We start from the raw sequence: 72,089 nt of genomic DNA on the forward strand, positions 1-72,089 counted from the left end.
TACTTCTAAGTTCTAGGAGACTGATGACCATAGATTTACGTCCCATAGTGCTCAGAACAATTTTTTTTTATAAATAAAGCATTTCGTGCAAAGCTCTATGTGGGTTTAATTTATTGCCTACATAATGGATGACACCAGGAAAAGTAAGAAAAGCTCTCGAAACTTAATGTTGTGCGACAGTTTTACCAAAGATGGAAGAAGCTAACAAAATTCTGTGAGCAACTAACGACGAGATACGACGGCTAAAGCAAGAGGTTGAGCTTTTGGAGTTTGCAACGCCGAAGAATGATAGCAAAACGGAATCCATGAGTTTGCAAACTCCGGTAGTAGCAGGCACAACACTAGCACACTCAGATGCTGAAGATCTTTCACGCACGAACGCGCCGTTCGATCAATGGCGCCACGCATGCAGTTAAGAGCACCGCCAGTCACGCCTACGGAGCCAGACGTATTGTTTGCGATTACAGAGAATATCTTCGAGCAACAACGCATAACCGAAGACAGAGAAAAATTCATTCTCGCAATTCGCAACCTGGATCAGAGGGCAACAGCGATAGTCTCTGATATGATCATACATCCACCGCTCCAACAATCACAGACCACACTTTCGCTGCATGAAACTGACTACACCACTGCCTTCCCAGGTGATGTATCAGGAGAAACGAGGGGACAGAAGTTCATCTGAATTCTGGAGACATTTGCGAAATATAGTCGACGCAAACATGATATCAGTGAACTGTTAGTGCATGTCTGGCGACATCAGCTTCCTCATCAAGTTCAACTGACGTCCATTTGCGTACGACGGACTGTCTCTCGACAAGAAACTACAAACAGCTGACACAGCTTGCGCTACTCTACAGTCGAAGCTCGTAGCGTCTGTAGCAACGTCATCTGCCACTTCAGCAACGGAAGCCAATGATGACTCATCGGAATGGTTAGAAGAATCGAAGTTAAGCTGTGCAGCCACAGGTTACAGACAAAAACAAGGCATCGCTGAGGGGATCAGGAAACTGCAAGACGCGGTGGAAAATAAGGCTACTCGGCTACATAGCTTGGGGATGCAGACGTCGACCAGCAACAAGAAGTCACACTCCAAACAGGATGAAGGTCACACTGACAGTTTTTGCTGGTATCACAGACGATTCGGGCCACAAGCTACGAGATGTGCCAAACCTTGTGGATACCCAAATGGCGAGGGCAGCCCGCTCTAGGCGCCACGGGCTGCGGCACTCACGAACGGCGCCGTATACGAACGAGCAACCAGCTGACAGTTGCAGGCAGCAACACGCACAGTCAAGGTGAGGCTCTTGAAGGCTTCCCGAATGCTGTACCTTTATGCCACTCTGCGTCAACCTGGAAACGTAAACTAACATCGCGCAGATTAGATTACAAGTGGTTGATACTCTCAAGTATAAAGAGCTCACGATAGATGTTGGTTTATCTACCCGTTATAGGTGTAATTTTGTAGTGGCAGATATTTTACAGCCAATATTAGGCGCAGTTTTCTTGTCTCATTTTGAACTCACCGTGGACTTGGCAAATAACTCTCTCTTACCACCGGATCAAATAGGTCCGCCAGTATCGAGACGTGTCCGCAGATTAGCCCCAGAGCGATTAGCGGAGGCAAATGCGATATTTGAGGAGATTCTCCAGACTGGAGTAATTAGGAGGTCTGACAGTTCTTGGGCGTCCCCCCTCCACCTAGTACGCAAGAAAGACGTCCCTGTGGCGACTACCGCCGATTGAACGCGAGAACAACCCCAGACAAGTATCCCACACCAAACATTCAAACGTTTAACTACGCTCTAGCGGGTGCGAATGTCTTCTCAGTAATGGAGTGCCGTAAGGCATACAGTCAGATTCCTGAGGCTCCGGGTGACGTGACAAAGACGGTGGTGATCACACTCTTTGCGCTACTGGAATTTCTGTTTATGCCATTCGGACTCGAAAATACGGCACAATCCTGGCAATGATTCATTGATTAAGTGCTCCAGGGATTACCTTTCTGTTACGCAAATCTGGATAATATTTTGGTATTTTCAGAGGATATACTATCACATGATAGACACATTGAAGAGGTACGACAGAGCTCGATACATATGGAGTGTGTGTAAGGTGTCAGGCAAATCCAACACCTTCCATGAAAACCCTGACATGATAAGCAAATCCAGTAGTATGTCACATAGCTCCGAATAAATCATGACATTAAATTATCCAAAGTAATACGAGTAACGAGTGAGCAAATGGAATACCATAGACTAACACAAGAAGGCCTAAACGCATGTCATACCTTCCCACCACGAGACGGTCGCGCGGTTCCAGACTGAAGCGCCTAGAACCGCTTGGCCACACCGGCCGGCCACTACTGAGGCGTGATGCTTGGATGAGCTACATAAGCACACTCGCGACTAACACACCACTAGAGCCAATAACACAGGAAGAAAGACTGAGGTTAATGAGAATCCACTAATAAGTTATTTTTACAGCAAATATTAACACAAATAAACTTTAAAATGAGTAACTGAAGACAAAACCTTTATAAGATACTGACGAGCAATTCCAAGAGCAGTCCAGCGCGCGTGACGTCAGACCTAAAATTGTTGCATCTAGCAGGAGATAACTGAACAGGTGCAACCTTTGCAATTCTTATTATTAAAAAGGGAAGCCACAAGGAATTTCCTTGAAAGTGGGTGTTGGCGGATACGTATCATTATACTGAATAAAATTAAAAATATACAAGAGATGTGATGGTGCTCGTCGGCTATGTTCATGGTATCTGTAATTACGTGGATGACGTATTACTTTTATTCTACAGATTTTTCCTGACAAAAATCATTTACCCGGGATCACGCTGTCTGCCCTCTAACTAACCATACAGCAGATTTTATCAAGTGGGCAGCGTCTCAGGTCGTACACACATTTCACCTTTCATTAAACTCACATCAGTCACATTTTCTTTTTCCTATTCAATTTCGTCGAAAAGAATTCGTCTGCGACGCAAAATAATGCTCTCTGGATATCTGAGCTCTGCACCGTGTCTAACTCTGTGGTGTTGTGTCGCGTGTGTTGATCATCACCACCAGAAAATAGCGACGCAGCGTCCACAGGCTGTGGTCTGGTCGCTGTTTCGAGTCCTCTTCAGCTCCCGCTTGTTCGCGGGAAACGCGTGGTAGTGCCACTGGCCAACTGCCTACATTTCGCGTTCGCCTCCATTCGCCGAGGTGGACAGCTGGTTTAATATCGAAGCGACGGAGACGTGTTCCACTGCCAGGTACACGCGTGCGTGACGTCATGGGTCCTTAGCGGTGATTGGTGGAAGGAGCAAATGAGCAGACGCCGTAATGCACTACGTCTGTCTGAAGGTAAATTTCCATATTCGTTAGTAATGTCAGTGGGAAAGAAATATAAACGGATTGAGTGCCAAATAGAAGGAACAAAGTTAGAACAGGTGGACGGTTTCAAGTACTTAGGATGCATATTCTCACAGGATGGCAACATAGTGAAAGAACTGGAAGCGAGGTGTAGCAAAGCTAATGCAGTGAGCGCTCAGCTACGATCTACTCTCTTCTGCAAGAAGGAAGTCAGTACCGAGACTAAGTTATCTGTGCACCGTTCAATCTTTCGACCAACTTTGTTGTATGGGAGCAAAAGCTGGGTGGATTCAGGTTACCTTATCAACAAGGTTGAGGTTACGGATATGAAAGTAGCTAGGATGATTGCAGGTACTAGTAGATGGGAACAATGGCAGGAGGGTGTCCACAATGAGGAAATCAAAATAAAAACTGGGAATGAACACTCTACATGTAGCAGTCAGGGCGAACAGGCTTAGATGGTGGGGTCATGTTACACGCATGGGAAAAGCAAGGTTACCCAAGAGACTCAATGATTCAGCAGTAGAGGGTAGGAGGAGTCGGGGCAGACCGATGAGAAGGTACCTGGATGCGGTTAAGAATGATTTTGAAGTAATAGGTATAACATCAGAAGAGGCACCAATGTTAGCACTGAATAAGGGATCATGGAGGAACTGTATAAGAGTGATTATGCTCCAGACCGAACGCTGAAAGGCAGAATCAGTCTTAAATGATGATGATGATGATTAATTTCTATAATGAAATTCGCGTGCTACGAAAACACGCTGGATCGACATAATACTGCATTGTTAATGAATATAAATCTTGTCGTTGTTGATACGATCAGTTGTACGAAGATAGCCAGGCGACGGTCCGCTGCCTATAATAAAGAGCTGAAATTTTCGATATTGCTGTTTCCATTCGATACTCCTTAAAAGTGTCATCACATTTACATACGTGTTGAATGGAATTCACATCAGAGTCATTGTGAGAAACACAAAAAACACACTGGACGCTTAAGGTACACCTTAACTGATTTATAAGTTCAGTTTCCACGCTGTTTAGCCACAAATGACTATTCTGTCATTTGTTTGGGAGAGTCTTAGCAGCAGCCGTCTTTGCTGTTGGAAAACAGATACAGGCCAACTTCCCCGACAAGTTACGCACAGCTTCATGGACGACAACTTGACATTACGAATGCGTTAAATAAACTGACATCTGAATCTAAATCACTACCGGACAACAGTCTTAATTGAGAAACAATGCTATTCAAATTCTTCTAACAAGAAATACAATTCGCTATTTAGATATGTCTGTTTATGTGCACCAGCTCAACTCATTTCCACAACGAAATCTATTCGGTATATCACGTATTTACCTGGATCCAGTAATTACTGTTAGTTGTGTGTAGTTCACAGGCTAAGTACTAATGATATGCCGTGTTGGCATCGACATTCTCTGCATAATTATGCTGTACAAATACAAGTGATATTTTAATTTTAACTACTGACGACGCGTTTGGCACGATTGTTTTATGTATCTCCACTGCAGGATTCGATTTTAGTATATTTAGATATACTGAAACCATGGTCTAGGATTTCAATAAATCTTTATCCTGTAACTGTTTGGCTGTTATCATTTACCTTGAAGCGAATTGTCTATAAGTAACGAGAAAAAGGATCTGATACTAAATGAGCACTAACAGTAGTGTCATAGAATCTTGCAGAAAAAAAATAGGAAAATCGATGGAAGAAGCAAATATTATGTGCTTTGAAATACCACATTTGAAATTTACACTGGGTTGTAACGTCTCAATTTAAGCGTCCTGTTCAGCTTCGCTACAGCAATAAAGTGCAGACACTAAGCAGTTTCTCAACATAATTACTGTGGTAACTGTTGAAATTAAAATTCTTCGTTTCCATCGCGTGCTAATTGCATTGATTACGAGAATAGTTGGAAGAGTACAGACTTTGATAAACAAAATTCGAACAGTTTGGTTGTGAGCTGGCCAAGCCAAAGATTGTAAATGCCAATCTATCATTGTGGTAACATCTTGATCTGCTGCATAGCCTCATATCTGCGTTCGCGCTATGTTTAACACACTTTTCGTTATAAAAATAAAAAGTCCAAACTGAGTTCAGAAAATCTGTATAATGCAATGAACAAACTTACAACGAGTATTTTGATACATATTACATATGCCTCTTGGACACTAACTACAAAAAATGCAAGTAGAGAGGGGGCGATGTTACACTTTTACAAAAGGTAGTTAACCTGCTTCTCACAAGGGATTACAGTCGCTACCTCTTCTCATTCTTTGCTATTTACATTTAACAGATGACCATCTATCGTTTTTTCCATCACATTAGGGACATCGACATATCGACAATGACTTCGAAAATAATTTCGCGGCGGTATGAATCATTCTGGAACCCACACACACAACGCTTCTTAGTCGTCATTACTGCAGCAAGGCATCTGTGACCAAACAGTGACCAGACAGTAGTTACGGCGCTACTAGAATACGTAATGGGCCTCATAAGAAATTAAAATGACTTTTCACATCGTAACGAAATGTTTGGTACGCTGTTAACATATCACAGAACTTTGACGGGTGTGTTATCTGTCGCTCTAGAGCTGTTTGAGTATGAGCGAGAGCACTGCAACTGCTGTTTGCATACCAGCTGTAACGGTGTCGTTCTGAACTTGATTCTGAGTGCTTCCTGTGGTAATCCGGTCTTCAAATCATTTTTCTCATTTTGTCGGAAGTCTATTTACAGCAATAACAGATTAGAAGCACAAAACATTGAAAATTTTTTGAAACTTTTCGTAACAAAAAATTTGCACGTGTAAGTGTTCATGTTTTTACACGACAATAGCAAGAGAGCTGAAAGATGAGGCGATATTGGAGTTGCTCTAGGAGCACTTTCCATCTGGTACTGACGCTCCTATTCCATGAACGAATTTCTGTTTAAAAACTGTTAGCATGAGTGTGGTTGAACGAGTGGGACTACAAAATAATGCGTCCATAATTCGTTGCACATCATTGCGATACGAGAATCGTTCAAATGAGCTAACTCTACATGCACACTCCGCAAATCATTGTGATGTGCATGGTAGAGTGTACATCCATTCTACCAGTTACTTCAGCTTCTACACGTTCCATTCATGTATGGGACACGGGAGGAATGGTTATTCAGATACCTCCATCTGTGACATAATTAATCCACTCTAGTCCTAACGATCTCTACGGCAGCAATATGTGGGCGACTGAAAGATGTTGCTAGAGTCATAACTATAACTTCGTTAGTAGGCTTTCTCGAACGAGTTTGTGTCTGCCAGTTCAGTTTCTGAAGAAATTCTGTGATGCTGTGCAATAGGCCAAACAAATCCGTGACCATTCAAGCGGCCCTTCTCTGCATGCATTCAATATCCACTGTTAGTGCTATTTGGAACAAGTCCCACACACTTTCACAATATTCCAGAATGGGTCACGCAAGGGATTTATAAGCATGTCCTTTGTAGACCGATTGCATTTCCACAGTTTTTTTACCAGTGACACGATGTCTGCCACCTGCTCCACAATTGAGACTATGTAATCATTGCCTTTCATATTCCTATAAATTGTTGCATCCACGTATTTCTACTAGTTGACGTATTGTAACTATCAGAGGATTATATGTTTGTACATTTGAATCAAGTTTCTAATCATTGTACCACTTCAAAATTTTATCAACACCTGACTGAATATTTGTGCATATTTCTTCAGACAGTACCTGATTATGTACGACTGTATTATCTACGACAAGTCTGAGGTTACTGTTGATATTGTATGTAAGGTCGTTAACTTACATCATGAACAGCAACAGCTCCAACGAACTTTCCTGGAGCATACCCGAAGTTACGTCTACATGTGTCGGAGACTCTCCATCCAAGACAACTTGCTGCATCCAACTTACCAAAAAACCTCTCTATCCAGTCATAAATTTCGCTTGATAACCAATACGGTTCCAATTTTGATAACAAAAAAAACAGAACTGCTGCGAGTACCTGACTCCCTTGACCCATGAGTTTCAGGACGTCACGTCAGAAAAGTGTGGGTTGGCTTTCACATGCTCGATGTTTGCGGAATCCGTGCTCGCTGACAAGGTAAAAAGAATTTTGTTCAAGATAACTCACTAAGTTTGAGGTCAGATTTTGCAGCAAATGGGTATCAAGGACATTTGACAGTAGTTTTGTTGTAATGGTACTTTGACTTCCGCGCCTCCGCCAATACCAAGTTATAATTTACGATCGCGCATGCAGAAGAGCGCTGCACCAGCGACCAATTTTTGTAAATAATTTTGTTCGTCTTTTTACTTTTGCGTAGGTTTTTTGTTTCTCTCTTGTCTTCATATGAAAGACGTGTATTTTTCGGCGATGTGTTGAATGTGCTTTTTGGGTGGAAATTAAAATTGTATTACCAAGTGAGGTTGTTTCAATAGTGATTCGAGGTGTTTATCGCCAAATTTGCAAATTGATCATGACAGTGACAACTTGAATAAGTTTTTCAACAGACGGAGAAAAGTGAAAGACGAGTCGTCCTACAAGAGAAATTAGGAGGACAGCCATGAAGACTATATTGTAATTAATACTGCATATCTAACAAGATTATAAGGTAAAATTCAATTAGTTTTCTGATGCTATTTCCGTACAGTCGCTTTTTGTAGTGTTGCCGACCCGGTCTGCCATGCACGGTCAAATTACAGCACGATCTCAAACAATAATAAGTCCGCCTTATCCGTGACTGAAACCACCAAAATTCAAGACATCAATCAGATTTTCTATTTTATATTTTTCACGGCAGAGCCCCGAGGATAAAAGGGAACACTACAATTGGCGTCTAGCGTTAAAAGGTTTTTTTTTTTTTGCTTTTCCACTTTTAACCAAATATAACATTGAGGATGATAATTCATGGCAATGTTTGCCGACAAGATAAAGAATGCAACCTTTTATCACTAGATTGCGTACTCACGGCAGTTCTCCTTGGCCGTTTCTTGGTACGACTTGGAAAGAGAGAAAAATTAATGAATGATCGACGATGCGTCGGTTCTCGATTGTGTTTAGGAGACGTACGGATTGATTGCGTGAAACTAGTTTCTCAAATGACCTCTTAACCCGGATTGCTTTCACGCAATCAGACTCTTCAATGAAATTACCTAAGGGACCTATTTGAATAATAAAAAAAATTGGAAATGAATGCAAAACAGTGAAATTTTGTAAAAAAACGTTGTCAGATCGGAAACTGAACACGTTAATGGTCTCCCAAATACAATCGAGACACCGCGATAAAGAGCGAACCTGTAACAAAGTTCATTTAGACATAAACATTATTTGTGGTTAATTTAAAGAAAAGAATAAGCATAGATTTTCTGTACAGTGAAGCATCAATATATTCTCAAAGAAGAAAGGCGTTAAACTATAAACATTAACAAATTTACAATGAATACAAAACTTACATTTTTATGCTTTTCTCATACATGGAGCAGTCCAACAATCGCTGCTTTTGTATGTGTGATATTTTGTAAAAATTAAATGTCCTGGCGTGCGCGTAAGTATTTTTTATCGTCACTAGGTTTACAAAAGCGTTTTCTTTCTTGATGATAACGTGGTTTTTCACACTAAATGGAATAAAACTTGTAGCGGTGCTACACAACACGTCTTAACAAGTCGGCAACCAAACATCAAAGGTAATGAAGTACATGTTAACATATCGGCGACCAGAAGTACAACCAACTATAAAGACTCTAGAGTTTTCCTAACAAATGATAAATTGTTCTTTCTTCTGTTTCCCAGTTTCTTGCTATCAAGCGCTGCGGCAATGATTTTAAATATCTGCGCCCAGCGAGTCATAGTATTTAAAAGTACCTTTTAAACGCTGGCCGCGCGTCTTGGTGTAGGCGAACGTTATAACAGATTTCGTTTATTTTTTTTTTACTCTCGTGTTGTCATGCTTAGTATCACTGCAAACTACAGCTTGGTGGCTGTCCTTTTCTCATATGAAAAAGGCCTGAAATCCAATAATGTCACATTGCTTCCCGCGTGAGGAGCGATGTAGTGGTTAACATACAGAGTATCGGGTAAGTATATTCGTACGACTGAAATTGATAGTAATTTGTCCATAGGGTAACTACATGACAATTGAAGTGTGCTCTTTCTAATGTATTGTACAAGGATAACAAATGTTCATTTTTCGGTAAAAGATAATGAAATAGATAAAAAAAATAACAAAGAAATAAATTACTTGACTTCACAGGAAGTCTGGGTGCTGTGTGCACTCGTGGAAAAAATATGTTACAAAAGATTGACATTCTTGTTTTACAATGGCACATTACAGGAATATTTTTGTCGTTGTTTCGTCGAAGATTTCTTGCAGTAAATACGTAGCACTTTACTTATTTGTGGCTTTTATGACCTGCAAAAAAAAAAAAAAATGTTTCACTACACTTGGGTAGGTATGAGTTGCACTGGGGGTGGTAGAACTTCGGGTATAAATGATAGCACTGCACTTGAGTGGGGAAATTGATTACACTTTCACAGTGGAGGAAAAGTAGGGCATCACTTTCACTGTGGAAGTTGGAGTAGTTGTCGGGGTGTGATGTTGCGTTGGAAATGCGTCGTGGGTCAGGAACTGGAAGATTGGTTCTGCAACATGTTGAGCCGTATGGTGGCGGTCTCTATTTCACTTGACACATGTCCGTGCTTCCATTTATGTTTTCGCATATGAAAAATACAGAAAAAAATTTGTATTGGAATGTGCTTACTTACTAATAACTTAGTCTAAAAGAAAATTGGATTAGGTAAGGATAACAATTGTTTATGTACATAAGGTCTCATTCTCTTAGGAATGCTCAGTTCTCATATTTATCTATTTTTCTGGTTTTATTTGGTTCGACACGATTTCGTCATTACTCGGCCTGGGCAGTAAATTCGGTAGCAATTGTCAAAATTGAGCTTAAGACTCTTCCGATTAGTGTCTTTATAATTTCACAAGGTACATGAGTGCTTAATTCATTGCTTTATCATATTTTATTTTGAATGCATTTCAAACACATTTGGCATCCGCGCTCGTTGTGCAAAGAAAAATTTATTGTTGAGCGCTCAGCGTACACAGTGTTACGTCCGTTTGTCACAATCACGTGATAATAACTTGAGAGTTCCACAACGCTAGCAGCAGTATTCTGCGAGAAGCAGAGCGTTTGGTGTCTACTAGCCGTGGTGTGAGTTTTTACACAGTTTTTCATCGACTCTTGATTACGGAAGCAGCCAGATGCGGCGACTCCCGCAGCTGTTTCGAAGAATGTGTCCGTGGAAAGGCGTACAGTATTGTTTGTGGTAAGTACAACACTTATTCACTTTCACTCTTCGGCTTTCTACATCGCGGATTCGTGGTACAAGTACTTATAACATTACTTCACACGCGGTATTTCACACGTGTCCTTGGAGTTATCACCTTTTCAGTTCACACGTTATTGTTAATTCGTGTTCACATTTATTTGGTCGTCATGTTAAGGTTCACATGGACCACTTTTATACGTGTCCATTAATTACTTGTCTATAGTCGGTTCACACGCAGCAGCACATACGTGTCCATTTATTACTGACTGCATTATTACTACAAAGTACAGTTAACATTTAGTATACATATCATGTCTAAAAATTATTTACAAAGAAATATTTAGTCTCTGTGACTACAAGGCCTGACGAAAAGCGTGTCTCTTGTTCGTAGTTTGTGCTCCAAGGCACTTTAGGTTTACACTTTGTTCGAAATCTTGTTATTCTTTTCTTTTTATAATAGTTACTCTTTTCGCAAGTTCAGCTCTTTTATTTTCTCTCTATTACGTCGTTAGTTTGAAGACATAGTCAATGTGGCTTCGTTTACGTGATGAACAGTTCGTGTTCAAACTACCATTAGGGAAACTGGGAAGCTTGGTGTTCCCTGTCGTGCAATTGCACATAACAAATCTTAATTGAACTCGCAATTTGCGGAGAATAAGCATAGCCCGTCGACAACCAATGTGTCACGACTATCCATTCGTATAGCCTGTATGTACCAATCATGCAACCAGTTCGTAAAATTCACTTCTCTACTGGATAAGGTAGGATGGTAAGGATACTGGTTAGAGGAAAACACAAAAGACTTTTATGGAGTGAAGAGATTTGAAGGCACAGTGTTAATGACGTATGGTATGATGAGCTTAACATAAATTATTATCACCTTAGTTTTTCATGACAAATAGTATAATTAAATCGATACAGTAGTTTCCTTGTCGTCTGATCCAGCTCTCTAAACAATTTTCTATACATATCTAAAATTACTTAAACCATGCATTAGCAGTGAACTGTGTCTGTTAAGTATCTTCTGTCCCATGTATCATAAAATTAGTTTCCTAAAAAAAATCATCGTATCTCGAGGACCTGAAATAGATATTTCAAGTACTAAATTAGTTTATTTATAAATGATATTTGTAGGTATTTCAGCTGCACTGTGCCGTAAAATTGTTATGAGCGTATACGGTTTTCTCCGTATTATAATAAAATAATTGAGTTGCGCACTTCTTTCCTGCTACCTGGATCGTTATTGACTTACTTGATTCTTATATGCTAAGCTGCTGCTTTTTGCCTGCTGCGTTTCATAGGTGGTCTCATAAAATTTGTTGTCACACACTCCTTATGCATAACATAACATTTACCTCATTAGAGTAAGCGACCTTGATAATTTATTTTATTTTATTTTTTTTTACCTACGAGCAATCATTCTGGTCTGAATGATCATTTTAATTTATTTCATTCAAGAGGAAAGAGCTTTGCTCTACTTAAAACTAGTGGTAGCAGGTGGCACTTAGCACGTCCCTACTATAATATTTGTCAGCTCTTTCGGCTGTGGCCGTTCATGGCTCAATTAACTTAAAACTAACTTACATCTAAGGCAAATCTTGCTCTCCTACAATAAATGTGTTTTACTTAAGGTGCTCATATAAATTACTTATCTTGTTGTGGCAGGTCGACTGGGTGTTAGTCCTGTGCACTACTCTTACATACGTTGGTACTTCACACATAGTATGACAACTTATAGTGTGTGTATATTTTATTTTAGCAGCTTAACTTAACAGATATTTTCAATGGTTGACTCGGAAGTGCTGCCACTTGCGATTCTTATGATGAATCAAAGATGGTTTGAAGTGGGTCTTTAATAGCACTCGTTCATTTATACGATAAGACTTTGCTAATGTGTTTGTCATGCGCCTTTTTTCTTAGGTTGGCATTAGTTGTTAAAGATATGAGTGCTTGTCTTAACTTGTCGTCTAATGTTACTTCAGGGTGTTGTAATTTTGGGATGGGGTCTACCCATTCATTTCTTTCTAGTCGTTTAGAGACTAGTTCTGATGGTGTGAAACCAGTTGATGTGTGAGGTAAATTATTAACAATCTCTTCAAAGGGTGTGACGAAATCAATCCACCGTGTCTGCTGGTTTGGAATATACGTTCGTATGAAACGATTGAACTCTTTGAATACTCTTTCTGTGGGATTACTTTGCGGTCGATACCGGGATATCAAAATTTGTCTGATGTCGTTGGTTGCAAGGAAATTTCTCCATCGTTTCCTTACGAAAGTTGATGCGTTATCAGATAACATGGCTTCAGGCTTGCCAAAGCGATGAAAATAGTCTTTCTCAATACGTCTAATTAGTGGAAGTATATTAGATGACTTCATTGCATAGAGTCTCACGTGTTTGGTAAAAAGATCTAACAATACGACCAGATACTTCACACCTCCTCTTCCCTGAGGAAGTGGACCTGCATAATCCAAACTGACGATTTGGTTTGGTCTTTCTGTACGTATCGGGTTTAAAGGTAAGGCATTTGACAAGTTGAAAGACTTCGCCTTTTGGCAAATGGAACAATTTCTTAATAATTGGTGCACCTTCTTGTGAAGATTAGGTACATAGCAGTATGTTGAAATCTTGCGTTTGCATTTTTCTGGGCCATAGTGACCCCAGGAGAGGTGAGTGTACCAAATGAGATGTTCAACATAATCTTTAGGAATACAGACACACCACCTTCCTGTCAACAGAGAAGTTCCGTGAAACAAAACTCCATTGTGTACTTTATAAAATATTGACAACGAGTGATCAGGGTTGTTTTGAAGAAGCTGTTTAATTTCTAGCCAATTGCAATCTGTGTCTTGAAGAGTATTCATTTGACGGCAAAGACGCAGAAAGTAACTCCGATGAAGAGGATCTTTCATAAGAAGAATTTTGTGATTAGAAATCTGTTCTATTAATTCAGTAGGCTCCGGCAATCCTTCCGGCATACGTGACAATGCATCAGCAATGATGTTATTCTTGCCCTTTACGTAAATAATTTCAAAATCATACTCTTGTAGAAATAAACACCATCGAGTAAGCCGAGGATGATACAGTTTGCGAGAGAGTAAGAAGCTCAGTGCTTGATGATCTGAGTATACTCTGATTTTGAGACCATAAATATAGTAATTAAAGCGGCGAAAAGCCCACACAACGGCTAATCCCTCTAATTTGATTACCGAATATGATCTCTCACATTCGGTTAAGACCCGACTGGCAAAGCTGATTATTTTGACTTCCTCCTGCCCATCAGTTTTGTCTATTTGAAATAAACATGCACCTAATCCTTGAAACGATGCATCGCAAGAAATGCAGAAATCTAAACTCATGTTTGGATGACTTAAAATGTTACTCTTTAGAAGAACTTCTTTGATCTTGTCAAAGGCTTTTTGGCATTCAGAAGTCCACATCCAGTGGACGTTTTTCTTGAGCAAATTTAACAATGCGGGATTTTTCATTGATTGATTCGGAATAAAGCGACGGGAGAATGAAGCTAATCCAATGAAACCTTTTAGTTGCCTTTTAGTGCAAGGCACAGGGAAATTTTCTATTGCTGTTAACTTGCTGGGATCAGGTGAGATTCCTTCTGAAGAAATTACATGTCCTAAAAACTTGACTTCTTTCTTGGCAAATTTGGATTTTTGTAAATTTGCGGTAACACCAAAATCAGAGAATCTTTGAAAGATCTTTTGTAGGAGAGTTAAATGTTCTTCCCAGGAAGTCGTTGCGATCAGTAAATCATCAACATAGACGGTGACTTGGTCAAGTAACTCTGGTCCTAGCACATAATCAAGTGCTGCAATAAAAACACCAGAACTAACGTTGAGACCGAAAGGTACTACACGAAAATGATAGGATCTGCCGGCAAAGATAAAGGCTGTGTACTTCCTCGATGATGATGATAGTTTCACCTGCCAATAGCTACTTCGGAGGTCACACTATGGAATTTTTGTAGTTGTTCCTCCAGTGGTTCTGGTCTTGTGCATACTGGAATGATGATTTTATTAATATTCCTTGCGTCCAAGACAAGTCTGACGCTTCCATCGTTTTTGAAAACAGGTAACAACGGGCTACTGTAGGGAGAGTCGGACGGTTCTATGATTTTCCACTTAAGCATTTTACGTATTTCTTGTTTGACGGCTCCTTTACGGGACTGCGGAACTGAATAGGTTGTTTTGCAAAAAGTATCATGGGGTTTCACTCTCATTTTAAATTCATAGTCTGCTATGACACCTGGTTTTTCTGGAAAAAAATGTTCGCAAATGTTGCTAATAGGTCGTGTAGTTCATACTTCTGTCTGTCGTCGAGTCCGTCTGTTTCCACAATTTTTATGCGTAACTCGTCGGCAGTTGGTAATAAGTCAGGGTCATTGTTGACGTCACTGAACTCGTCAACCGCACGGTGGTAATGTTGCCTGTCAGAAAGTCTACGTATTTTCACTTTACGTTCCAGGTTGGTTATGCTGACTTTGGTTCTCATTAGATGAATGACCAGTATCCTATCATCTAGTCTTAACGTGCACTTACCTTCAGCTAAATCAATGATGGCACGATTTCTTCGTAGAAAGTCCATTCCTAACAAGCATGGCACTGACAGGTTCTTTACTACTAAAAATGTGCACGATATACAGTCGGATTTAAATTGTATTGTTGCTTGTACTTGCAAGCTAACCTTCTGTACTAGGGAGCCTACTGCTCCGGATACAGTACATCCTTGTACAGGAAGTGAAGGAATTTTTGTTACAGAGCATACCTTTTTATATACACACATAGACATAGCATTAATATTTGCACCTGTGTCGATGATAGCAATGATTGGTATATCATAAATGTGAATCAGAGTTAACGCTTGTACTTGGTTTTCCCAAAAGTCGTTGTTTTCGTAGGTGTTCTTTTCGTCTAATAATCGTCCCGTAAGTCTCTGTCGTCTTCGTATCTAATTACGTTGATATGTCTTTTAATGAAGTTGCCCCCCATTGGTTCCGCAGCTTCCCCGTCGAGGCCTAAAGAAGCTGCTAATGGTTTTCCGACTGGGGTGGAGCTGAAATGTCAGTTATTTTTGCTTGACTAGTATTTTACGACCTACCAGGTCGAAAATTTGCGTTCGTATCCCATACGACTTGTGCATCTGTTGATTGCGTGTTATTTGACATCGCGTTTGGTGCTTGGTTAGCCTGTGTGTAAAAAAATAGTCGGATTTCCTTGGCTATTATAACCGGCGGTGTCAGGAAAAGCATCCGACGAATTGTCCTGACTATTGTTCCTGAACTGTTGGTTGGGTTGGTGAGAAAATGTCGCATTTTTCGGCTGTGAAAAATTTATTTGCTGAGAGGGAGTGAAGTGACTCGGCTGACTGTACTGTTGTGGTCTGTTATAATTGTTCCATTTCTTTCCCTTGTGACGATTTCCATTATTCGTCTTGTTGTTCTGGTACTGGTAATTACCGTTGTGATTTATCGGTGAATTACCGTATTGTTGCTGTGTGTTTTGATAAATCGGATTGTATCTATTCTGGTGTGGATGTTTGTTATATTGTTTTCCATTACGGCGGTTGAAACTGTTATGATTGCCGTAAGGCTGAGCGTTTGGTTGTCCCGTGTTATGTTGGTACGACATTCCATTGACGCAATTTGTTATGTGCTGCTGCGGAGCGGGCGGTCCATTATTATAATTATTCCGCGCGCTCGCGCGCACATCCTCATAGATCATATCCAAATTGTCAAGAACAGAAAGAAAGGCTTCTAGGTCTTCCTCACTCACATTAACTAGTTTTTCTCTTATGGACACAGGAAGTTTTGACTTTAAGATCATGATTACATCTTTGGTTGAAAGAGGCGGGTCATAATACTGAATTTTACGTAGATTTTTTCAAAATAACGTCTCAAACCTCCTCCTTTGGTGTTGAAAGGTTCGGCGTTGTAAACCTCTTTTCGGAGTCTTTGTTGTATACCTGAACTCCAGAATTTATTCAAAAAATGCTTTTCAAGATCTGCATAGGTGTGACATTTGTTTATTATTTCTGTACCGCAAATTGATCCTTCACCATGTACTTAGCCTAAGATGAACTGTATCCGCTGCCTGTCGTTCCATGATTCTGGAAAAGCGCCTGTGAATGATTTTAGAAATACCATTGGACGTATATTTCGTTTTTCAGGTACAAAAGGCTGAAAAGCTCTGTGTTTTAGCACACTCTCGTCTCGCATTAGTTCAACGAGTGTTAGTTGATCGGCATGACTACGTGACGTAGAAGTTTCGCCACGCGTATTATTTACTGTTGGTGAGAATTGTACCTGACACTCGGGATATTGACGATTATCGTGTTCTGGCGGTAGCGAATACTCACTTTGATTGTCACCTTGCAATTCCGTAACTTGTCGTTTTAGTTGATCTATATCATTGCTTAGCTGACGTTTCCATTCCGGAAGATCGTGGCTAAATGCTCGTCTGATTTCACCTAATTCACTGGTTAAATGTCACCAGAAGTACCGGGAGCGGTTAAGATTTCTGCTGTAGCAGATTTAACCGTACCCTTTAGTTCAGCGTGTACCTTGCTGACAATGTACTGTTCTTTGGATTGTATCCACTCTTCAAATTCCCTATTAAGTGTATTGCTTATACCGGTGTTGACATCTGCGATCTTTTTGTCAATATTGACATCGGATATTTGCTGAGCAAGGTCTTCGACTCGCTCGCCAACGTGGTTGACACTTTCTGTCAATTGGCTTACTCTCTTTGAAACATCACTGTAATGTTTCAAAGAGTCACTCGCAGTTGATTTACACACATCTATTTGGGCCTGCATATCTATGAACTTGCTACCAATATTGGTCTCGGCGGATTCCACCATCGAAAGAACACTATCAATTTTTGCGTGTACGCTTGCGTTTAGCTCGCTTGCGTAAGCAGTGGTAATGGCTTTAATTTTTTCCTCCATGGTGTCATTCGAATTTTTGATTTGTGCTTGGATGTCCTCTATCCTTGATTCTAAACTGCTGAACCTGCTGTCACTTTGATTTGCTAACTGACTGATTTGCGTTCCAAGATTGTCACTTTGGTTTGTTAACTGACTGATTTGAGTTCCAAGATTACCCATGTTTGCTTCAAAACTGGTTTTCATATCAGCAAACAATTTTAGTATATCTGACAGCGAGCATTCACGTGACTGCGACGCGGTCTGTGGCGCCGACTGCTCACATGTCGCTTCGTCCTGTGTTGTTCCCTCACAACGAGATTCAGGTTTGTTTACACCCGCGCGCGGTCTAAGTTGCCTTGGTTGCTCATCAGCCATCGTAAATTTAAAGTAGTTACACTGCACGAGCTAGAAAAGATATTTTTTTTTTAATTATAATTTTCACTTGTCAGGTGCGCCAAGGATTTCGCGTCCTGATTTCTCAGATTTTGCTTGCGCGTTATAAACAATTGAAACTCTGACACACGAAAATGCCAATATGGCAACGAGAGAGATAAAATAAATGAAAAACACTTATAGAGCACTGAAACTGGCGGCCATTGTGATTTACTAAAATGCACAACAATGGAAATTCTTGCTAACTATTTCTAACTATTGTAAGCGAAATGATGTGATAGTGGCGGATCTAATAGCAAAAGGAAACAGAAATTTGGAAATTAAATTGCTTGAGGAAAAGGAAAAAAAGCGTAGAGAGTGAATGTCACGAGCCGACTGAATGCTCGGTACGCAAAGCTTCAAACGTAATGAAAAATCGTACTCACCTTCGTTGTCTTGCGCGCTGCTATTTATTGCTGTTGTGGATTCTTGCTGCGATTTTCTGCATATGCGTCCTTTTTTTATCACTGGTTTTGGCTTCCAATTTTCTCCAGATGGTAGCATGAAAATAAAAAGAACATATTAGTTTTTTAGTTAGGTCCCTGTTCGGGCGCCACATCTAGCGTTAAAAGGTTTTTTTTTTTGCTTTTCACATTTAAACAAATATAACATTGATGATGATAATTCATGGCAATGTTTGCCGACAAGATAAAGAATGCAACCTTTTAACACTAGATTGCGTACTCACGGCAGTTCTCCTTGGCCGTTTTTTGGTACGACTTGGAAAAAGAGAAAAATTAATGAATGATCGACGATGCGTCGGTTCTCGATTGTGTTTAGGAGACGTACGGATTGATTGCGTGAAAATAGTTTCTCAAATGACCTCTTAACCCGGATTGCTTTCACGCAATCAGACTCTTCAATGAAATTACCTAAGGGACCTATTTGAATAAAGAAAAAAATTGGAAATGAATGCAAAACAGTGAAATTTTGTAAAAAATTGTCAGATCGGAAACTGAACACGTTTATGGTCTCCCAAATACAATCGAGACACCGCGATAAAGAGCGAACCTGTAACAAAGTTCATTTAGACATAAACTTTATTTGTGGTTAATTTAAAGAAAAGAATAAGCATAGATTTTCTGTACAGTGAAGCATCAATATATTCTCAAAGAAGAAAGGCGTTAAACTATAAACATTAACAAATTTACAATGAATACAAAACTTACATTTTTATGCTTTTCTCATACATGGAGCAGTCCAACAATCGCTGCTTTTGTATGTGTGATATTTTGTAAAAATTAAATGTCCTGGCGTGCGCGTAAGTATGTTTTATCGTCACTAGGTTTACAAAAGCGTTTTCTTTCTTGGTGATAACGTGGTTTTTCACACTAAATGGAATATAACTTGTAGCGGTGCTACACAACACGTCTTAAAAAGTCGGCAACCAAACATCAAAGGTAATGAAGTACATGTTAACACATCGGCGACCAGAAGTACAACCAACTATAAAGACTCTAGAATTTTCCTAACAAATGATAAATTGTTCTTTCTTCTGTTTCCCAGCTTCTTGCTATCAAGCGCTGCGGCAATGATTTTAAATATCTGCGCCCAGCGAGTCATAGTATTTAAAAGTACCTTTTAAACGCTGGCCGCGCGTCTTGGTGTAGGCGAACGTTATAACAGATTTCGTTTTTTTTTTTTTTTTTTACTCTCGTGTTGTCATGCTTAGTATCACTGCAAACTACAGTTTGCTGGCTGTCCTTTTCTCATACGCAAAATGTCTGAAATCCAATAATATCACAATATCTAACAAGATTATAAGGTAAAATTCAATTAGTTTTCTGATGCTATTTCCGTACAGTCGCTTTTTGTAGTGTTGGCGACCTGGTCTGCCATGCACGGTCAAATTACAGCACGATCTCAATCAATAATAAGTCCGCCTTATCCGTAACTGAAACCACCAAAATTCAAGACATCAATCAGATTTTCTATTTTATATTTTTCACGGCAGAGCCCCGAGGATAAAAGGGAACACTACAATTGGCTTCCTGGTGACAGGACTTGCAATCTTCGGATTTGATACAAGTGCAGTTATTATAAATTTTGGACATTTTATCTAATTTTAACTACTTAATAGCATCAGAAAATGAATTTGGACTAAGTCTCATTCATTTCAATTGTAATATTACGTACATGAAATTTACAACAATATTGTTTTCCCTGTTATTAATTCGTGTTAATTTTCATTTTCATGATGAGGAGATTAATTTGGTAAAAAAAAGGGAAAAGGATAACGTTCCATAAAATAATTTGCACGGACACGAAAGAAAAATTTTGGATTGAAAACTGTATATCTGACGCTACATTTGCAACATAAGACTGAAGAACAAAAAAAAAAAATGGTGAGTACAGAAATTTACAATTTTTCCAGTTTCAAGCAGCCATCTGTACTTTCTTTACTCCGATCCATTTATTTCGAAATTATTTTTTCAAATTGTAGTTAAAATTGATTTACTATTATTGCAAATGTTAAGTGAAGAGCATATTCACAGTCATTTATTTGTGAGAGGGAAATTTCAGTCCCAGTTTAATAATTCAATTTCTAATTAAAAATCATATAGAAATATCCATTTCCATAAGAGAACTTTCAGATTTCAACATATCATATTTTAAATTTTTTTTTGCCATTGGAAAAATTTATTTGCAATTAATTACGAAAATCGTAAGATGGACGCTAGACGCGTAGAAATTGTTTCCGCAGACGAGCTTAGTAAAAGTGACACATTGCAAAACATGTCCGACAGTCAAATGAATATTGAACTTAATTGTGAGGATGTTCTAGACATAATTTTACCGGATCGATTAAGACAACAACCCCTATATTTAAACAGATATACAGGTGAATGGACAGTGAGTACTACGCGACAAAATGTGACATTGACAACGTCAACTTCAGAACCAGACATCAATCAGACACGAAAAAATGACGAAACTAAGACACAGGACTCTGTTTGACATGCTCAACCAGATTCTGAAGTTACTTGGTGACCAAATCAGAAAATTTGACAAAAGATTTGACGCTTTAGACTAGAAAAATGACAATTTAAAACGTGACATTGGGAAATTTGACACTAAATTCGATGAACTGACACGGGACATAAAACAAAATTTTGAAAAACAATCGAGACAAATTTGGACTTGACAGAAACCACCAGTAGTCTTGGAAGGAAATTTACTGACTTATCAGACAAGGTTACGAAACAAGAAAAGGTATTTGTGGAATTGAGTGACGAGACAAAAACTGACTTACAACGATGTAATGAGATATTGTTAACAGTAATTTTTGAACAGCAGAAAACCAGTACCCAAGTTGACGAATTACGACAGTCACACAATTCCGTAAAAATAAACCAAGAACACTTAGACCTGACGATTACAGACCTTTCAGACAGATGAAATGATGTAACATTGGAGCAGAAATCCTTACAGGAAAAGTTAGAAAAACTTGAAGACAGAGCAGATGTAGCATATTTAAAGAATGACACAACTCTAGTAGAGAAACTCGTACATGAATGCAAATTATGTGATGATTATTTAGATGAGAAGTTTGAGACAGTGACACAGATCATTTTAGATAAGATAGAGGAACAAGTAAAGGGAGAAACAGATAATATTCAGAAAGAGGTACGTAAATTTAAAGAAAATGTAATACCAAGTTTGTCAGTGATACCAAAACCCATAACAGGCAACCAAAACACAAATGAGAATCATAATAATGCTAGACCCAGCACACAGCCGAAAATGGAATTACCAATGAGTGATACGAATCCCAATGAACCATTTTCAATGCTACCACAAGATCAAAATTACTATCAGACATCACCACATACTATGCACAGTTTGACACAAAATGCAGGACCCATAATACCATCGGGAGTAGCTGATGAAACGTTAGTACGACATGGATACTTTCAGACATTTTCATGTGATGAGAAAGACAAAGTTCATCCGATAGTTTTCATCCGCTCTTTTGATAGTATTTTCCCGAGACATTGCTTAGGAGCCGATAAAATTCGATATGTTACAAATTTGTTACGTGGAAGAGCAGCTAAGTGGTGAGCAGCAATGAAAAGACGATGTTTAACATTTGACCAGTTTGAACAAGTATTTCTTGAGGAATTCTGGTCGATCACAGAACAGCAAAGTTTAAAACGAGAAGTATACAATCCAGTAATTTACAACCCAAAGAAAGAGACTTTACGTCAATACTTTGAACGTTACCTAGACAAAACATTATATTGGACAAAACCAGCTGATTTACCAGACGTAATTAGAACACTTAAAAGCCACTTACCATTTCCTTACCGTGACAAATTAATAGGAGTGTCCGAGAACAACATAAAGAATTTTTTCAGTTATGTTTATGAGATAGATGTGGTTTACAGAGATGAGATCAGGAATTTCAATCAATTTTATCCGATCCATCCAAGCAATTCGCGTATGCACAACAGAAATGACAGAGGCTATTGGAATCCGCCTCCGACACCACAACAAAACACTCAAAGAAACAATTCGCACTACAGTGGGACAAATCCATTCATTATTAGGAGAAACAACTCGCAGCATTGGCAAGGAAACAGTAATTATTACTATAATGGTTATCCAAACACTAATTACAATCAGAACAATAACAGTTATATTCAAAATAATAACAACAGAAGAAGGAACCGAAATCATAGAGATCAAAGAAGAGAGAATAACAGGTACCATCCAGGATATTTTCAGAGAAACAACATCCAACAACATCCAAACATGTATTGCAGGAATAACAGTAATGACAATACCAGTTACAGTCATGGGCGAAATAATGTATGGGGAAATCACAATGGACCACCGCCTCGACACATGCAGTACAGCAACCCTCAATTCCTACCTAACGGAACTCCCTATGTGACGCGAGGTAATTTCAACAACCAAACAGCTGATACTTGGGTGACACGCAACAGAAATGTAAATATTATTGAGTTGGGCAATGACCCCAACCCGCAGCAACACCCGAATTTGCCGGAAAATGAACGACGACCAAGCTAAGCGCTCGAGTTACGGTCGATAGGGAGCAGAGCGCAACGGAAACGACGATTTGTTTTCTCCGATATGATGACAGTAAAAAAATAGAAAAAGAATTATATAAGGATGTAGATTTTAATAGTACCAGTAAAACAAAGAAGATTATTCAGGCTATAACACGAGTTATGATCGGTAGTTATGAAGTGGAAGTAATGTTAGATACAGGAGCAGCAGCAAGTGTCATTTCAATGTCCTTACATAATGAACTCAAACAAATAATGAACATACAAACATTGCCAGCACAGAATTGTCACATTATAAGTGCCACCAGTAACAAATCAAAGAATGTGAAATTTCAAGCGCTAATTAACTTCACATTTTCAAATATACCACTCAATTACAGTTTTCTAGTAGTAGACAAATTAGTTATGCATTGCATATTAGGAACAGACTTTTTGAATGAATATCAAGCAATCATAGATTTAGAAAATGGAAATGTCATTTAACCGTAAACCAACAACAACTGACAATAGAGTTAACACAGGGTAAAAACTTAAACAGTAAACAAGGTAAGTTTGAACAGTTACATTTTGTGTATCCATCAGTAACAAACGTATGTGATTTAACTTTTAATGAAGCTGTATCTCAGGGAATTAAACCTAATGATTTATATGAGAAATGCACAGAATCTGAATATCTGACGAAGGAACAACAACTTGAATTACTTGACGTTTTGCAGCAATTTGCTGAGGTATTTGTGGAGGAACCTGGAATTATTAGAGGCTATACTTATGAGATGGATGTTAAACCACACAACACATACTGTAGAACATATTATAATATTCCTTGGTAAAAGAAACCCGCAGTTTTGAAAGAGATTGAAAAAATGCAAGCTTGGGGTATCATTGAAAGGTCACATTCACCATATTGCAGTCCGATACTAGCAGTTAATAAAGAGGATGGTAGTATAAGGTTAGTGCTGGACGCACGAGAAATTAACAAAGTTATAACCCCAATCAACACACGACCTATAAATTTGGAAGAACAACTTTTAAAATTTCATAATGTACAGTATTTAACCAATATCGACCTCCGCTCATCATTTTGGCAGGTGAACCTCCATAAAAACAGTCGTAAATACACTGCATTTCTATATGAGGGACGTAGTTTTCAATTTTGTGTTCTACCCTTTGGCCTACGAGTGAGTGCTGGAGTATTTATTGAAGCCTTAGATGCTGTTCTTGGACCACAATTGTTATCGCAAATCACAGTTTATGTTGACGACATTGTCATTGCCACCACTACTTGGGAAGAACATGTTAATCTTTTGAAGCAACTTCTGACTAAATTTTCTGATGCAGGTGTCACTATCAATTTATCAAAGACTTAATTAGGGAGGAGAGAAATCAAATTCCTTGGTCACATAATATCAACTGAAGGCATTTATCCAGACTCAAGAAAAATTGATGCAATAAAGAATTTTCCATCCCCACAGAATCATAAACAACTCAAAGCCTTTCTTGGTCTATCTTCATTCTTCAGGAAGTTTGTACCCTACCACCTTCTTAACAGTCCACATCTTCTATCTTTACTCAAAAGAAATAATATTTGGAAATGGACAGAGTTCTGTCCGACAGATTTTGAAGCGATTAAGAATGCTTTAGTAAATGCACCGTTGTTATGTCATCCTGACATGACGTCAGACTTTTGCCTGGTAACAGATGCAAGTTCCTATGGGCTCGGAGCATTTTTATTCCAAATTCATGTAGAAAATAAACAAACAGTCATCAAACCTATAAGGTTTGCTAGCCGCACGCTCACCGAATGCGAAAAGTCATATTCAGTGACCGAGTGCAAAACACTTGCCATAGTATGGGCATTTCGCAAGTTTCGCTACTTTCTATGGGGAAAACGTCCTAAGCTTTATTCTGATCATCAAGCTCTTTCTTTCCTGCTATCATGCAAGTTATTACATTCACGTCTTGCACGCTGGTGTGCATCACTACAAGAATATGATTTTGATATTATATACATAAAAGGAGAATCCAACATTATAGCTCTATCTCATTTGCCACAAGGTCTACAAGAATTTTCAGATGTGACACAACAAACATCAGATTTCAAAATTTTACACATGTATGATGGGACATTTGCACCTTAGTACAAAAACATGTGCAGGAAGTTAGCCATATTGCAGGACAATGATCCCAGGTGGATCCAGATAAAGAATAAATTACGTGCAGGAACAGACCCACATCTTGAAAAATATTACGCATTACACAAAGAAGTATTATTTCACTGACAAAACCCTGAATCACAGCATTGGTGTGTTTGCTTACTTGAAGCTCATGTTGATGATTTTATTTTATTTACACACAGAACTTGGGGACACTATGGTGTAACCAAATGTACAGATAAGATTATACAATATTGCTATTTTCCAAATTTAAGGCGAAGAGTATTGAGTAATATTAGGAAATGCATCATATGTCAGAAAGCCAAATATTCTAATCGCACAATCATGGATGAATTGGACCCAATCATACCTAACAGGCCATTACAGCTAATTTCTTTAGATATTGCAGGACCCTATCCACAAGCACGTGGAGGAATTAAATACATCCTTGCTGTGTTAAATGTTTTCACAGAGTATTTAAAATTATATACTTTACGTTCAGTTTCTACCACTGCTATTACCAGACGTCTATTAACAGATTATTTTGTAAGAATAGGAAAACCTGAAGTTATGATCACGGATAATGCAGCATATTTTACCAGTTTAAAATGGAAGACTTTTATTGAAGAACAGAATGTTAAACAAATTTTAATTTCAAGATTTCACGTGGCAGGAAACCCAGTAGAAAGAACATTTCGAGAATTTGGACAGTTTATGAGAACACACATACCAGAAAAACACACAAAATGGGTAGAATACCTAGCACCATTTGAACAAATAGTGAACCATTTAACTCACATTTCTACTGTATACACATCAACTGAATTAATTATGGATAAAACAGAAAGAAATGAATGGACAGACCCTCTACCTAAATTTACAGCAACAACAAATCATGTTAGTTTAGAAGAAAAGATAAGACAAGCTTACAAAACATTATGTGACAAAGCTAAGGAAAGAGAGAAGAAATATGACAGAGGTGTCAGGAAAGCAAAACCATTTCAAGTTGAGGAGTTAGTTTTACTAAGAACACATCCTAAACCCACAAAACTGAAACATTTAAACAGGAAATGTCAGATCTTATACTCTGGACCATACCAAATTGCAAATATTCCACACCCTAGCTGTTATTCATTAGAATATCCATTAACACGTAAACCCAGAGGTGTACATCCACACAGACATTTGAAAAAACACATACAGTAGATTGTTAGTTAATGAGAAGAAGATAATTAATATGAAATACAGTTACGATGAGCCTACATTTAAGTTATACATATACTTACAATCTAATGAATGCAGGTAAGTCTAGAAAGCAATGTGAACCATCCAACAGCTAATAAGATATTTGGTTATAAGAGGAGTTGCTATTGAGGCATATACACATTAGAGGAGGCATATACACATTAGAGGAGGCAGAGAACTGAAGAGAATTATTTTCTTTAGGAGGCATGTGATATTAGTAATGTTGATATGAGTGACTGAATGAGATGAGTGAATGTAATTTTAGTTTAATAAGAAGATAAATAGTAATATGAAGAGATGTAAATGGAATATAAGAAGAGAAAAGGGTATTATTATTATTGCTCTTGTTGAAGTAAAAAAAGTACATGATGATGAATAGGAGGAATATATATATATATATATATATATATATATATATATAATGCTGAGGAATTTATTTTGTGAAGAATGAATAATGGATAGGTGAGAATGTTATGAGTAATTGAGAATTTTTGAGAGGAGAGAAACTAGATTTGAACACTATATCACATGTACTCATGGAATACAGAATGAAAGTAGTGGAAAGAATATTATTTATTGAAAGATTGGTATGCCTGAGATAATAACTTATGTGATGTGTTATATATTCTTATAACTAAAGGTGAAAGTATAGATTTATGTGGAAAGAATTATTTACAACAGCCACTGTTGGAAATATACCAGAAGATTTAAATCTATAACACTTTAACACTAATCTAATGGGAACTTGTAATGAAATTTTTGGAGTTATGTAGGCTTGACACTTCAGATTGGAAGAATTATTTAAGAGAACATATTTAGCAGTCATCTAATGACATAATTAAACCTCATCTACTGAACTGAACTAGTGCATCATTAAATAGAAAGGAGAATAAGGAGAAAACAAAACGTCGGTCCTCTGTTGTGGCTCATATTTTCATCCATCCAATAGAAAAATTTGTACATGTTGATGAAATATTTGACATTATTTAATTCATGATTATCTGACAGTATGGAGAGACATACACAAATTTATTTATGAATAGAATTTTACAGGTACCATAAGGTAAATACAGAATGGATATACAGCATGGAATGCAGCAACAATTATCTAAGAAGATTTATTCATTTATTAAGCAAAACATTTATTTATATTGCTTGATACTCATGAAAGGAACGAGATGAACTACACAAACTTTATAGGAACTTGATTGACTTGAACTAGATATATATATACACTTACCACACTGATGTACATACTTGTAGGATCCTAAGATATTTAGAGAGGCACCGCTCTTAGAAACGGTAATAGAGGGGTACCACTCTTAGAAACAGCAATAGTGGGGACACCCACACTTAGAAACGGTATTAGGTATAGGAACTTTTACATTACATTAAGTTAACATGTATTTTATTCATCATATTTTATTTTATGTAGTCCACTGTAGGAGATGACTTTACTAGTATTTATGAAGTAGTTAGCAACCATCCCATGAACCTATCCTCCTACAGAGGGCTGTCTTGAAGCTTGAAATACGTGTAAATTTTATTCCAGGAGGCAAAATGAATTTTAAGTTGAATATTCTAGCGAGTTGCCACAATTATCTTCAAATGTTGCAAGTGTAACGAAAGGGAAAGGAACAAAAAAAGGAAAGAAATGAAAAAAAGAATGAGCTAACAAATAAAATGTATATTTCAATCTGAATGTAATGTAATTCACATGTCAGCACAAGGATATTGAATGGAACGTAAAAATTTACTATATTTTTCATTTAATTCTGTATATGTACTATATGACAACAATGTAACTATCTTATGTAATGATTAATTGTAAATATTTGTATATTTATGTACTTACTATATCATGAAATGTATTTTAAGGAGATATTAATGAACTGCAAATGACTTGTGCATGTAGCACATGATTCATATAAATGGAACTGAAAATGCAAAGAAGAAACCAACGTGATGGAACACTTGTCAAGAAATATTTACGTAGTGTCAATATGCCTTGAAGTGTATGGTGTAGTGGAAGCTGTCAGGTCTTCAGGTTGGTGTAAAAGACAAGCTCATCACCTGTCATAGGCAGTGAGGTGTTTCCTGTGCCCTCATTGACCATTTATACCCCGGTAGACGCCACCAAAATTCGACTGCTGGAGATCACAATTTCGTGTTGACACATTGAACAAACTTCGGATTTTCTTCAAGTCACACGCAAGAGATCCAGACAGTACACACACACTCAGAATCCGATACTAAGTTTAAAGACATTGGAGCAATATAATAGAAACATTTATTGTTCGAATTAATTCCATTGTAAACGCGAATCATGTGAACTGAATTCAAACGCTGTGCTAAGCAACGATAATACGTTGCAATTCTATGACATTAATGTTACGACTCCTAAAGAAGATACACACCAAAAAGACTGTATACAAAGACTGATATGCAAAGAGCATTGTGCTCAGAAATGTTTTTTGTAATATGTAAATTTCTTATTTTCTCATATATATGTATCTATGTAAATTTTCTATACTGTCACGCTCGCTTGCGGAGCGTGTCAGTAGAGGAGGCATTGTAATGGTACTTTTAACTTCCGCGCCACCGCCAATACAAAGATATACTTTACGATCGCGCATGCAGAAGAGCGCTGCGCCAGCGACCGATTTTTATAAATAATTTTGTTGGTCTTATTACTTTTGCGTAGGTTTTTTGTTTTTAACAACTAATTGATTACACTCTCTCTCTTGTCTTCATACGAAAGACGTATAATTTTTGGCGATGTGTTGAATGTGCTTTTTGGGTGGAAATTAAAATTACATTACAAAGTGAGGTTGTTTCAATAGTGATTCGAGGTGGTTATCGCCAAATTTGTAAATTGGTCATGACAGTGACAACTTGAAGTTTTTCAACAGACAGAGAAAAGTGAATGACGAGTCTTCCTACAAGAGAAATTAGGAGGACAGCCATGAAGACTATATTGTACTTAATACTGCATATCTAACAAGATTATAAGGTAAATTTCAATTAGATTTCTGATGCTATTTCCGTACAGTCGCTTTTTGTAGTGTTGCCGACCTGGTCTGCCATGCACAGTCAAATTACAGCACGATCTCAATCAATAGTAAGTCCGCCTTATCCGTAACTGAAACCACCAAAATTCAAGACATCAATCAGACTTTCTATTTTATATTTTTCACGGCAGATCCCCAAGGATAAAAGGGAACACTACATTGTGAATCACCTCCACTGGGTGTAGTCTGTGTTTTCTGTCAACTATTGGAGGGATCTTCGACATATTATAGTTAAAACAGAGGCTAACTGTCCGAAATTTGGTATAGAATTGGGTAGGGATTCCAACGGGCTCTGGAGCCTTCCTCATCTTAGAACAACTCTAACACTAATATCTGTATCATTCATCTTTGCAACGTGTAACGTAACATCCTTCTCTAGCTTTACTTTTCCTCCATAGCAGTTGTCGATACAAGTACTATTTTTCGAATTTTGGACGTGTCAGGTTTTTATGAGTTGCTTTTCTGAAAACTTTCACATAATTTCATACAGAGTATTTTATATTTCAAGCTAAAATGTATGAAAATGAATTACTTTATAGAATGTTTTACTCTATGTTATAACCCATAAGTACTAGTTCTGAGAGCACAGTTAATTTATTTTTTAGAAGCATTTGCAATCACGAAGTATTGGCATACTTAAAATTTATATTATTAACTACGTAATACTGTACTGGCTATTATGTTTATTTCTGGATTCATTTATGAAATAATAATCGAAAGTAATGATGTAACAGAAATTAGAAGAAATGCATTTATTATGAAAACTTGTAAACCCTTTGTACCATAGTTATTTTCCACAGAGTGTGGGAGCCGTAAGCATGCCTCTGATACGATCGGACGTATTTTTGTATTTTGTGCAAACAATGTAATTTCGGCTTTGTCAATGTGACCAAAAGACTGTGTGATAAACCAAAATGTGAGGAAATAGAGTTACGTAAAAATAAAAATTCTGCAACAAAAATCTTTAAATTTATTTACATCAATCGAACCGTGAGGACCCAAAATGTGATATTTTCAGCTTCAGAAATCAGACCCCACCCCATAGACAAGACGAATAGGAGCCAACTCTATATGACAAGCTAAGAAAACATAAAGTTTATAGTATTCTTCGACCCTTTCAGATTTTTCGTGAAAGACTTCGCTTATTGTGGACAATTGCTGCAAGTAAGATAGAGGGGCGTAGGTTAGAAGTGGGGTCAGAATTAAACTGGATTTTCATTTGCAAATGAACATCTGAAAGTGAAATATTTCTTCTTTTATTTCGCTACTCTCAATTTCAGCCTCTTTATCGTGTATGAGTGGTTGGACAGTAAGTTTTACATGTATGACCAAAATTTTTTTGGGTTTTGTGAGAGATCTCTCTTAACGTTCCTCTTCAGTAGGCGTTGAAAGCGTCATGCATTGCCTTCTCGGCAAAAATGTTTTTAATTTAGCAATTCTATCTCTAGACCGAATCTTTGTTTAACGTTTATTATGCGGTAGTCTGTTTCTTTAGACATTTTTTGCTGGGGTTGTATGCTATGGAGTGCGTTTCCCACGATGAAACGTTATACTAGGTACATATCCATCGAACACATGGTCAATTAATCTTATAAACGTGAGCCAGAGTGCTTCAACATGCTAAGAGTTCCTAATTGAGATAAAATGTTGCTATCCCACCAACTGCCAGAGATCGAAAAAGGACCTGAGTACTCAGGTGTTAAACTCCAAAGAAGTCTGCCCTGAATGTGGTGTAACAGTGTTCATGACTCTAACTCTCCAGAGGACCTCAAACACTAACTGGTGGAAAAGAAATGTCACAGTGTTGAAGAGTACTTCCCACATTAAATTTGTGTATATTCTTATTAGTAATCATTGATGTTAGAACATAGGGAAAAAGGTAAGGAAGTACATGATAATGAATGTTTTCTTTTGTGACATAGGCTATATTACGTATACACCTTGTAATCCGACAGGATAAAATAAAATTCGATACAATTCAGTCCCCCTCCATGAACCATGGACCTTGCCGCTGGTGGGGAGGCTTGCGTGCCTCAGTGATACAGATGGCCCTACTTTAGGTGCAACCACAACAGAGGGGTATCTGTTGAGAGGCCAGACAAACGTGTGGTTCCTGAACAGGGGCAGCAGCCTTCTCAGTAGTTGCAGGGTCAACAGTCTGGATGATTGACTGATATGGCCTTGTAACAGTAACCAAAACGGCCTTGCTGTGCTGGTATACCGAACAGCTGAAAGCAAGGGGAATCTACAGCTGTAACTTTTCCCGAGGGCATGCAGCTTTACTGTATGGTTAAATGACGATGGCGTCCTCTTGGGTAAAATATTCCAGAGGTAAAATAGTCCCCCATTCGGATCTACGGGCGGGGTCTACTCAGGAGGACATTGTTATCAGCAGGAAGAAAACTGGCGTTCTACGGATCGGAGCGTGGAATGTCAGATTCCTTAATCGAGCAGGTAGGTTAGAAAATTTAGAAAGGGAAATGGATAGGTTAAAGTTAGATATAGTGGGAATTAGTGAAGTTCGGTGGCAGGAGGAACAAGACTTTTGCTCAGGTGAATACAGGGTTATAAATACAAAATCAAATATGGGTAATGCAGGAGTAGGTTTAATAATGAATAAAAAAAAATAGGAGTGTGGGTAAGCTACTACAAACAGCATAGTGAACACATTATTGTAGCCAAGATAGACACAAAGCCCACGCCTACTGCAGTAGTACAAGTTTATATGCCAAATAGCTCGGCAGATGATGAAGAAATTGATGAAATGTATGATGAGATAAAAGAAATTATTCAGGTAGTGAAAGGAGACGAAAATTTTATAGTCATGGGTGACTGGAATTCGAGAGTAGGGAAAGGGAGAGAAGGAAACATAGTAGGTGAATACGGGTTGGGGGTAAGAAATGAAAGAGGAAGCCATCTGGTTGAATTTTGCACAGAGCATAAATTAATCATAGCTAACACTTGGTTCAAGAATCATGAAAGAAGGTTGTATACATGGAAGAACCCTGGAGATAATAAAAGGTATCAGATAGATTACATAATCGTAAGAGAGATTTAGGAACCAGGTTTTAAATTGTAAGACATTTCCAGGGGCAGATGTGGACTCTGAAAACAATCTATTGGTTATGAATTGTAGATTAAAACTGAAGAAACTGCAGAAAGGTGGGAATTTAAGGAGATGGGACCTGCATAAACCGACTAAACCAGATGTTGCAGAGAGTTTCAGGGAGAGCATAAGGGAACAATTGACAGGAATGGGGGAGAGAAATACAGTAGAAGAAGAATGGGTAGCTCTGAGGGATGAAGTAGTGAAGGCAGCAGAGGATCAAGTAGGTAAAAAGACGAGGGCTATTAGAAATCCTTGGGTAACAGAAGAATTATTGAATTTAATTGATGAAAGGAGAAAATATAAAAATGCAGTAAATGAAGCAGGCAAAAAGGAATGCAAACGTCTCAAAAATGAGATCGACAAAACTGCTAAGCAGGGATGGCTAGAGGACAAGTGTAAGGATGTAGCGGCTTGTCTCACTAGGGGTAAGATAGATACTGCCTACAGGAAAATTAAAGAGACCTTTGGAGAAAAGAGAACCACTTGTATGAATATCAAGAGCTCGGATGGAAACCCAGTCCTAACCAAAGAAGGGAAAGCAGAATGTTAGAAGGAGTATATAGAAGGTCTATACAAGGGCGATGTACTTGAACAAAATATTATAGGAATGGAAGAGAATGCAGATGAAGATGAAATGGGAGATACGATACTGCGTGAAGAGTTTTACAGAGCACTGAAAGACCTGAGCCGAAACAAGGCCCTGGGAGTAGACAACATTCCATTAGAACTACTGACAGCCTTGGGCGAGCCAGTCCTGACAAAACTCTACCATCTGGTGAGCAAGATGTATGAGACAGGCGAAGCACCCTCAGACTTCAGGAAGTATATAATAATTCGAATCCCAAAGAAAGCAGGTGTTGACAGATGTGAAAATTACCGAACTATCAGTTTAATAAATCAGAGTTGAGTAAGTCACGGCTGCAAAATACTAACACGAATTCTTTACAGACGAATGAAAAAACTGGTAGAAGCCGACCTTGGGGAAGATCAGTTCGGATTCCGTAGATATATAGGAACACGTGAGGCAATATTGACCTTACGACTTATCTTAGAAGAAAGATTAAGGAAAGGCAAACCTACGTTTCTAGCATTTGTAGAAAGCTTTTGACAATGTTGACTGGAATTCTCTCTTTCAAATTCTAAAGGTGGCAGGAGTAAAATACAGGGAGCGAAGGGCTATTTACAATTTGTACAGAAACCAGATGACTGTTATAAGAGTCGAGGGGTAAGAAAGGGAAGCAATGGTTGGGAAGGGAGTGAGACAGGGTTGTAGCCTCTCCCTGATGTTATTCAATTCGTACATTGAGCAAGCAGTAAAAGAAACAAAAGAAAAGTTCCGAGTAGGTATTAAAATGCATGGAGAAGAAATAAAAACTTTGAGGTTCACCGATGACATTGTAATTCTGTCAGAGACAGCAAAGGACTTGGAAGAGCAGTTGAACGCAATGGACAGTGTCTTGAAAGAAGGGTATAAGATGAACATCAACAAAAGCAAAACGAGGATAATGGAATGTAGTCGAATTAAGTCGGGTGATGCTGAGGGAATTAGATTAGGAAATGAGACACTTAAAGTAGTAACGGAGTTTTGCTATTTGCTATTTGGGGAGCAAAATAACTGATGATGGTCGAAGTAGAGAAGATGTTAAATGTAGACTGGCAATGGCAAGGAAAGCATTTCTGAAGAAGAGAAATTTGTTAACTTTGAGTGTAGATTTTTAAATGTCAGGAAGTCGTTTCTGAAAGTATTTGTATGGAAGTGAAACATGGACAATAAATAGTTTGGACAGGAAGAGAATAGAAGCTTTCGAAATGTGGTGCTGAAGATTAGATGGGTAGATCACATAACTAATTAGGAGGTATTGAATAGAATTGGGGAGAAGAGGAGTTTGTGGCACAACTTGACGAGAAGAAGGGTCCGATTGGTAGGACATGTTCTGAGGCATCAAGGGATCACAAATTTAGCATTGGAGGGCAGCGTGGAGGGTAAAAATCGTAGAGGGAGACCAAGAAATGAATACACTAAGCAGATTCAGAAGGATGTAGGTTGCAGTAGGTACTGGGAGATGAAGAAGCTTGCACAGGGTAGGATAGCATAGAGAGCTGCATCAAACCAGTCTCAGGACTGAAGACCACAACAACAACAACCACAACAAATAAGTCTAATTTACTGAGTATATAAATACTTCCTCTCGTTTTAGTCACCCTTTGTACTTTGGTAATAAATCTTGCTGTAACAGCCTCATCAGGACTGATACCAGTATCTATGTGGACATCCTCAAAGAGATCAGGTCTATTTATTGTCATTAAATCTAACGTCTTTTGTGAATGGGATTCTGAACCATCACTTCACAGTTGTTTTCAGAAAAGGCATCTAGCCGTGTTTCACAGGATGTCTCGTCATGCTCGCCATTAACAAAAGTGTTATTATCTCAGCTGATTGCTGGATGACTAATGTCTCCTCGGATGACTACAGAGTGATTGTGAAAGTCATTTAGTAGCAAACTGAGGATTTTCCTCAACGTTTTGTTACAGCATGAAGTGACTACCTGTGTTATACCCACACTTGGTATTAAGTCTTGGGCTAAAGAGTCTCCCATACATCTGTATTTTTTGTATTGATGGTTTTATGCTTCTTGTCTACGTCAACATTTACACCACATCCATCTCTCATTAGCCTATCCTTTCGATATACGCTTGAATTTTTTCCACAAATCTCACTGCTCTGCGGTTCGGGAGTAACCAGTTATCTGGACCTAATATTACACGTGTTTTACCGCTTTTTAAAGGCGCATCGAACTCGGCCACTTTGTTAAGAATTCTTCAGCAATTAACCTACGTGTGTTTGAAAACAGGGACAATACAAGTAGACAACCCAAACACAAGGAAAGGTAGCTGTACTGTAGGGGAAACCACACAGTAGTCAAGATACCTTAATGTTAATGTCCAACAGCCTCCACACCCTAAGGCATCACAGCGGACTTATCCTCAATCGTCGTAAGTATAGAATGGCCTGAAATTGAAACAGTAGGTATAGTCAGCTAGTCAGGCACCATATGTAGTGTTGCCAGAATTACATCCTTTTCTCTCATACCATGCATCGTTGCCAGATTTCCACCTTCCCTGTCCCCCCTTCCTCCTCCTCATCCTATAACATAGGCAAATTGCTCCATGTATTAAATGGCGACAAATTCAAAAAAGGGAGCTAAGCTAAAAGATGGCGAGAAATTCAAAAGTAGTGCCGTTCTGCAAGTGGGTTTGCCCATCCTCCTCCTATGATGTCACTGTGAAACCAGAACTCTTGTCCTAAGTATAAATGGGCAGGAAACTGTAGATGAGGCATTGTCTACTGCCATTCAATATGGTTCATCTCTGATACTGGCACCATCCATATCGTTGCAACATTTCAAAGTTCTACCCAACACCCATGCCAGTCTTAGCGTGTGTGGGATGCTATACACAGCCAGGACAAAAGGTGTTTCTTCCTCCTGTAGCTCGAGACCTGCCTGTTAGGCAAGATATATTTTGCTCCTGCTAGTCTGAGACTGTTGGGGACTTCCAGGATATGTAGATAAGTTTTTCATGCTATGGGTTGTAACCAAGGTCAACTTGTCTGCACTCCAACTCAGTTCAGATTCGACTCAGCTCAGCTAAGTTCAGATTCGACTCAGCTCACTTCAGATTAGATTCGACTCAGCCGAGTTCAGTTCAGATTCATCTCTGCTCAGTTCAGATTCATCTCAGCTCAGTTCATATCCATCTCAGCTCAGTTCAGATCCATCTCTGCTTAGTTCAGATCCATCTCAGCTCAGTTCAGATCCATCTCAGCTCAGTTCAGATCCATCTCAGCTCAGTTCAGATCCATCTCAGCTCAGTTCAGATCCATCTCAGTTCAGTTCAGATCCATCTCAGCTCAGTTCATATCCATCTCAGCTCAGTTCAGATCCATCTCAGCTCAGTTCATATCCATCTCAGCTCAGTTCAGATCCATCTCAGCTCAGTTCAGAACCATCTCAGCTCAGTTCAGATCCGTCTCAGCTCAGTTCAGATCCATATCATCTCAGTTCAGATCCATCTCAGCTCAGTTCAGAACCATCTCAGCTCAGTTCAGATCCGTCTCAGCTCAGTTCAGATCCATATCATCTCAGTTCAGTCTCAGTTCAGATCCATCTCTGCTCAGTTCAGATCCATCTCAGCTCAGTTCAGATCCATCTCAGCTCAGTTCAGATTCATCTCAGCTCAGTTCAGATTCATCTCAGCTCAGTTCAGATCCATCTCAGCTCAGTTCAGAAATATACAGCTTCTCTTTCCCTAAATTTAAAAGATTCCCAGCCCAGCTGACAGTAGTTGAAACAGTTAAGCCTTTGGCATTACAATTGAAACAATTTAACCCACTGCAATTACCTTAAGTTCAGAACCCAAGAGCTCATTTCTCCAAAGTTTTAAATGGTGAAATGATTCAAATTTCACTTGTTCTAAAATTATAATGGTGAGAAATTCACTTATCCTAAGTGTAATATGACAGAGAGCCCTCTGGTTGTCAGAACTAGATCGCTTATACCATACTGTATAGCTCGCTGGTGCAGCTAGTACAGTTGGCACATGAGACACTATGTTTGGGATGGGGATAGGAGAGGTAGGCACTCACGCCTTTATTTAGACAGCAGGAAGGGCCTCCAGGTCGCAGTCTCGGGATGTATCAGAAGCCACGCTGTGCCCTGTGTGCCCACTGAGTCGTGCCACTCCACTGTTGGAACCTCCCTGACTGTCAAAGGCAGCACATGCTGCACCCGCACCTATGAGAGGCACCACTCAGGCCAGCTGCCTCTGTGCAACTCAGAGCTGCTGCTGCCACACAGAACCTCCAGCATGCTCTGCATTGCTTCTCATAGTCTACTGGCCAACAGGCAGGAAGGAGTCCTGTGCTAACAGGAGTATCTCGGCAGGCTGCAATGTAGGTAAACACCTGTTTGGGGACAGGCTGAGTATAGTGCCACAGTAGACTACACAACTCAGAAATTCAGATCCAGACAGTTTCTAACCTCTTTTTCCTCTCTAATGCATCGCTTTCAGACACATTTTTTCTGATGTCTCAACCGAGTCTCAGTTTTACAAGTAGTGTGCTACCAGAATTGACGATTATGGCTGCACACTACAGAGCTGCAGCCAAAGAGAGAATCTTCAGCGCTCAAGTGGGTCACGTGTCAAGTTGCATAACAATATATCATCTAGGTGACTCACAGTGCCCACATTAGTACACCTATTGTGATGAAGTGTGCACTACACACTAACTCTAGGTGCATGCCATGCTCTTAACCCAATTACTTGTCCTTCTGACAGAAACCGTATTAACCTCAAAGAGATTGATTTCAAGTTAGTTTTACATTTTATTTCATACGTTATACTGTCCACCAGTGTTCCATATGAATATTCCAGAAGAATTTGAATATGTTAATACACTTTAGCAACGACTTTCAAGCAGCTATAAACCATGATTTTCGCTTGTGAGGCTAGCTCTCCTTCACTCATTCTTTCCATACACCATTCTTGAATGGATCAAAAGAGAGTGTGGGGGCAGTAGCCACCCTAAGTCAGCCTATGCTGACTCTCCCATATGCTGACTCTCCCATCACTACCTTTTCTTCAGTACTACACAATGCCATAGTGCCACTGCACTGCACCTGCTTGTATTACAGGAGTTTCTGCCTGTCAATCTATTGTAGACACCCCTTTACAAGATAGGCTGTGCCATCATCTCCTAAGTATTTCTCTTTCCCTGAACAGTCCCTAGACCCGATGCTAGCCTCAATGTTTGACAGTGTGAGAAAACTTCATCGTTCAGATGGCCTGACAGTGAAATTATTCATACTTTGCTCTCATTTCCCAGTACGCAGATGAAAAGAACACATTGAAGGCCTCTATGAGGGGTAGGAGTTGTTGGCTGATTAGGTGATAGAAGAAGAAGAAGCAGGAGTTGATATAGAAGAGAGGGGTGACACAATATTAGAATCAGAATTTAAAAGAGCTTTGGAAGATATCTCTAAAATCACTGGGGGAAGTGGCAGCAAATCGACTGTTCACACTGGTGTGTAGAATGTATGATACTCACGATATACTGTCTGACATTCAGAAACCGGTATCCACACCATTTCGAATTTCGCAAGAGTCAGTAACTCCGACAATTCATCTTAACAGCTCATGTGTCCAAGTTCTCAACAGGAATAGTATACAGAAGAATGGAAAAGAAAATTCAGGATCTGTTAGACGGTTTATTTTTAGGAAGGATAAAGGCACAAGGGAGGCAGTTCTGGTGTTGCAGTTGATAAGGGAAGTGATACCGAAGAAAAATCGAGACATTTTCATAGGATCTGTTGGCCTAGAACAGGTATTCGACAATGTAAAATGGTGCAACATACTCTCAATTCTGCCAAAAATATGGACAGACTGCATAGAATAACAGGTAATATACAATACATACAAGAACCAAGATGAAGGCTAAGTCTGGAAGACCTAGAATGACGAAGTACACAAATTAAAAAGGATGTAAGACAGGGATCTAGTATTTCATCGTTGCCGTTCAATTCATAAATTGAAGAAGCAGTGATGAAATAAAAGAAAGGTTAAAGAGCGGGACTAGAATTCAAAGTGTAAGGATATTGATAATATTTGCTAATAGCAGCGCTATCCTCAGTGAAACTGAAGAAGAATGACAGGATCTGCTGAATGGAATAAACAATCTACTGGACTACAAGATGTGAATTGAGACTAAATCGAAGAAACGCGAATACAATGAGAAGAAGTACAGATGACAGATGATTATCACAAAGTACATTAAGTCTAGGAATCTACCATCTAGGCAGCAAAATAACCAATGATGGACATAGCAAGGAGGACATAATAAACAGACCGGCACAGAGAAAAAAAGACATTCCTGGACAAGAGAAGTCTGCTAGTATCAAACATAGATCTTAGTTTGAGGAAGATTTATGAGAACGTACATTTCGAGCGCGGCATTATATGATAGTGAGACATGGACCGTTGGAAAACTAGAACAGGACAGGATCAAAGCATTTGAGATGTGGTGCTACAGAAGAATGTTGAAAATCAGGTGGACTGATAAGGAATGAGGTGGTCATCCCCAGAAAATACAAGCAAAGGAATGTATGAAAAACACTGACAAGATGAAGGGAGAGGATGATAGGACATCTGTCAAGATATCTGGCAGTAATTTTCATGATACTGGAGGGAGCTGCAGAGAGTAAAAACTGTAGAGAAAGGCAGACCTGACTAATCCAGTAGGTTGCAGTTTCTACCTAGTAGGTCATAGGTTTGTAAAAACTGTAGAGAAAGGCAGACCTGACTAATCCAGTAGGTTGCAGTTTCTACCTAGTAGGTCATAGGTTTGATATGGGTACCACTCAGTAAGGGTGTGCAGTTTGAGTGAAGCAAATCAACATTTGTGACTTACTATGTGGAAATTTTTCCAACAGCTTGCTTCAGTTATCTACTAAAGGAAGATTTCATGTGTAAGACACGCTTACAGCAAACAGTCAACATAATGCAATTTAGGGACACAAATATCTCAGTTATTTTACAGTATTTGAGGGAGTGACACTGCACGTCGCCGTAGACCAGAACGCAGATTTGTGGAATGTAGAGCTGAGCGTGTACAAATAGAGAAAAATTAAACCATCCCACCTAGTCAGATGTTAGCTCTGACATGCCTTACATGCCCATAGCGTTCTTGTTGCACATGAAATGCCTCCATCATGGGGATAAAACCATTGTTCATGTAGACTGCCAATAAAACTGTGCCAAGTGATGACTAAACCACCTAGTGCTTCCATCATTCATTTGACGTTCATTTCCTACCCCGCCCATTATTTTGGTTCATATTAGTTCCTCAAAGTGAATTCTATTAGGCGAGTGTCACAACTGTCCACCCTAACAGACCCCATACAAGCTGAGCTCTCACTAGCAGGGTCCAAGAATCTATCACTGGATAGACTGTTGTAGCTCCTTCGTCACTTAGCACAGTTTTATGAGCAGTCTAAGTGAACAATGCTTTTATCCACATAATGGAGAAATTGCAGATGTAAACTGCTATCCTCTCCAATCGAAAATTCATTTTAAGACCACATTTAATAAGGAGTCACAATATAACACCCTGGGATGGTTGTAACAAAGCTTTGCTTTCTTAATGAGTCATGAGTTTTGACACTTTAGACGTTCACTTTAGGCTCTAGAATTCAGAGTTAAGCTAATCTGATAACATTTCCATTGGTTATACAATTGATCAGTTTACAACTTCAATGTTGGTATATCCTACATCGTCTCTAGCCTTATGCAGTGTAATTATCACTGTACATTAGACCTATAATGGTGGTTGTGTTGTCTAATAAAAGAACCTCTATACAGCTAATGTGACCCTGAGACATTTTCATCCCTTCTCAGAACAAAATTTTAATCGATATTTCAAATTTAGGAGAATTTCTGTAAATTTCTTTACACTAACAATGTACGAGTATAGCTAAAGCTGTTGTTGCTCCGATTACAAAATATTACGACTCTTCAATATTTGACTGAATGTCCAATGACCAACTACATGAAGGACATCAGTTTGCAGAAATGAGGAAACAATATGGTCGGCAGTCTCGTTTTCTGCAAACTGATTCATTAATTCAGCGCCTAGATACTGATATCATGACAGCATAATGCACACATCAAAAATTGTTTTGCATCACCCCAGTTTCCAGAACTCCTTTTGTTTTCTGCAAACTGCCAAGTTCTATCTATCTGCATAGCTATCCCATAAAATGTAACAAGTACAGTTTTCTTCCTTCTTTGGACTGGGGTGGCATATGTATCTATCGTGAAGTGCTCCTTTTCGTGACCTAGTTGTCTACAGAAGTACGTCACGTTCTGGTATCGGCTGTAGAATTCCTGCAATCTGTAGTTACAAAGACTGCCAACTGGGGCAGTGAGGGTGCTGTCAGCAATGGCGCCTGTCTGTGCAGAGTTGCTACAAGCGCTCATCTGACGATACCTGGATAGGGGAATGCACAGAAGGTTGAAAGAACGGAAATGTGTAAAGTAGTGAGATTTGCCAAGGCATCCCATACGTGGGGGTATTCAACATTGTCTGTCAGATCGTAACATGTTTCATGTCAGCAGCATTACAGCCAGATGAAGATCATGAGATTTGAGATTGTGCTTTGCTTCTCTGTAGTTAAACAAGAACTGCTTTTACAATTACAGATGACCAGCACATAAGGTAATGCGAATTATACTACCAGTATGACACAATAATAAAATATATGAACTAAGCAAACGCAGAAATAGATACCGTCTTATATCATAGAAACATATTCTTATCTTTTAATCTGGAAAGTTGGCTGTGTCCTTTTCCTTAATAAGAATTTAACTGATTTTTATTCTATTGACGATGATGCTTCAGCTGCATTATGACATAGGACCATGAACAATTATCATTATAACAGTTGTATGATTGTGCTGTATTCTATCAATGTATAGAATTGCTTGTCTAATCATTTGTGTGTCAAGTCTGTGTGGCAGGCACCTTGCATGAATGGCTGCTTAACCCCAATTGCCTCGCACAGCACAGAATACGAGGTCTATGATAATGAGACCACTATATTTGAGTCCTACTTAAAGGTGAGTACAAATGATGGACTGCAGTATTCACTTTTGCATTCTTTATTTAGAACAATATCACAGACAGATGCAGAGAGTCATTTCAGCATTATTGCAGAGATGTTTGTTGAACTGAATCCTTCACGATAGCATCTCCACGAGCTGCTGCTTGCCGTTCTGCCTGGCGATGACCCAGGGTTCGTGCCCGTGTGCGTCTCTGGCCTCAGTGTCAGCTCCTGCAGCGAGCAGCACGGCCGCCACCTTTGTGTGGCCGCATCTTGCTGCACAGTGCAGCGGCGTCCACCCATACTTATCCCTGGCATCGGGGTCAGCAGAGGAGTCCAGCAATAGCCGTGTCACAGCCACGTGACCGCGGTACGCAGCCCAGTGCAGCGGCGTGTTCTGCCTGCTGTCCCCGACATCCACCTCTGCTCCACCTTCCAACAGACATGTTACTGCTTCCAGGTGTCCCCTCTCAGCTGCCCAGTGCAGAGCAGTCCACATGTCCTCGTCCCTCGCCCCCACTTTCGCCCCTGTCGCGAGAAGCACCCTGAGCTCCTCCACCGCCCCCTCCTTAGCTGCCTGGATCAGTCCTCGGCTAATCTTCTTTCCAGGAAGGCTCCTGCACAAAACATAAAAATTCTCACACCTTCCTGAAAACACACACTTAATAAAGAAAACATACAACCAAAAATGTATACATATGTCCAACAACGACCCTACTATATTCCCCTTCTATGATACGAAACTCGTATATTAAGGTATAGTGGTTCAGTCTTCAACCACTATCCATTAAAAGTTTGTTTATGCAACCTCTCAAGATTTTCATCTGTCAAATTCCGACACGCTGATTGCTGTAACTCACTTTCTTTCAACTTGGGGTGCTGTTTCTTAGCAGTCATTATATCCGCTACAATAGATGCTTCAGGAAGCTTATACTAGTTCTCAGTGAAACTATCAAAGATTACACACAAAACAATTTACATTTACATGTTAAAGACTTTCCTGACGTTAAAGCAAAATCCTTCAAACCTCTTATTGGTATATTTGGTGACCTTTATCAGCAAATTTTGCCAGCTTCTGTTTCACATAAAAGAAATTCATCGAAACATTTTACATGTAACAATGGCACGTCATCTACTACTTCTCCATCGTGTGTGTGTGTGTGTGTGTGTGTGTGTGTGTGTGTGTCTGTGTGTGTGTGTACAACTGAAGCCTGTAACAGTGTACAGCCTTCTACATGAACATATTTGAAAAAACAGGGAAACACTGACACACACACACAAAGTGTCACTTGTATCTGACAAGTTCACTACAGTCATCCTAGAAAAGAATACATATTGTAAAATACGTGTGGCATGTGCTGGTAACTAAAATGTGGCAACTTCTGGACAAACAAAGCAAATAAATGATATGTACTTTTCTTATTCTGCCAAGAGATTTATTACAACTTATCAACATAATATTCATCTTCCATATGGCCAGATCCATTCTGTTAAAATATCAGATGCACACTAAAATGGTAATACGACTGTTCCAGTTAAAATAAATCCATGAAATGTAATGAAAAATTAATGAACTCTTACATACATCATGTACTCTCAATGAATAAGTTTTTTGAAAATTTATGTAACATTCCATAACCTCTCCTATTGAATAATGAGGTAGAGAATGTGAATTATGAAAAAGTCTACAATATTTAACAGCCTGCAAATCGTGTTGACCCCCATAGTGCTTTACTAGGTCCACCAATGGTTGTGCAGGTTGTGGTGGTGGTGGTGGTGGTGGTGGTGCTTGTGCTCCACTGCCTACCTCTGTTGTGTCCACTGGTTTACAGGGAACAACAGTGACATTTACTACATAGTAGCAATGTTGATACTTCATTTTAGAACACAGAGTGCACAGAGATACCAAAATCAAGTTAAAGCATCATGGGACTGTGTATGAATAGACCCTGTTGTTTGGAATCCGAGGCTATGGTCAAGAGCAACTAAGTCGCTTCATCTATGTCTACATGTATACCATAAAATGACATGTCATGAGTAAGGGCAAAACGACTCATTTTTGCCTGATCAACTGACGTAATAAAACCATTTAAAATATTTACAAATACATTGCAATAGCACTACTAATACCATAAAAGAGCTTGGATCCCAATTCCTACCAAATTTTGGCAGTTTGTTAAAATGTTTGTCCGAAAAACTACATGCCCATCATGGGATAAATAAGCCATGGAAAGGGCCATCAGTATAGTAAACAAGAATGAAATCGGCTGATTGAGAGCAGCCAGACAATTTGGTGTATCACAGGTGACTTTCAGAAGGCATGCCACAAACGAAGGGTCAGAGGTTTCAGACTACATTTGACGAGGGGTTTATGCAGGATATAGTGTCCCAAAGGAACTAGCTTACTAAGCCACAGAACGAAATAGTATCTCTCACAAATTTAATAAGGAGAAGAAAATTGCTGGCAGGACTGACTGAAAGGATTTATGACACACAATCCTGATTTATCTTTAAGGGAGCAGGAAGCTGCTACTTTGGCTCATGCAATGGTATTTAATAAAGTTCAGGTTAACAGATTTTACATGGTATATGAATGTCCCCAATAAAGAAGGAATTTCGCCAGCATGAATTTATCTGTACTTTCATGTGTGGACATGAGTCAAACATTTTTTGCAATGACTGAAGAAACAAGTGGGGTACTTACAATTGTTGAAAGGGGGTTGCGCATTACAACATTAGCGTGCATGAATTCTGCTGCTAACTTTATACCTCCAGCTTTACTCTACCCCAGAAAAAACCGAAAGAGCAATTAACTGATGGAGTACCTATAAGAACTCTAGAAATAGGACCAGAAAGTGGATGAATGGTTGGAGAAATTTTTCTAGTTTCATTAAGGTAAGCAAAGAGAATAGTTTATCACTGATGACGACAGCTGGAATCTCAAACATGTTCAAGTGCTGAAATGTGGCAATGAAAATGGAGCTTCTCTATTTTGCCTACTATCCCAGTGTAATTGCCAACTTCAGCCAATACACATTTTCATTTTTGGGCCCATGAAGACCATTATAATGAAAGTTTCAAACCTCCTAGAAACACACCCAATGTCACCCAGTGCCAAATGCGTTAGCTCTTTGCCACTGCATAAAGTATAGAAGCATGTGTGGTTAATACTAAGAGTGGATTTGCTAAGGCTGCTTGACTCACTCCAGGTCACACTGTTGCTGCCCTCTCATTCACCTGCATCACTTAGCTAGCTGAAATGTCCACACGCAAAAAGGGAAAGTGAAATTACCACTCAAGCAGGGCTGGGCTTCAGTTCCTAGTCAGCAGACTCCACCCTCTTTTGCACAAGGCTAACTATGCAGGGCCTGTGGGTGCCTGGGCACCATTCTACCTCGCCGCCATCACTGAGTACCTAGCAGCTGAGTGCTTGAAGTAGATGGAATCGTAGCCTGCAACAATAAGACATATGTCACCCTGCACCACTTGGATCTGCAATCTGCAACAATAAGATGCGCAACAAGCTGCCCTCTGACATCACCACAGAGTCTTTTGTCCTGCCCAACATCCAAGCCATCCTGTTGCCAAAGGAGAGTGAGAAGAAGGCATAAACGGCGGCCGCCTCTCTGGCTCATGGGACACACAGTGCTGCATGCTCCCTGTATGCAATGGGCTCGGCCAGCAGCTTGGACGAAAACAATCTTCGCCTGTACATGGTGACCCAAAATTCACATCCACCTAGGCGCAACAACGAATATCCCAATTTTCCTGCATGTTCACATGTTTTACAGAATATTTCACCATCTGAAGTGGAATACTTCCATAAACAGCTTTCAGACTCGTAAAAGATAGCTCTAGATGACTCAAGGCACCATTTGATGAATTATTTCCAGTTCGTGCTGCAGTACAATGCTCATTAAAGACACGTAAAATAACTCTGGTTTCTTCTGGTTTTCTGAGCAACTGTACCAACAACAAGCTTCTAGAAGAGAAAGTGCACCAGTGAAAATTATCTGAGGATTGACAGATATTTCGACAAGCTTGCAAAAGAATATAGTTAAGCAGGGTGGAAGCCTATAACTCAGATCTCAGTGCAGATGAAGATGACTGTGTTTGTATGTACTGCACTATCTTCTCCCATTCAAGACCAGGGGATTCGTGCATTAAATATACTAGATGTAAGGTATGGGCTCACAGTTATGAATTTTGTGAGAAATCTTTTCAGACCTTAGAAATATATGCATGGATATTTATTAAACCCTCAAGAGGTCTTGGCTTAGGGTGTTTACTTTTTCTGAAAATTGTGCACTATCATTGTAAGTATAAAATGACACATGGGGATAGTTTCTTGTCTTAATTTTTTCTTAATATTGTAGTTTCATGTTTAATGATTTCCAATCATTTTTGTGTATGTCCTGGATTTTGAAGTATTTACATAATAAAAAATGATAAAATTTTTTGAATAAAAACAAAACATTAAAATAGTATGTCATTTCTGGAACTGTTCCCTACAGCATTACAGGTCACTAAGGAACCAATGAAAAAGGAAGTTCTAGAAAGACAAAGCAAAATGGTTGCTGGAAAAGTGTGAGCATTCAAGATCAAGAGTTAGAAAGGAATTCCATTGTTAAAAGCAGAGCAGAGCAAGGATAGAAACAGTATAGTGAAGACCTCTATGAATGAAAGGAACTATCAGATGACATGACAAGAAAAAATAGTCATGAAATAAAAAAAACATAGGGGACTCAGTATTAGAAGTTAAGAAAAGCTTTGGAATGCTTGCACACACACAAGACAATCTGGTTGGATAATATTACGTTGGAATTTCTATAACGTTTGGTGAAAGTGATACCCACATGACTGTTCAAGTTGGTTGCACAACCTATGACAAGGGACATACAAGCAGACCTTCAGAAAAAAATCTCATGCAGATACTATAGAAGCAGGCAAAGGCCAATAAGTGAAGACTTCCACACAATCAGCTTGACAACTCATGCATCCAAATTTATGGTGAGAACAACATACAGTAGAATGGTAAGGAAAATTTAAGATCTATTATATAGTCTGATAAGTTTGGATTTAGGAAAGATAAAGGCCTCAGAGAGGCACTTGCACTTGGTAATGGAAGCAATATTTACCAAAAATAAAGGAATGTTCATTGGATTAGTCTATCTTTAGGAAGCTTTGGCAGTGTAAAATGGTGCAACTCGTAGAAAATCCTGAAAAATAGTTTAATAAATAGGAGAAATGCAGGTAATATATAGTTGTATACAATAATCGACAGGGAAAAATAGGAATGGAAGAAAGAGGAACTAATTCAAAATATGCTAGAAATGGTTCACCCTAATTGAGGTATCACTGCTGCAGCTTAAGAGATTCAGGAATAGAATTAAGATTCAGAATGAAAGGATTTGCAGATGGTATTGTTATCATTAGCAAAAGTGAGAAAGAATTACCAGAGCGGTTGAATGGAATGAACAGTCTAATGAATACAGCATTAGGATTTACAATCAAAAGAAAGATGAATATATTGGGCAGTAGTAGAAATAACATTGATAACAAAGTTATGAAAATTAAGGACCACACTAGCAACAAACATAGACATGAGGGACAATTAAAGTTTCTCCAGCAGGGTAATACGACATTCCTCAGAAAACAAGACTACAAATACCAAACACAGACCTTAATCTGAAGAAGAAGTATCTGAGAATGTACATCTGGAGCTGAGTAGTGAATGAAAATGAATTGTGGGCTGTGAGAAAAGCAAGAAATTCAGAATGGGAGGCTATAGAAAGATGTGAACTGATAAAGGAACTGTGGAAGTTCTCCACAAAACAGGTGAGGATACTCGTATGTGGAAAACTGTGACAAGAAGAAGGGACAGGGTAATAGTACGTGAAGACATCAGGGAATAACAGCCATGGTACTACAGGGAGCAGTATTGTTACTCTCATGTGAAGAAACTCAACTCGTCCCCCACACCCATATCTCACATAAACGTAGGTGGTGCTATCAGCACAAAATTTCTTGGAACAGCCAGAAAAGTGATCTACAACGAGTAGAGTTTCTGCTCTGTATGTGTCAATGCTGGGACAGACTGTTATGAAAAACTGCAGCAGCGCGACCAAGGTGCCCCATATCTTGATGAGCTGAGGCAGAAGAGGCCTTTTCCACTTTCTTCTGATTTGACTCTTTAAGATCGTGTTTATTGTTACCAGTAGATATTTAATTCAGAATTCTAGGAAATTTTCTCCTCTCTCATTCTTTCCAATAATCTTATATTGTCTCTTAACTATGTCTTTTTACCTTCCCCTACTACAGCAAACCAATGATTATTAGATGTTTCTCTCTTTTTACATACAGACATACCTATTCACTATTGTTGTATACCCTCTTCCTGTCACTTTATTTTCTGGGAGTGACAGTGGCTTCCAAAACTGAATTATTGTTGCTATTGTTTTGCTAATTATGACACAAATTAATCACTGAACTCTTCAAAATTACCCCTGGGTTGCTATTCAGCGTTGACCTTTTCCTCAACTTCCTCATCCTGTTGATATCATCACATTCCTCTAACAGGCCATCCTTCTTTCCATTTCAATTCGCTGGTCTTGTTAAATCTAGATACAGGCATCGTATTTTATTTTTCATATTTCCCAGCCTTCCTACAACTCCCCCCTTTCCCCCTCTCCACTCCAATCGAGGATCTTTGGGACTACGCCACGTGTGCTGTTCATGCCATGGATTCTAAACTGAGAAGCCTAGTGCAGCTGGCCTGTCTGTACCTTCCAGAAACTCATTGACTCTCTTCCCACATACGTTGTGCTGCCAAAGGAGCTTATTCAGGCCTTTGACAGGTTGTCACATTAATGTGATTAGATGGTATATTCGTGGGTGATGTGTTTCGAAAACAGCTTCTTTAAAGAAAATGTAGAGCAGTTTTAATATATTTCGTGTTTCAAACATGAATTTTCATGTCATGCTAACCAAACAAGAGAGAATCAGGCTGAATAATTAACAATAGAGGCTAGAAGTTAATTATCAATGATCTAGGAAGTGCAGCCAATTTAACCAAAAGAGAAAATTTCTAGTAAGTAAACAGCACAAAGTATTGCATAAATATTTAAGTCTAGCCAAAAATTTTATTAGCTATCAGACATTCAGGGGAATATATAACTAAGTGGTGTGGAACAAACGGAAGTTAAATATCAGTGACTCTTCAATGTTCTGGTTATTGGAGAAGGTACAGCAGCAGCAATGGGTAGGGTACAGAAGGCCGTCAGCAGCACCCTAACTGAAGGAAATCCTGTGGTATTTACTGAAGAGTTTTGTGAAGATACAGAAAACTTGAAAGACAGGCAGACAAATATGACTCCTTTTCATCGAGGATGCAAGCAAAGCATGTTGACCACTAAACCCCTTCTGTGGGAGTGAGTGTTGCATGTGCTCTGCATGATGGCTGAACAGAGAGAAACAATATGGGGAGACTCCACACTGCATGGGAGCACCCAGAGCTGCCGTTAGGCCTGGGTTGTCATCCTTTGAGCTGGTCACAGGTTGCATGCATAATGATCAACCTCACATGGGTGCACAGACGCTCACTTCACCTTTTCTGCGAATCTTCTATACAAGCCATTAATGAGAAACTGTACACAGCGTGACACTATTGCTAGGTATTTTACTGCAAGTAGCAGTTGCAGAAGACACACTAAACCGCTTTAAACTCTACTTTATGCAAACAGGATTTTAGTGACCTGCACAGTGCACAGAATGAGGCCTGAGGCACAGCTCGTCTTGGCCCCAAACTAGACACATCACTGCTTCGGCTTATGTGCTGAGCAACACATCTTTGTCCCCACAGCAAAATGACTGATGCTGTATTCAAAGGGTTTGTACCTTTGTTGAGATACCTGATGCAGAAAGCTATAGGGCAACGTTTTGTACACATGCAATTTAACAGTGACAACAAATAAGGAGGGACTGTTTAAAGGTCAAAATTTTTGAAGCTATGAAAACTTGGGCTATTTCATGACATCTGCTGGTAAACACTTAAATTTAGAGATATGTCTGAACGTGACAAAACCGCCTATTGGCTTCTGTCTCTGGTTCTTTGGCCGATGTTCGTCTGATGATTTTACTGATGTTACGGCAGCATGAGTGGCTGGCATTGTCAAAGCTTCACCCTCCATTGCCGGTGATGAACTGGAGCCGAGCTCACAGCCACAGACCATATGTACCTGTTGTACCAATGTCCGAGGGCTTTTCCGCGGTCATTTCCGGTGCAGTAGCACTCTTGCTACCTGCGACGGTCATTCGCTGCATTACACGAATCCAGGATCCGTTTACCTCAAGGCTTTCCGCTTTCTTGTTGAAGCCATTCACGTGCTTTTTCTACTTCTACAGCTTCTCTGAATAAGCGGCTGATTTCTCAAGCTGGCCCAACGTACAACGTCTCTTATGTTCTTTCATCCTGGTAATGATTGATCGTCCAGTCATCCCGTCTGCGGCAGCGAGGTGGGCTCCAGTTCACCACTGGCAGTGGAGGAAGAAGCTTTGACTATGTCAGCCACTCTTGCTGGCGAAACGTCAGTAAAATCATCAGACGAACATGGGACAAAGAACCCGAGATAGAAGCCAGTAGGCAGTTTGTCAGCAAGTGGCGACGAAAGCCTTAACAATTCTCTTTGAATCTGGCAGTCAACAAAAGTATTCTGAGGTACCAGCAAATGGCTGTTGTAGGAATCAATGAAGCTGCATTTTACAGGACAGAGACATCTATACAAACTCAGTGGCAAACATTATAGCCTTGAACACACACACACACACACACACACACACACACACACAGATATGGGGACAGAGTTTCACACTTAAGAATGGGAAGTGCAGGTGATGATCTTGCCTCGCACTTACCTGGTTTCTGTAAGTGGCCCACCGAGCAACTGACTCACTTTGACCACCTCATCAGGGTGGTTGAGGACCGCATCGGCCCAACCCGCTGTGGCAAACACCAGCGAGTTGGCTTTTATGAAGGCGACAGCGACCTCTGCGAGGCTGGGACAGGAGTGCCTCACTGCCAGCACTGCCGTGCGCGCCGCGTTCTCTGCTGACAGCTGACTGGCCAGCTGCTCCTCACACTGGACCTTCAGCCCCCACACGCCGTACCTGTCTGCAGCTGCCAGGAGTTGTGAGGCCATGCGGGGCACCTCGGGAGCACGGAGGGAGTACATGTAGGCCAGCAGATGGTGCAGCACCGGGCCCTCCACGTCGGGGACTGCGACCACACTGCTGCTGGCCTCCGGCGTGTCCTGGCAGAGCATGGCGGCGAACACGGGGCTCCTGCCTGCCAGGACGGCCCTGTGCGCCACCAGCCGCGTGTCCCCGGCCACCAGCGTCACCGTGGCCCCTTCCCCCGCATCCCTAGCAGCAGCCTCTTGCACCTCCTTGGCGGCTGCCATTGTGAATGTTTCTGAAACAAGGCATCAGCGAACAGCCATTTGCCCTTACACAGCACCATAAATTCATGTCTTAGGTGTATGTGATCTGTGCTCAGCAATTTCACCCATTACATGTCAATCACAACTGCATGACATCCTTCCCTAGCCACAGGTGATAGCCACGTGTCTTCAACAATACAATATCAAACACCTGTATTTCCCCACAAGAAGTCGACAGAAAGGGGTGAAGACACTATTTCTGTAATTTCTAGTCGCAGTACAGTGTTACAAAACAATGAAGGTTTTAAATATGGAGATCAGGAGCAATACAAACAAGGCCTGGCGAATCTATAGCGGTGCTTCACTGAGCGACTTAGCCTCATAATCACTCCAGGTATTTAGGAAACTGCTGGTAATTACCTTTCCTGTTCCACTCCCAAGTAGAGCGACAGTGAAACAAGTACTAAAATGTAGACTTTCACGGCCAGAAATATCATGTCCATTATAATTATCCGGGCTGTTATGCCGTGGTCGGTTGATGAATTCTGTGTCAATTCCCAACGTTTCGTCTCCGACTGCGGGAGACATCTTCAAGGGGGTCCGTAGCTCGATGGAAGGTCCAACACACCCAGTACAGTCAGTAGTGAGCCAGTGGGTGTGTTGTACCTTCCATTGAGCTACGGACCCCCTTGAAGATATCTCCCGCAGTCAGAGCCGAAAGGTTGGGAATTGACACAGAATTCATCAACCGACCACGGCATAACAGCCCGGATAATTATAATGGACAGTGAAACAAGAGTCTATATGCCTCCTTATGAGTCCTAATTCCTAGCATCTTATCTTTGGGTCCTTACGTGAAATGTACGTTGGTAGCAGCAGAATCGTTCTGCTGTCAGCTGCCAAAGCCAATTCTCTTGAAAGAACATCAGCTTCCCCCCAGGGATTGACATTTGAGTTTCCACAGTAGCTCTGTAACATTATCTTTAAACCTATTGCTACCAAATGTTAGAAGCCTGCCTCAATTTCTTTGATGCCCTTCCTTCAATCCTACCCGGTGACGATCAACACTCACGCAGTACCCAAGAATGAGTCGCATTACTGTTCCATAGACATCTACTTTACAGGTTATTTACACATTCCTAAAATGTACTGAGTATTCGCCTTCCCTTCTACCCTACTTACGTGCTCGTTCTATTTCATATCGCTTTGCAGCGTTATTCCAGGATATTTTATCGACCTGACTGTCAAGCAGCACACTTCTAATGTTGTAGTGGAGCTCTACTGGATAGTTTTTCCTACTCATCTGCCATAGCTTACATATGTCTACGTTTAAAGGTAGCTTTCATTCATTAGACAAACAAGAAATTTCGTCTAAGTCACCTTGTACATTGCTAAGTCACTCAAAAACACCACCTTTCTGCACCTCAGCATCATCAGCAAATAGCTGCAGATTGCTGCCCGCCCTGTCTGCCAGCTCATTTATGTATGTGGAGGACCACAGGGGTCCTCTCACACCACCCTGCCGATACCCTTGTCACTGATGAACGCTCTTCATCAAGGACAGCATATTAGATTCTATTACTGAAGAAGTCTTTCAGCCACTCACATATCTGGGAACCTTTTCTGTTGCTATCTCCATTAACAGGCAGCAGTGCGACAGTTGCAGATACTTTCCGGAAATCTAGGAGTACAGACTACCTTTTGCCCTTCAACCAGAGTTCGCAGTATAATCATGTCAAATGACAAGGCGAGATTCACACACGCAATTATTTCTGAATTTGTGCTGATTTGCACACAGAGGCTCTTAAATAAAGGAAATTTATTTTCTTTGAACTGATAACATGTTCAAGGATTCTACAGCAGACGAATGTTGAGAACATTGATCTGTAATTTTGCAGATTCTTTTTTTTATTCTGGTTATATGGATGCACTTTTTTCCAGTCGCTTGGAATTTTGTGCTAGACTGGAGATTCGCGACAAATGAAAGCTAAATTAGGGGCCTGTGCCGTATATCGGGTGTCTCCAAACATTTTAGCCTAACGGCCACACTGGCTGTTCTGCTAAATCCCAAGAGCAAGACCTGGCTACAGCCTCTAAGTTTTCCTGAGGCCTGATACAAGTATTGCTCTGCTCTCCTCGGTACAATTCAGTTTTTGTGACGCTTATCACTGTCGTCATTCTTTACGAGCTGACAGTGGCACTGCAGTTGCCATTACGCAATGAACAGCTATTATTGCTTGAAATCTGGGAGGGAATAAATTGTGTAAGACTCTGTGAGTAATCACACTGAGGTCGGAACCGAAATATCAAGCAAAAATTGGAAACATTAACGGAAAGGAAGAAAAGCTGTTGAAAGTGTTAAAAACCATATAGCAAGTGGCCTTGGCTGGCTGACTGCAGTAATAAAAATGGATGAGCCAGCCACTGCCACACTCTAAAATACCCAGCCTAAGAGCAAAAGGCGAGAGAAACACAAATGCTGAAAGGATGAATACCAAGTCGAAAAATGGTTCAAATGGCTCTGAGCACTATGGGACTCAACTGCTGTGGTCATAAGTCCCCTAGATCTTAGAACTACTTAAACCTAACTAACCTACGGACATCACACACTTCCATGCCCGAGGCAGGATTCGAACCTGCGACCGTAGTGGTCATGCGGTTCCAGACTGTAGCACTTATAACCGCTCGGCCGCTCTGGCCGGCAATACCAAGTCGAATAGACAGCACCAAACGGGTAGGGATGAGTTACAATGCAGGTAGGATGAAGGGATGGAAGACAAGGCCACATGCCAGTCTTTGACTGAATGTTAAAATTCTCCTCTCGAACAAAACTTGAAGCTAGATCGGCTGTTCAGGCACTGGCACCTAACACTGCAGGCAGTGCGCCAGGAAGGTTGAAGGTCCGTCTCAGGGCGGCTAAATCTGGACAGTCCAATAAGGTGTCAGACACTCAAGTGTGAACCACAGCGACACTTTGGTGGGTCCTCGCAACGTAGGTGACCGTGAGCCAGCCAAGTATGTCCGATGAGGAGCCAGCAAAGGACGATGTAGTCCTTGTGAAAAGCTCGCATGGAGGACTGCCACACATTCGTCGTCTTCTTTACCATTCGTCGCTTATTCAGCAAACTCGGGGAGCAGCATTCTGTATACCAGAGTCCAAAAACTTTGCGGCATAATACTGAACTGAAGACCAGATTCCGGTATGCCGATCCCCAGACTTTACCAATAGTCTATCTGGCTAGACTTTCAGTAAGTTCATTTGGCAGGATTCCGACGTGACCTGGCGTTCATAGAAAGACTGATCGTCCACGTTGTTTGAGGATGTAAACAGACTCTTGGATGACCGCTAGCAAAGGATGGCGATGACAGCACTGGTGGAGAGCTTGTGAGGTGCTCAAGGGGTCGCCACAAATGAAGAAGGACTTCTGATGCAGGGACAGATATGCTCAAGGGCGCGAGAGGAGGCTACCAGCACTGCGGCGGAAACACTGCAAGGAGCGCTGTTCAATATGTAGTGCATGAGCGTAAACGAACCCAACATGACCATCAACCTTCGAGCCATCCGTGTATACTACCACTGAAATGGGTATACTCCAAGAGAAACAGGCGACAGAGAGCCGCGGGGTGAACCGAGACTTTAGGGACTAGTGGGAGGTCTAGAGGAAGCTGAAGCCGAGGTACAGACCTTGGAGGTGTACGTGAGTGGGCCTGGCAGAGAGTTGGTGGAGGAGAAGACGAGTTCAGAGAGAAGGCACCGGGCACACAATTTCTGTTCACCTACAGGAAGCATCCAGGTCATTTCATTGCCACGTTGATAGCCGATGCACGTGCTGCGCTTTACACATTGTTACAACTACTTCTGACCGTGTTAAATGTATGGTGGTGACGTCTTCCGAGGAGTACAAAGGTGCAGTAGTATAGCACCATGTTGTATTCAACATGTGCCACCCGAAAAGCAAAATGTAATGGACTATTGTGTTTTGTGACTGCTGTTTCTTAGTGAAGATACAGTGAGTTTAGCACTGAGTAATTTCATTTAAATTGCCTTAACGCTAAATTCAATGCAATTGCTTACTCAGAACCCAATTTTTGCATCAGCTCCGCAAACGGTTGATTCGCAATGTAGCGATTTTTATGAAGATGGTTGCTGGAATTTAATTCTTCCACTCACACAGTTTGACCAGCTGCAGAAGTTTGCTGATGTCTTTCCCTTCCGCTTTGTTGACCTGTGAAGAAAAATGCTGCTAAATGAAACAGACAAAAATATTTTCAGATGTAAATTAAGTGATGAGCAGCATTTGAAGTCCTGCTGATGATTTCTACTAGTAAACTTGATTCACAACTATAGACAATTGTGAGTGGTGGTGGTGGTTCGGTTTGTAGGACGCTCAACATCCATCTTTTCCACATTCCAGTCTCCCCATTTTTCTGAATGATGATGAAATGGTGAGGAGAACATGAACACCCAGTCTCTGAGCAGAAAAAAATCCGCCAATCTAGCCGGTAATATAACGTGAGACCCCGTGATAGAGAGGTTCCAATACTAACCACTAGACCACGAGCTGTGGACAATTGTAAGTGGGATGTCACAGTTACATAAATTTTATTAATCATAATTACAATGCTTAATTTCATTATGTTTATTGAATTACGTTACTTAGGCACAGTAAAGTTTCAGGAAGTGTCATAATTAATTACAATTAAAGTGTTCTTTTACAATATATATATATATATATATATATATATATATATATATATATATATCAATAGTTAATTTGTAGTTTAATTGGTGGTAGAATAAAAGTAACTGATTATTGCACGATTAAGATTCATCGTAACTTTGCTTAATGAGCATGATGCATTTCTAAATATCACTCAATTAACCCTCTTTAAGTGCAACAGTTTTTCGTAGGAATCCATGCAGAATAGGTCAATACGTACCATTCCGAAAATATAGGTACCCAAAAAGACATAACACAGTAATATAATTTATTTGTAGTACAGTATATCCTGTTTCAGAAGAATGATGTCTCAAGATATTTGTTAGTGACTGTGGCTGAAAACTTGTCGACAAAGGGAAATAGCATGTTCATACTTCGCATAGCTACTGTCTTGTGGTTATCTTAAATGAATTCGTGTCAGTTAATGATCAAAAATCCTTGCCCTTGCATCGTAGCAGAAGCAGTCCCAATCTTTGGCGCGAGGCGAATCGCGACCGGTACTTCTGGCTGAACGAAAACAGGCGGCACCGACGGAGCTTCCATCCACTTCACAGAGCGCGGTGGTCTGCAGGTACGGCGGCCATCCGCCCCGATACGTCAGGACCGTCACTGGTACGGACCTCCCCCTCCCTACACCCCCGACAAGAGGAAATTATGTCCCCATTTTGCAAAATACTCTTAACGAGCTTGGCTGACGTACTGACGCAACACCATCTCTTAGCGCAACATGTAAATGCAGCCTCAGTTTTCTCTCTGTCAACAAGTTTATGTTGAGAAGATCATCTCACAGATGGCGTTGCATGTTGCGTATCCTCTGTTTCCGATGCAAGCACCTTCTGGATGCAGCACTGTCATTCGAGAAAATACGAGAAATCTCCAGCAGTACGTGGCTGGAACTATAAAAGCAGCGCCATACGGAAGAATCGGCCAGTTCCCATTTGCAATCTGATAAGACGGTTCTTCCTAAACGTAATACGAACAACGTGTGCAAGTTGGTAATGTATAGTCACGTGTACGGTGACGAAAGTGTTGTCGACTTTTTACCGCCTATTTAGCTTATCACAGCTAAAAAATGTCTGGAAAAAGTGTGTCACTTTTCGAATGATTACACAAAAAAGCGGTCTTTTGTCAAGAAAGGACGTGCAGATCAGGCAGAGCTAAGAGCTTCATTGCTGTTTAATCTCAGTAACTCACGGAGGTAAGCCAGGCGTGAGGCATCACCTTTCTACGAAGAATCTTACCAATAGATTCGCCGTAGCATCGACATCAAAGCACATGGCTACATTCATGATGAAAGAAGATACCCAGAAAGAATTACTCGTTGCTGCTGCAAAACAAACAGCAGCTTACGAAGTTGTCACGCATCGTCAGTCCTTCAGTTCTCTTGACTGTGACGTAAAAGTGAATACCTCAATGTATCCCGACTACAAAGTCGCAGCAAATCAGTCTACAGCCAGAGCCAAAGCTATAGCGATTGTTAAAATTATTATCACACCACACTCCGTGTCTGACCGCACAAAACATTAGCAAACAGTTTCATTTTAGAACACTGGAACCGACGCATCGAACCAGGAGGCCGAAAAGGTGTTTCCTGTAGTTGACCACTACTTAGCTGAAAGTGATGGAATCCAAAAGAAGCTGTTCAAGTTTGAGTCACGTAATAACGAAACATCGGAGACAATTGCAAAGTTTTGTTTAGACCCTTAAAGACAACTGCAAATTCCATCAGATAAATTAATCGCTTTACTGGAGGCAATACCAATAACTTCGGAGACCTTCATAGACGCGCTCAGCGGAATGTGTTTCACCAAATTAAGGAGCGACTAGGACACAATGTAGAGGGAACTGGACGGCCTGCCCGTATTCTCCACAGTACTACTATCAAGCGCTGCTGCAGTCTTAACTCTAGACATTGAAAGAACCGTCGTGAAAATACGTAATAGTGTTTCAATACACTCTGTTGAGGACAAGTTGAGAAAGTTCTGCTTATACGTTGATGTATATCATGAAACTCTTCTATCTCATTGAAAAGCAGGATGGCTCTTGTTAATGCCCGCAGTTGAGAGAATTCTTAACCTTTGGACAATTTTTTGACGCCAAAGAAGCCACTAAAAATAATTTGATTTTTTCAGTAATCCCATGCGCGAAATTTATTTCACGTTACTACAGTCAAACTTGGTTCTGTTTGAGAAATATATAAAAAACGAGAAGAGTAATGTCTCGATAATTGAAGTAAGAAATATATTAATTTACACTTAAAGGTATCTAAATGAAAGGAACACAGCCAATTTTACCGGCATGCAAACAAACATGTATTTGAAGAAATTAAAGAATGAGAACTCTAACCAAGAAATAATTTGATTTCATAATTAGAACTAGACTCAATGGCTTTCTGTACCATAACATTTGATTAGTGACAGAAATGGGGTAGTTATCTTCATAAAGATCAGATATTTGATTGGACGACGCCATCTGAAATCACAGATTGCTTGACGACTGAAAACGCTGCTATGTACCTGAATAAAAATTATGTGAATATTTCAGGCGACAATTGTTTTCGGTAATAACATATGAGAGAGAGGTCCGAAGAGCTTTTCGAAACTCAGGGGACTCAAGTGTAAACACTCCGTGGAAGAAAGGTGGATTTACATTCTTAAGGAAACCCAAAATCCTGAAAACAAATGCCGACTACTAGAATCTTGCGAATATTTTTGTTCTATTCCCGCACACAATGCCACTGTGGAAAGAGCATTTTGGCTGACGTCGACCAAGTGCACTGACGAAAGAAGTCGACTGCTGACAGGGACTGTGGAATCAATCTTACAGTGACAGTTTAACTACAAGCTGACTTGCATGGTGTTTAGTAAATACGTAAAGGGAAAAAATATTTGCTGAAAGAGGTGACATCTTCAGAAATATGTGGTGTACCAATTACTTCTCCGCAACAAATTACTTGTAAATGTGTTGTAAATAAAAATAATTATAATAAATGAATTTGTTGCTTCATTTCTAGTGCCCTATATGAAGAGTGTCACAACGAGTCCCAACTAGATAGAGCAATCCTAATCATACAGGAGATCGAATTTCGTGCAACATACAGATACAGTCATGAACGTAAGTATGCATGATAAGGGATGCTACGTATATACGAAGGACGCACGGAGATAACGATCGAGGTCCATCAAAATCTTAAACTTTATTCTTGATGTCGTCTCAGAAAGGAATGGAAATACTGCAATATGCCAAAGTTTTTCGTGAAATCGATCAAGTCAACTGAAAATCCGCGTCGAAGCTTTGATGTACTTGAGAAGAACGATGTTGGTCCATTCGATGCCGGAGAACAACGACCTCCGCCCTCTGTGGTTCGTATTGTGTGCTGCAGCTCCGTGCTACTGGCGTAACAATACTTGACCGTCACTCACACAGTGAGAACCGAGTTCGAATTGTTACGTTGTTTAGTAACAAAGCACAGACAAGTGAAGTTAAATGAAAGCGACAGAAACGCAGGAGGATGAAGAACGTTCCGGTCCTGTGCGGAATGCAGGGAAACCAAGTGCTGAGGCGTATTTCTGGTTCTTCAAAATGATCATGGACCTCGAGTCACGTTACAGCTACGACTGTAATTATTTACGACTGATATCCTTTTAGAATGAAACTTCCTGGCAGATTAAAACTGTGTGCCCGACCGAGACTCGAACTCGAGACCTTTGCCTTTCGCGGGCAAGTGCTCTACCAACTGAGCTACCCAAGCACGACTCACGCCCGGTACTCACAGCTTTACTTCCGCCAGTACCTCGTCTCCTACCTTCCAAACTTTACAGAAGCTCTCCTGCGAACCTTCCAGAACTAGCACTCCTGAAAGAAAGGATATTGTGGAGACATGGCTTAGCCACAGCCTGGGGGATGTTTCCAGAATGAGATTTTCACTCTGCAGCGGAGTGTGCGCTGATATGAAACTTCCTGGCAAATTAAAACTGGAAACATACTCCAGGTTGTGGCTAAGCCATGTCTCCGCAATACCCTTTCTTTCAGGAGTGCTAGTTCTGCAAGGTTCGCAGGAGGGCTTCTGTAAAGTTTGGAAGATAGGAGACGAGGTACTGGCAGAAGTAAAGCTGTGAGTACCGGGCGTGAGTCGTGTTTCGGTAGCTCAGTTGGTAGAGCACTTGCCCGCGAAAGGCAAAGGTCCCGAGTTCGAGTCTCGGTCGGACACACAGTTTTAATCTGCCGGGAAGTTTCATATCAGCGCACACTCCGCTGCAGAGTGAAAATCTCATTCTGGATCCTTTCAGAATGTTCCGCTGATGGAAAGGTATAGATTAACGGCCGAATTCAATCAAATGGCCTCCTATGTTACGCACAACTCACCTGATATTTCCCTGAAGAACTTAATATTCAAGAGTTATGCCTATTATATTCAGAGAAAAATCCTCGAAACCCTGTGTCGTACGAAAGAAACAGACGGATTTTTGTAACAAACCACAGTGTAAGTTTTGTGTGCGCCAGAACTGTCATGTTGAGTGTGACAGATTTAGAGCGACTGTTCTAAGAGTGATTTACAGATAACGAAAAATACACAACTCAGATTCAAAGTCTGAACAAGCAGGAATAGCAACTTGAAATGAACTACGTAAGTGGAAAGCAGGGAACTTTTATGAGAGCAAAAAGTTACGAATGTTTGAAATCTAAAAAAAAAAAAAATTAGATTACTAAAGCAATGTATGCGTACTACTAGAAGACTCTTCCGTTTCGTAAAATTTGAACCAACAAAGCATATTACAGCAGACAGCTATCATTTCATTCGTTCAATATCCATTTGCTTTCTTCTAGGCAATCCGTTCTATACATTTCTTCACGTGATCAGAATGAGTAGTACATCCATAAACGACGCCATCTGGCATTTTTCATCAGACAACTTTCGCAGTTTTTTTCTTGCAATTAAGATGGCGGACGTCGGAGGAAGAGGACATGATTGTGTAACGTCACGTCGACAACGCGACCATTAGAGACGGAACAAAAGCTGAGGTGAGGAAACGATGGAGAGGGGGAAATGGTCGTGCCCTTCCGAAGAAACCGTATCGGCATTTGCCTTAAGCGATTTAGGGAAATCACGGAAAACCTGAATCGTGATGGCAGGACGTGAGTTTGAACCAGCGTCCTCCCGAAGGCGACTCCAGTGTTGTAACCACTGCGCCTACCCCACTCGATGCTGACGTCGTCTTTACGTTTTGAACGCCATGACAACTCCCTTTATTTTTACCTCTATGCATAATGACAAATTCACAATCACTGAAACTGAAACACCACCTCTGAATTTACGCTATGTAATCTACTCTGTGAACGTTAACCATCACAACTGTCAATAAATACTATGTAAAATTATTTAAAGTGCAGTAGCCAAAGAAGATATGTGGTTCATAATAACGACATGTTACCACACAGAAAACTCGCTGTAACTTACATTAGGGACATAATATTAGATAGATAATACATAGACCCTCATATAGCACAACAATAACATCCTACATAGACGTAAGCACAATCTACTGTAATGCTAGGTGGAAAGTACGAAGACGTGCGTATAGTACAACAATTATCTGAAGAGGAACACTTGAAAATGGCAATTCTGCCGAAACGAGCCCGTTGTGAATCAATGTAATGAACAAGAGTCAAAACATCTGGCAGCTAATTAGTGCTGTTGTAGGAAAACGCCATTTTTAGCTTTTGTACACTGCAGTCCCAGTAGAGAAGGTTTTATACTTGTGTCGGAAAAAGCAGGTAACACAAATTCAATTTAGGGTCTAGTTAAACATCCAATACTAATCATGGTGAACAAGCGCCGCAGACTCACTGTGCACTACCTCGATTTCCAACAGTTCCACGTAAACAGTGGGTGACCAAAAAGCTACCATTCGCATTGCTGCTACGTGTATGCAACGGAGTGCGACTCCGATACACGTGAGTAGTAAATAAGCACCAACACGTAGGCAAGGCATCATCAGTGTGGCATTCCTGTCTCTCCGGCGTGCGTTCGGTAAATGCGAAAACGTGGACTATGTCGATGTTGCCAAACGACTCGACAGGGGACCGACGTGCTGTTATTCTGTTCTTGGCTGCCGAAGGCCAAACAACAGCACACATCCACCGGAGAATGAGGAATATGTATTGGGCGGCACGTCTGTTGAAAACGACCACTGTTAGACAAGGGGTGGGGGAGGGGGCGGAGGGGGAGGAGGGCGTTGCTGCTTCACGGAAAAGCACGTCCCCATATCACAAACGACGTAACTCTGAAGTTACACCAACAGAAGTGGGAGAGACGACGAGGTGGTCTGATGGGTAATGAACCCCTGTGTTCAAAGGAACGGATCTGGTGTGATCCCTGCCTTTTTTCTGATGATGATGGTAACGAAATGATGGGATGAAAACGTCGTTATTGTATGTTTGTCACGATGGGGAATTTGGTTCTAGGGTCGGGTGGATTTTGTCCCAGATTCCTGATGAGTAGGTGGTTGGAGTCTGAGGTTTGGTGGAAGAATTTAATGGACTTCTTTTGGATGATTTCTGGAAGTTTTTGTATACTGTGAGCTGTATATATGTCTTTGATTCATATCGGCTAGCATCAGTAGCAGTTCTGAAGTATTTGTTTTGAAGTCTCTGTACTTTTGCGATATTGGTGTCTGCAGGCATTGACCAGATTTCGGAACCGTAGGTGATGGCTGGTTCTGTGAGGGTTTTGAAAATCATTTTCGCTTTCGTGTTGGAGGAGGGAGGAGATTAGTGTTTAACGTCCCGTCGACAACGAGGTCATTAGAGACGGAGCGCAAGCTCGGGTGAGGGAAGGATGGGGAAAGAAATCGGCCGTGCCCTTTCAAGGGAACCATCCCGGCATTTGCCTCAAGCGATTTAGGGAAATCACGGAAAACCTAAATCAGGATGGCCGGAGACGGGATTGAACCGTCATCCTCCCGAATGCGAGTCCAGTGTGCTAACCACTGCGCCACCTCGCTCGGTTTTCGTGTTGGACAGCGGATGTATGTACGGGGCGCGCGCTCCCCCTACCCCCCTCAACCCTCCCCCCACACGCCCGACCGTATTGCCACCCGCACCGCCCCCGCCAGTCACCCCGTACGCTGTTCGTTCGTTTCTTTCGACAGTGGACTCTGAATCGAGTTATCGATTACTTGTACTTTCCCATGTAGCACGCAAGTCCGCGTCATCGTATTTCATATGTTTCTCTCTGGCACATAGGTAGCTAACACATACCTACGAGAAAAGTCGCGGCCATTCTAGTGATCTTGATACGTTATTCTGTCTGGCATTTGTCGAGAAAAGTTGGGAATGTTCTACTGTTTTCTTGTACGGAGAACCTTCGATACGTAGCGTTATAAGTACGGACGATGTAATTAACCAATTTGCCCGGAAGAATAGGTGCATAGAATTCATTATTTCAGAAAAAGAACGACAATTTAAACTTTTTTATATCATAAGATGGCACTGTCTTGTATATGTGTATAATCATTTTAAATAAAACTTAAATTTTGGATGTGACATTTTTACTACAGTAAAAGTAAAGGTAGCTCAAGTTATCTTTATCTCTCCTCCTTGAGGTTTTTCTGTATCCACCACTGACACCCGCCATATATACATCTACATGGATACTCTGCAAATCACATTTAAGTGCGTTGCAGAGGGTTCATCGAACAATCTTCACGATTATTATCTATTATTCCAATTTCGTACAGCGCGCAGAAAAACGAACACTTACATATTTTCGTGCGAGCTCTGAATTCCCTTATTTTATTGTGATGATCGTTTCTCTTATGTACGTCAGCGTCAATAAAATATTTCCGCATTCGGAGGAGAAAGTTGGTGTGAAATTTCGTGAGAATATTCCGCAGCAACGAAAAACTTTTTTTTAATAATGTTCACCTCAAATTCTGTATCATTTCTATGACACTCTCTCCCCTTTTTCGCGCTAATACAAAACATGCTGTCCTCCTTTTAACTTTCTCGATGTACTCCGTCATTCCTATCTAGTAAGGATCCTACACAGCGCAGCATTATTCTAAAATACCACCAACAAACGTAGTGTGGGCAGTCTCTTTGGTAGATCTATTACATTTTCTTAGTGTTCCGCCAATAAAACGCTGTCTTTGGTTAGCCTTGCCCACTTTATTTTATGTGTGTTTCTTCCAATTTAAGTTGTTCGCAATTGTAATTCCTAGGTATTTAGTTGAATTGACAGCCTTTAGATTTGACTGACTTATTGTGTAACCGAAGTTCAACGGATTCCTTTTAGCACTTATGTGGATGACCTCAGACTTTTCGTTATTTAGGCCAAATGTCAATTTCCGCACCATACAAATATCTTTCCTAAATCGTTTTACAATTTGTTTTGATCTTCTGACAACTTTATTAGTCGATAAACGACAGCGACATCTGCAAACAACCTAAGACGGCTGCTCAGATTGTCCCCTAAATCGTTTATATACGTAAGGGCCTATGACACTCCCTGGGGAAAGCCATAAATCACTGCTGTTTCACTCTTTGACTTTCCTTCAACTACTAAGAACCGTGACTCCTCTAACAGTAAATCACGAATCCGGTCACATAAGTGAGACTATATTCCATAAGAACGCAATTGCACTACAAGCCACTTGTGTGGTACACTGACAAAAGCCTTCCGTAAATCCAGAAATACGGAATCAATTAGAAATCCTTTGTCAATAGGACTCAGCACTTCGTCTGAGTAAAGAGCTAGTTATGTTTCACAAGAACGATTGTTTTCTAAATCCGTGTTGACTGTGTGTCAATAGACCTTTGCTTTGGAAGTGATTCACAATGTTCTAACACAATATATGTTCTAAAATCCTACTGCATATCGACGTTAATGACACTGGCCTGTAATTTAGCGAATTACTCCTACTACCTTTCTTGAATATTGATATTAGCTGTGCAGCTTTCCAGTCTTTGGGTACGGATCTTTCGTCGAGTGAACGGTTGTATATAATGAAGTATGGGGCTCTTTACACTCTGAAAGGAAAATGATTGGTGTACGGTCTGGACCAGAAGACTTGTTCTTGTTAAGTGATTTAAGTTGTTTCATTACTCCGACGATATTCACTTCAACATTGCTCATGTTGGCAGCTGTTCTTGGGTCGAATTCTGGTATATTTACTTCGTCTTCTTTGGGTAAGGAATTTCGGAAGGCTGTGTTTAATGACTGATTTGGCAGCACTGTCTTTTGTAGCATTTACATTGCTATGGGCCAGAGAAGGTACTGATTGTGTCTTGCCGCTAGCATAGTTTACATACGACAAGAATTTCTTTCTATTTTATGCCAGGTATACTTTGTTCACCATAAGAGTAAACCTGGTGTAAACAAACACAAGCTGGACGATTAGTCAGCAGCCGTAGCTCTCTCACACTGGCGCTGTCCCGTTCTTTGAAGTTGGTCCAACCTACGAATTATACATCTTATTACTACCTCACTGTCAATGAAACTAAGACATTCTTATGTATTAACAGCCATCAAAGCTTATCTTAATCACACTTTAACTACATAATTTTAATTCAGAGACCGTGTTCTCTCACAATTTCCACAGACGCCACTTGTTCTCTTATTGTCTCGCTCTTTATACGTATCGTGAAGATGGATGACTGTTTCCTGCTTCGTAGTGAAACACGCATGCAACACCGTCAGTGTCGAGAAACAAGTTGTTCATAATGTTTTTCACGAGCTTACACAGGAAAACCAGCTCTGACGTTTCTCGAGGAACACTATTTAATAAAAATAAGATGGTGTCTATACGCATTATGTAATCGATAGATTGATGGTTACGTGTACTTAAGGTCGGCGAATCGAAAATCGTAATTTAGGGTTTTTTTTTGTTCGGTTTGAAAACCTAAATCACTTTAATATGAAATTCATGACATGTGTGGTAATTAGTTCATACTTAATAATTTTTTCAAAAAAAGTGCATGTCTAGTTTCCAATTACATATGGCATGAAAAATTCTAGTTTTCTTTGGAAACACACATTCTTAGTTGTCGATATTTTAAATAAGATTGTTAAATATTGTTGAAGTTAAGAATACATTACACAATTAAAACTTTTCGAGGAATATGAAAAGTCAAGTACTCTGAATGTGCCCATTGCTTTGTAGGAGAGATGTGGTGAACCTGGTAGAAAAATGGCAAACAATAGTTTTCACGGCGTCGAGCGCACTATAACAATGCTGCAGTTTTGCAGTTGTCACCTTAACGCTGCAATCTGAACCCAACAGAACTGATCGGGAGCAGAGGTAATGGATCTGACACGACATTTAAGCTTTCAAACGTACTGGAAGCTTTGTGACACGTCAGTGCCGAACGATGAAGAAATGCCGAACGGTACCTCATAGAAGAAGGCGACATGTGGACATTTTGCTGGCTTTGGATTCTGATGGCGTCCTTGTGAACGTAGCAGTACTGAAATTTATTCCTCTGTCTCCGATAAGGAAGGAGTTAGATTACCAGGCGACTCACTGTAATACCATCAGTGGCTTCAATATTTAACTACCTAGGAAATCCTCTGAAAATGTTGAATGAAGGTTGGTTGTGTATTTAGGACAGAATGCAGGAAAACTGAAAGCTTCAGGAGTGTTATAACTATTCTGTGGACCAATGACTCGATAACGAACATTTGACAAGGGAGATGGAGAGCTGCAGTGGAAGGCGCCATCGCACTAATAGCGTCTCGAAAGGACGGAAAAGAGGAATAAATACATTAGCATCTGAAGCTCATCCTGATGTTTACTCATGGGTGAAAAATCTTCCACAAGATGCAGAATACCACGGCCACATAAATTTTGATGGGAAAAGAAGAAAGAAGGGCGTCAGCAATGAAGAATGGCGAGTCGGTTACAAAGGCCAAAGAAACTCCAGACTTGTGTAAACTTAAACCATTTCTGACTTGGGTGGGCTACGCACAGAATTTGCTTCACGAAGAAAACGTCAGAACCATTGAAAACAATTGTAACTGTTGGAAGGCAGCTTAGTTGTTTGCTATCTTGTAAATACTGTAAATAAAGACTACCCCCTCCTGGCGTCCTCTCGAAACGACACAAAGTCTGCTATATGTCTCTTGAAATTTGTAAAATATTCCCTAAAGAAGACTGACAACACTATCTCAAAGACCGAGCCTTTTCTAGGCAATAATCGCAGCACTCGCCTTGAGAGGGTCTTTTGAATCAAAATCTGCATGGGCGGACACCGAATAAAAATTCTTTACAGTGCAAACTTTAGCAAATGGCATGGAATGAAATTCATACCTCCTCCCTCTGTTAGAAAACGAGCAAACCTGCATGAAACTGGTGAGAACAAAATCATAAAAAAGCGACTGGTCGCAGTTTTGCAGCCTTTCCACACTTGCTAAAGCTAATTTCCAGTAACACATGTCGTCGACTGCAGAAGACGTGTTGAGGATGCGGCTAGGCGCTCGCTCGCCGCAAAATGGGACGATCAGATGATGTTACGTAGCGCATCTTTTGCTTGTAATTTTTGATTTATGGCGTTGAGGGTAATGTGTTGCTTTGCTTTTGGATTTTCACTTTAATTCCTTTTCCACAGTTTTTCCTATATTAACTGTTAGTTCATTTGCTTCAGTCCAGAACCGCGCTACTGCTACGGTCGCAGGTTCGAATCCTGCCACGGGCATGGATGTGTCTGATGTCCTTAGGTTAGTTAGGTTTAAGTAGTTCTAAGTCTAGGGGACTGATGACCACAAGTCCCATAGCGCTTAGAGCCATTTTTTGTTAGTTCATTTCTCTTTCTAATTGACATGCTTGCCATATCAGTTGGTACGTTTGTAATGGCTATTACGAGTATGTGTTCTAAGGAATTTTTGTGTTATTGCAAGTAAACGATGCAACTGCAGTAAAATCTGATAAAGGAAGTTTTACAGTTATAATGAACCTCAATGACCACAAGGTTTTGACATTTTTTGAAGCTAACAGCATCACAGAACTACCAAATAAACCAACAAATATACAGCATTACTAAAGAAAAGTACTAAAAATTGTACTCCAATTTTAACGGAACACGAAAAGAAATCACGTATTTTAATGAACCCACGCACACTAACGTTATTTGCTCAACTGAAGATACATAAATTCCACTCATACCTGATCGACTGTCAATTTGATAAATAGCCCAATATATTTGATAAGAAAAAACTGAACTACTAACAGGACTGTATGCATATAAAAAGAAATATACCACAAAAAATTCACGTACTTTTGCAAAAGCAATAAAAGACATGCAGATTTCACCCAATGTGAAATTTATCCCTTTTTACTTTGCAAATCTATATACCAAGATACCAGTACAGGAAACAATACGAATTATGAAGCAAAATCTATTACAGCAGAGGAAAACTACTGTAGAAACTCATGAAATCATACATCTCCTTAAAACGACTTTGTGAAAAAAATTATTCTGAATAAAATGGAAACATCTACACGCAAGCATTGAAGTAGCTGTGGGAAATTGTGTAGCTGGCACAATTGTGAACATTTTTCTCAACACATTAGAAGAAAACTTTTCCACTAACAGTGGCCAGTACTTAACAAGATCATTTACTATTATAGATATGTTTATAACGCACTAATGTTGATTGATGGAAACAATACAGAAAATATTATCCATAAATGAACATCCTCCATCCCAATACCAAATTTACTGTGGAATTGGAAATAGACTATTTAGCCAATTATCTTGACCTAAAAATTAGCCAAGACAACAACCGACACACATTTGACATATACAGAAAGCCAACCACCATTGATTTTGTAATAAATTCTAAGTCTTGGCATACCGAAACAGGAAAGCATGCCCTTTTCCACTGCACGATTAATGTAATTTACTTCTAGAAAAACCAGCTATATAAAAGGAACTGAAACCACGGTCACATACCCTACAAAAATAATTTTGACCCAGATACACTAACGAACAAACACAACCGAAACCTACCACGATATATAACATAAATCTTACCAAAGGAACCTCAGCAAAAAATAGAACTACATACTTACAATTTACTTACGATGAATATCAAATAAAGATAAATGCACTGTTTAAATCCACTAACATAGAACTGGCTTTGCATACAAACAACAATGTTACCACGAAATTTCGTTCAAGTGCAACCAAAATCTCAGAACATACCATTTCTGGAATATACAAAATTAACTGACGATTCCAACGATTTCTATATTGGTCAAACGGCACGAAATTAATATCAGATTTAGAGAACACACTAGAAGCGGTAACAGTGATCCATCACGGTTCAGTTTACACCTGAAAACTCAACACCACGAAGTGGAGCTAATTGAAACAGAAATATTACACAAAATAGCATGAACATTCTCTAAGAAATGAAAATTTATATTCTTACACGGAAGTATCCACACGAAATTCTAACTGAACACAGATTTTAAGCAGAAATACTGTCTAGAAAACTGACAAAACAGAACACGAAAAGACAGTCAAATGTTAAACAAAATGTACATGGACCATAGATAAACTTTAAAGGAAAATAAGTACACCGATTGGTAACAATCTCCGGTAAGCTGTTATTTACTTTGTAAACACATAGTAAAGAACTGTCAAAGCTGAATTGTCAAAATATCTGACAAACTTATTTTTACGTTTCGTAAGAACAAGATCTATTACACTTTATGAGACATGACAAAGACTACTATATATGCAATATAGTCGTCACTTCCAACTAGATGTAAGTACCAGTGCTAATGAAAACGCGAATCAGCCACAGTTTATGTACAGTTACTCTTACTGATGTTATTTCGCGGGTCACTTGATAGCGGCAATAAGCTGAAACAGACCTGTCGTGAAAAATATTAAATGACATACCTTATTGCAGCCAGTTTGGAGCATTAGTATCCATAATGTCTTATACTGACGTAATATACTTTTGTGTATTTAAATTTCGTTCTAAAACAGCAGTCGTCATAAGGCTGCAACACTTTTAAGAAATATGTTTCTTAATTCCCTTCCCCCCATTCTTTGCCTCTTCAAAATGTTAAAAAAGACATTGAATTTCATTGTCAGTTCTCATTACGCTGAATCTTACTGTCAGTTCTCAGTAATACAACAGACCTAAAACTAAAATTCACCACGGGACGTGATAACGGGCCACCCTGAAGCGACACGCGGCTGGCCGCTGCTCTTGTGAGCGTGGGCCAGATCCATGCAGAGCCGCTGGACGCGTCAGCCTGTGCGCCTGTTGCTGTGGAGAGCCAGCCAGTGTGTCGCTCTGGGCAAGTGTCGCAACCCCGAGGGAAGCGACATGAGCGTGACACAAAGAGAACGTTTCACACCTGCATAAACACTGCTAAGGTAATCGGCAGACCTACATCGACGGATGAAATGGTAACAGATCGCTTCTGCATACCAAAACATTGAGAAACCACCTTTGCTCACTGATCGATGAAGGTGTCAGGTTTACCGCGAGGGAAATCAAAATTTTAAAATCAGCGTGCCTAATTTATCCGATACACCGGTTCCCGTGACATCACCGAAGTTAAGCGCTGTCAGGCGTGGTCGGCACTTGGATGGGTGACCATCCGGGCCGCCATGCACTGTTGCCATTTTTTGGGGTGCACTCAGCCTCGTGATGCCAACTGAGGAGCTACTCGACCGAATAGTAGGGGCTTCGGTCAAGAATGTCATCTTACGACCGGGAGTGGGGTGTGCTGACCCCACATTCCACATCCTCCCTCCTGGGTTCGATTCCCTGCTGGGTCGGAGATTTTCTCCGCACATGCACTGGGTGTTGTGTTGTCCTAATCATCATCATTTCATCCCCGTCCACACGCAAGTCGCCGACGTGGCGTCAACTCTAAAGACTTGCCCCAGGTGACCGATCTACCCGACGGGAGGGCCTAGCCACACGGCATTTACATTTATTGAGGTACTGTTCTTTCCGCAGCATTGGCTCTTCAGAATTTGTATTCGCTTCTTTTCACATTCCATAACCTTACTTTTTTAAAAATATACAGCTAGATTGAGTACTTCTTGGACTCACTGGACGCTGGTCCGTGTGCTTGCGAAGCTATTATGCCATATTTCATACTTTTGCATTCGCACTTACATATTACGACAATGTGCAGTTTAACTGATACACCACGTTAAGGATGCCTTCAAGATAAGTCAGTGTTCTACGTTTCCTTACGCTAGTGTCGGGAAACGGGATGTCAGAGGCTGCCCGTGTTTCAAGAACCATGACTTTACATCACTAGTACTGCTGACTTCTCGTAAGATTAGTATTTGGCTAAGCACAATCTGCTCAAATGTACTTAACAAATACCTCTATCAATTTTATAATTCCGACAGATTTCAGTCGTCTAATGGAAACTAATAACAGGATCCAAGTAAGTTCTTACAGTTCTCACAATGGAAATGAATGTGGCGTTTTGGGCTCAAGATGTTTCTATCGTCGGTAAAGGGGACACACAAATTTATGCTGCACTTTCATCGTGACATTTTAGCGTCGAGGGCACAACTTCGT

General features: G+C 40.2%; 2 protein-coding genes and 1 non-coding gene across 3 annotated transcripts in view; 2 read left to right on the forward strand and 1 right to left on the reverse strand.

Moving 5' to 3' along the window:
* Nucleotides 1–1,188: 1,188 nt before the first annotated feature.
* Nucleotides 1,189–37,048, forward strand: LOC124719804 (protein SON-like). Its single transcript, XM_047244997.1, has 2 exons — nt 1,189–1,298; nt 36,436–37,048. The coding sequence occupies exons 1-2, from the start codon at nt 1,189–1,191 to the stop codon at nt 37,046–37,048; spliced, it is 723 nt and encodes a 240-aa protein (XP_047100953.1).
* Nucleotides 37,049–42,408: 5,360 nt separating this feature from the next.
* LOC124720038 (ankyrin repeat domain-containing protein 65-like) overlaps nt 42,409–72,089 on the reverse strand; it is a 35,237-nt gene continuing 5,556 nt past the window's right edge. The window contains exons 2-3 of the mRNA XM_047245293.1: nt 51,280–51,835; nt 42,409–42,983 (exon numbers count right to left, since the gene is read on the reverse strand). Coding sequence (XP_047101249.1) covers nt 42,503–42,983; nt 51,280–51,824 — 1,026 coding nt within the window. The 5' untranslated portion in view covers nt 51,825–51,835 and the 3' untranslated portion in view covers nt 42,409–42,502. The remainder of the gene's footprint in view (nt 42,984–51,279; nt 51,836–72,089) is intronic.
* On the forward strand, nt 60,661–60,735 carry Trnas-cga. Its single transcript has one exon. It is a non-coding gene; the product is annotated as a tRNA-Ser (tRNA).

The sequence above is a fragment of the Schistocerca piceifrons genome, chromosome 11, assembly GCF_021461385.2.
Source record: "Schistocerca piceifrons isolate TAMUIC-IGC-003096 chromosome 11, iqSchPice1.1, whole genome shotgun sequence".
Lineage (NCBI taxonomy): Eukaryota > Metazoa > Arthropoda > Insecta > Orthoptera > Acrididae > Schistocerca > Schistocerca piceifrons.

Bases quoted from the DNA above. Each gene is read 5' to 3' on its own strand.
- LOC124719804 (XM_047244997.1), top strand. From the start codon at position 1,189: ATGGCGAGGGCAGCCCGCTCTAGGCGCCACGGGCTGCGGCACTCACGA. The intron at 1,299-36,435 runs GTGAGGCTCTTG...ATCTCTGCTCAG, and splicing joins CAGCAACACGCACAGTCAAG to TTCAGATTCATCTCAGCTCA.